The 70971-nt window shown below is 53.7% G+C and overlaps 2 protein-coding genes across 5 annotated transcripts; both read left to right on the top strand.

Annotated features, from left to right (window-relative positions):
• The first annotated feature begins 21580 nt into the window (after window positions 1-21580).
• LOC137840324 (uncharacterized) lies at window positions 21581-24506 on the top strand. Its single transcript, XM_068650792.1, has 3 exons — window positions 21581-21658; window positions 22126-22302; window positions 22566-24506. Exon 3 carries the CDS (start codon window positions 23638-23640, stop codon window positions 24376-24378), a length of 741 nt encoding a protein of 246 aa, XP_068506893.1. The 5' UTR covers window positions 21581-21658; window positions 22126-22302; window positions 22566-23637; the 3' UTR covers window positions 24379-24506.
• A 6145-nt stretch (window positions 24507-30651) lies between these two features.
• On the top strand, window positions 30652-34024 carry LOC125969635 (janus kinase and microtubule-interacting protein 3-like). 4 transcript variants are annotated; one of them, XM_068650788.1, is made up of 13 exons: window positions 30652-30805; window positions 30890-30960; window positions 31097-31201; window positions 31345-31458; window positions 31595-31656; window positions 31866-31928; window positions 32015-32098; window positions 32180-32413; window positions 32534-32729; window positions 32807-32884; window positions 32941-33174; window positions 33254-33379; window positions 33748-34024. In XM_068650788.1, exons 5-9 carry the CDS (start codon window positions 31597-31599, stop codon window positions 32717-32719), a joined length of 627 nt encoding a protein of 208 aa, XP_068506889.1. In that variant the 5' UTR covers window positions 30652-30805; window positions 30890-30960; window positions 31097-31201; window positions 31345-31458; window positions 31595-31596; the 3' UTR covers window positions 32720-32729; window positions 32807-32884; window positions 32941-33174; window positions 33254-33379; window positions 33748-34024. The 4 variants fall into 4 exon arrangements, with proteins under 4 accessions (XP_068506889.1, XP_049577884.1, XP_068506888.1 ...); XM_049721927.2 differs by having other exon boundaries at window positions 32807-33174; XM_068650787.1 differs by having other exon boundaries at window positions 31097-31458; window positions 32807-33174.
• The last annotated feature ends 36947 nt before the right edge of the window (window positions 34025-70971 follow it).

The raw sequence follows: 70971 nt of genomic DNA, 5'->3' as shown, positions 1-70971 counted from the left end.
TCCCCGGGCCGATTAGGGTCCCGTAAGTTAGCGGTCGCGGTCCGGAATCCAGGCCGGCCAGGAGGCACCGGCAGGCGGATAGGCTGTCACGGAGGTCCCGCCGGCTGGTCCGCGGGCCAATTAGGGTCCCGTAAGTTAGCGATCGCGGCCCGGAATCCACGCCGGCCAGGAGGCACCGCCGGGCGGATAGGCTGTCACGGAGGTCCCGCCAGCTGGTCCGCGGGCCAAATGGGGTCCCGTAAGTTAGCGGTCGCGGCCCGTAATCCACGGCGGCCCGGAGGCACCGGGAGGCGGATAGGCTGTCACGGAGGTCCCGCCAGCTGGTCCGCGGGCCAAATGGGGTCCCGTAAGTTAGCGGTCGCGGCCCAGAATGCACGCCGGCCCGGAGGCACCGCCAGGCGGATAGGCTGTCACGGAGGTCCCGCCGGCTGGTCCGTGGGCCAATTAGGGTCCCGTAAGTTAGCGGTCGCGGCCCGGAATCCACACCGGCCCGGACCTACCGGGAGGCGGATAGGCTGTCACGGAGGTCCCGCCAGCTGGTCCGCGGGCCAATCGGGGTCCCGTAAGTTAGCGGTCGCGGCCCGGAATCCACGCCGGCCCGGAGGCACCGGGAGGCGGATAGGCGGTCACGGAGGTACCGCCGGTTGGTCCGCGGGCCAATCGGGGTCCCGTAAGTTAGCGGTCGCGTCCCGGAATGCACGCCGGCCAGGAGGCACCGGGAGGCGGATAGGCTGTCACGGAGGTCCCGCCAGCTGGTCCACGGGCCAATTAGGGTCCCGTAAGTTAGCGGTCGCGGCCCGGAATCCACGCCGGCCCGGAGCTACCGGGAGGCGGATAGGCTGTCACGGAGGTCCCGCCAGCTGGTCTGCGGGCCAATTGGGGTCCCGTAAGTTAGCGGTCGCGGCCCGGAATCCACGCCGGCCCGGAGGCACCGGGAGGCGGATAGGCGGTCACGGAGGTCCCGCCAGCTGGTCCGCGGGCCAATTACCTCCAGCCGAGCGGATATGAACTTTATAAGCACCTTGGACGAGATGGCGGAGCCTAGTTTGACTTCCAGCACCTCGGCACACCGCCTCTCGCACTTTGCGCACACTCTCGCATTGCTACGCCTCCCGTGACACTTTAAGCGGCCGAACGGCGGGAGTAACTCTGACTCTCTTAAGGTAGGCTCACTTGACATATTTTTAACGGTTCGCGGAGGCGACCGGGACCACCGGGAGGCCGTGAGCGCGCGCCGGGGAGCCGGAAATAGCTCATAGACCAGCGGATCGGCTGTTTGGAAGCACCGCACCGTCCAGCTCCACCTGGTACCTTGCACGGCTCCCATCTTCCCCCCGCACGGACTTCCGAGCGCTCGGGGAGACTTTCCAGCGCTGCCGGTGAAGCTGTGGCGGGGAATTGCCTCCCTCTGGCGGACGCGGCGAGAAATTACCCCAGCCGGGTAAACGGCGGCAGTAACTGTGACTCTCTTAAGGTAGGCTGACTTGACGTCTTTTTAACGGTGGGTGGAGGACCCAGGTGACTTCGAGGCGGTTCTTGGGGGTGCGTTGCTCCTCACTTTTGACGCCCGAGGAGGCTCCCGGCACCTCGGCTACGCATTTTCAGCAGCTCGCTGAGCTTCCAGAAGACCTCCAGCCGGTTCTCCCGGTGCTTTCCTCCTCACATTTTAAGCCGGCCGAGGCTCCCGGCACCCCGGCTAAGCTTTTTCCCACGACCCGCTGAGCTTCCAGGGGACCTCCAGCCGGTTCTCAGGGTGCTTTCCTCCTCACATTTTAAGCCGGCCGAGGCTCCCGGCACCCCGGCTAAGCTTTTTCCCACGACCCACTGAGCTTCCAGGGGACCTCCAGCCGGTTCTCAGGGTGCTTTCCTCCACACTTTTAAGCCGGCCGAGGCTTCCGGCACCTCGGCTAAGCGTTTTAAACGGCCCGCTGAGCTTCCAGGGGACCTCCAGCCGGTTCTCGGGGTGCTTTCCTCCTAACTCGACGCCCGAGGAGGCTTCCGGCACCCCGGCTGAGCGTTTTCGGCGGCCCGTTGATCTCCCGGAGGTCGTAACGGGGAATTGCCTCCCTCTCGCGGACACAGCGCGTAAATACACCGCCTCTCGCACTTTGCGCACACTTACTTGCATAGCTCAGCGTCCGATGACGCTCTGCGCGGCTAAACGGCGGGAGTAACTGTGACTCTCTTAAGGTAGGCTCACTTGCCTTTTTTTTTTTTTTTTTTTTTTTGACGGTTCGCGGAGGCGATGACGCTCTGCGCGGCTAAACGGCGGGAGTAACCGTGACTCTCTTAAGGTAGGCTCACTTGACATTTTTTTGACGGTTCGCGGAGGCGACCGGGAGCACCGGGAGGCCGTGCGCGCGCGCAGAGCGGCCGAATAATGCTCCGGCGGCCCCGGGTGATGACTAAGAGGCTCCCCGGCCGGCCTCGCGGAGCTCCGACGGTCCTCCGCGGGACTTCCAGCGGCCGGCGCGCTCATGCACCACCCCCCGGCACCACCGGGAGGCCGTGCGCATTCGCCGAGCGGCCGAAAATAGCTCCAAGCCCAGCGCATCGGCACTTTAGAAGCACCGCGGATGAGATCACGGGGCCGCATTCGACTTCCGGCGGCCAGTGCGCACGGCGAGCGGCGCCGGTGACCGTCCAGCTCCATCTGATACCTCGCACGGCCCTCATCTCCCCCCCGGGCGCTCGGGGAGACTTTCCAGCGCTGCCGGTGAAGCTGTAGCGGGGAATTTCCTCCCTCTGGCGGACGCGGCGAGAAATTAACCCAGCCGGCCAAACGGCGGGAGTAACTGTGACTAAGGTAGGCTGACTCGACGTCTTTTTTAAAGGTGGGTGGAGGACCCAGGGGACTTCGAGGCGGTTCTCGGGGGTGCGTTGCTCCTCACTTTTGACGCCCGAGGAGGCTCCCGGCACCTCGGCTACGCATTATCAGCGGCCCGCTGAGCTTCCAGGGGACCTCCAGCCGGTTCTCCTGGTGCTTTCTTCCTAACCTTTAGGGCCGGCCGAGGCTTCCAGCACCCCGGCCAAGCGTTTCCCACGGCCCGCTGAGCTTCCAGGGGACCTTCTCCCGGTGCTTTCCTCCTCACTTTTAAGCCGGCCGAGGCTTCCAGCACCTCGGCTAAGCGTTTTAAACGGCCCGCTGAGCTTCCAGGGGACCTCCAGCCGGTTCTCGGGGTGCTTTCCTCCTCACTTTTAAGCCGGCCGAGGCTTCCGGCACCCCGGCTGAGCGTTTTCGGCGGCCCGTTGATCTCCCGGAGGTCGTAACGGGGAATTGCCTCCCTCTCGCGGACACGGCGCGTAAATACACCACCTCTCGCACTTAGCGCGCACTTACTTGCATGGCTCCGCTTCCGATGACACTTTGAGCGGCCGAACGGCGGGAGTAACCGCGACTCTCTTAAGGTAGGCTCACTTGACATTTTTTTGACGGTTCGCGGAGGCGACCAGAACCACCGGGAGGCCGTGAGCGCGCGCCGGGTGGCCGGAAATAGCTCCAAGACCAGCGGATCGGCTGTTTGGAAGCACCGCGGATGAGATGGCGGAGCCTCGTTCGACTTCAGGCGGCCGTGCGCGCGCGCGAAGCGGCCGAACGATTCTCCGGCGGGCCCGGGTGACGACTAAGAGGCTCCCCGGCCGGCCTCGCGGAGCTCTGACGGTCCTCCGCGGGACTTCCGGCAGCCGGCCGGAGCCTCGGGACGGCTGCTGCACTCCCCGATAAGACCCCGCGGACCCCTGCGAGCCGAACGCTCGGTGCCACGGGTGACCCGTGGTACCTCACGTGCCAAGGCGGACGCGTGACGGCGCGGGAGCCCTCGGCACTACATCATCATCACGTATATAGTCAAATCGTGTAAAATCACCGTTAGTTTATTAATAATATATTATAAGTAATAATTAAATAAATATTAACATCGCGTATATTATTAATAAACTAACGGTGATTTTACATGATTTGACTATATAATCATTTATTTATTATGTATATATGTTTATTTAATAATTAAATAAATATTAACATCGCGTATAATCATGCGTAATACTATGACACTTGTTATCGTTATACGGTACAATATCAGCTGAAAATGGCCCGGGCTCCGGGGGAAGAGGCCGATTTTTCGCCATTCGTGGACGTCCGGGGAACCGGCGAAGGCGGACGCATCGCGGCGCGAGAGCCGTTGGCACTTAGAAAAAAATTTCGCCGACCCGGGCTCCGGGGGAAGAGGCCGATTTTTCGCCATTTGTGGCCGACCGGGGAACCGGCGAAGGCTAACGAGCCCCGCCGGCCGGTCCGCTGGGGGAACGGCGCCCTCTGGCGGACACGCCGTTGTAAATGAATAGGTTTTGGCACTTTCGCCGAAGTTGACGCGCGCTCCGGGCGAGGAGGCCGGATTCTCGCCATCCGTGGCCGGCCGGGGAACCGGCGAAGGCGGATAGGCGGTCACGGAGGTCCCGCCGGCTGGTCCGCGGGCCGAATGGGGTCCCGTAAGTTAGCGGTCGCGGCCCGGAATCCACGCCGGCCAGGAGGCACCGGCAGGCGGATAGGCGGTCACGGAGGTCCCGCCAGCTGGTCCGCGGGCCAATCGGGGTCCCGTAAGTTAGCGGTCGCGGCCCGGAATCCACGCCGGCCAGGAGGCACCGGGAGACGGATAGGCGGTCACGGAGGTCCCGCCGGCCGGTCCGCGGGCCAATTAGGGTCCCGTAAGTTAGCGTCACGGCCCGGAATGCACGCCGGCCAGGAGGCACCGGCAGGCGGATAGGCGGTCACGGAGGTCCCGCCAGCTGGTCCGCGGGCCAATCGGGGTCCCGTAAGTTAGCGGTCGCGGCCCGGAATCCACGCCGGCCAGGAGGCACCGGCAGGCGGATAGGCGGTCACGGAGGTCCCGCCAGCCGGTCCGCGGGCCAATTAGGGTCCCGTAAGTTAGCGGTCGCGGCCCGGGATCCGCGCCGGGCAGGAGGCACCGGGAGGCGGATAGGCGGTCCCGCCAGCTGGTCCGCGGGCCAATTATGGTCCCGTAAGTTAGCGGTCGCGGCCCGGAATCCACGCCGGCCAGGAGGCACCGGCAGGCGGATAGGCGGTCACGAAGGTCCCGCCAGCTGGTCCGCGGGCCAATTATGGTCCGGTAAGTTAGCGGTCGCGGCCCGGAATCCGCGCCGGCCAGGAGGCACCGGGAGGCGGATAGGCTGTCACGGAGGTCCCGCCAGCTGGTCCGCGGGCCAATCAGGGTCCCGTAAGTTAGCGGTCGCGGCCCGGAATCCACGCCGGCCCAGAGCCACCGAGAGGCGGATACACTCTCTAACGAGCCCCGCCGGCCGGTCCGCCCCGGGAACGGCGCCCTCTGGCGGACACGCCGTTGTAAATGAATGGGGTTTGGCACTTAGTGCATTTTTCGCCCATTTTCGCGGCACCGCAGGCTGAGGGGCGGCCGCTTCCACGGGCCGGTACTACTCTACGGAGGCGCTCACCACCTCCCGTTGTCACGTGCTGGTGCCACCGGCGACAGGACCACGCCCCCCTGTCAATGGAATCGCCGTCACCTGCCACGGGCTCATGGACAGCGCTATATCAGCGCCGCCAGCGCAGACCTGAGTGTCAGTCTGTCCCTTGATGCTGCTTTGCTCATTAGTCCCGAAGATACCGACTCGCTTGACTATTTGGAACCCCCGCAGAATCGTTTGTCCTCTCCAGCCCGATCGCCGCTCCAGCGCCAGCTGTTCCCATCATCCCCTTCTCCAATAAAGTCCGTCGCTACGCACTTGGCTGTACTGTCCGTTCCCTTACAGTACAGACTGACCAACGCTATGCAGCCAGCGAACGACGAGACGGCATTGAGCCGACTGGAGCGAGCCGAGACCGCCGTCAGCAGCCTGTCTGCCGACATCCGGTACCTGATCAAGGTTGGTCAGCAGCAACAGCTACAGCAGCAGGAGATGGCCCAAGCCCTCCAGAGACTGTCGGTGGCTGCGTCCCCGGCTGTCACGGTACCCCCGCACCGCTCGTCTGCCGAGGCCAGGACGCTCGTGGACGTCCCGGAGCCCCGCCTTGGCAACATCGAGAAGTTTAACGGCGATCCCAAGCACGTGAGGGCATTCGTGACGAACTGCCGCATAATGTTCAGCCTCCAGCCAATCACGTTTTCATCGGAATCAGCCAAGGTCGGGTTCGTCCTAACCCACCTCACGGGCGAGGCGCGGCTGTGGGGCCTGACCGAATATGAAAGGATGGCCCCGGCTTGCGATTCCTTCGACGCCTTCGCGGAGGAATTGCTCCGCCTGTTCGACCTGGGATCCGCCGCCGAGGACGCCGCCGAGGAACTGGCGACGCTGCGTCAAGGTAGCCGATCGGTCGCAGAGTACGCCCTTAAGTTCCAGACGTTGGCCGGCAGCATCGGATGGAACACGCCGGCGCTCGTTAGCACCTTCCTAAACGGACTCGCTGAGTACATGAAAGATGGACTGGTTTCGTACGATCGCCCGCGAACCCTGAAGGGCGCGATGGACTCGGCGGCCCGAGTAGACCGGCGGATCCAGACGCGGCGGCGCGATCGGGAGAGGAGGTCCCCGCGAAACCCGTGTGGTCACATTCCTCCGTCTGCTGGGGACCCGCCAACCACACCACCCGCCGAGCCCATGGATCTGGGAGGGGCTCGGGTTCCCTCGGAGGAGCACCGTCGACGCCCCTCACTGGGCTTGTGTTTTTACTGTGGGGAGGGGCGTCATCGGGTAGCGGGGTGCCCGTTAAAGAGGCCGGAGCTCACGCGGCGTCGGGGGATCCGCGTGAGCTCGACCAGCACCGGCTCTCCCAGCCCCAGCACGCTCACGCTACAGGCACGCGTCCAGCTCGCGGCGGGCGACCAGAACGTGGCGGCCTTGGTGGATTCCGGCGCGGAGGGGAACATCATGGACATTAGCCTGGCACGCAAGTGGGGTGTCGGCTTCCTCCCTCTGAGCCCGTCCATTCCCGCACGTGCCATTGATGGCCGTCTGATCGGCGAGGTGGCTTTCGTGACGGAACCAATTAAGTTACTGCTCTCGGACAATCACCACGAGACCATCCAGTTTTTTCTTCTTTCCCTCCCAGGACAGCAGCTCATACTGGGGCACCCTTGGTTGCGGCAGCACAACCCGGTGCTGGACTGGGAGGTGGGGGTTGTTCGGCAGTGGAGCGAACGCTGCCATCAGGTGTGCCTGAAGGCGGCCACCAGCCCACTCAGCAGAGCCCCGCCGAGGTACAGTCCCGACATCCCCAATGTCCCAGCGTTTTATCACGAACTCAAGGAGGTTTTTAGTAAAGCCAGGGCCACTTCTCTTCCTCCACACCGGTCCTACGACTGCGCTATCGAGCTGTTACCCGGCACCTTCCCTCCCAAAGGACGCGTCTACTCCCTGTCCGCTCCTGAGCGCCGGGCTATGGAGGAATACATCCGGGAGTCCCTGGCAGCCGGTATCATACGGCCGTCCTCTTCACCTGCGGGAGCGGGGTTTTTCTTCGTGAAGAAGAGGGAGGGCACGCTACGCCCGTGTATCGACTACCGGGGAATAAACGAGATCACTGTGAAGAACCGATACCCTCTGCCTCTTCTGTCTTCCGCCTTCGAGAGCCTTCAGGGAGCCACCATTTTCACAAAGCTGGATCTTCGCAACGCCTACCACCTGATCCGCATCCGGGAGGGAGACGAGTGGAAGACGGCTTTCAACACCCCGAGCGGACACTACGAGTACTTGGTGGTTCCGTTTGGGCTCACCAACGCCCCAGCGGTTTTCCAGTCACTGATTAACGACGTGTTACGAGACATGCTGGACAAATTCGTGTTCGTTTATTTAGACGACATCCTCATTTTCTCCCGCTCGCTCCCTGAGCACATCAAGCATGTACGGGCGGTGCTGCGCCGTCTCCTTGAGAATTCGCTCTACGTGAAGGCGGAGAAGTGCGAGTTCCACGCCTCCTCTGTCAAATTCCTCGGCTATGTGGTGCGTGAGGGATCCATCGAGATGGACCCTGGGAAGGTGCAAGCGGTCACGTCATGGCCTGTTCCCAAAACACGCAAGCGACTGCAACAGTTCTTAGGGTTCGCGAACTTTTATCGCCGTTTTATCCGTGGATACAGCACGGTGGTCGCGCCCCTCACCTCCCTTACCAGCCCCACCTCCCCGTACAAATGGACGGAACGGGCAGAACGGGCATTTCAGGAGCTTAAGAGGAGGTTCACATCCGCTCCCATCCTCAGGGTTCCCGATCCCGACAGACAGTTCGTGGTCGAGGTGGACGCCTTGAACGTGGGTGTCGGGGCGGTGTTGTCTCAACGTAGCCGCCAAGACGATCGCCTCCACCCGTGCGCCTTCTTTTCTCGCCGTCTGTTGGCCTCGGAACGAAACTATGACATCGGGAATCGGGAGCTCCTCGCCGTCAAGTTGGCCTTGGAGGAGTGGCGGCATTGGCTGGAGGGCGCCACCACTCCGTTCATCGTCTGGACCGACCACCGCAACTTGGAGTATCTGCGATCGGCCAAGAGGCTGAACGCAAGACAAGCACGGTGGGCTCTGTTCTTTGACCGGTTTGAGTTCTCTCTTTCCTATAGACCGGGTTCCCGTAACGCGAAGGCGGACGCCCTGTCGCGTTTGTTTCCTGGGGGGGAGGAGGGACAGGGTCCGCCTCCCACTATCCTCCCGAGCTCGGTTCGGGTGGCGGCTCTTACATGGGAGATCGAACGCCAAGTGGAAGCCGCATCACGCGATCTACCCGGCCCCAGCAACTGCCCGGAGGGTCGCCTGTTCGTCCCTGAAGGTCTGCGGTCGTCCGTGCTGCAATGGGCGCACGACTCACGCCTGGCCTGTCATCCCGGCGCAGCACGCACGAGGTACGTGGTGGCACAGCGTTTCTGGTGGCCCACCTGGCAAGTGGACACCAGCAATTACGTCAGAGCCTGCTCAATTTGTAACCGCTACAAGACGTCTACTCATCCTCCGGCCGGGCTGCTTCAACCCTTGCCGGTCCCCCAGCGTCCCTGGTCTCACCTGTCGATCGACTTTGTCACGGGCCTCCCCCCCCTCAGAGGGAAACACGGTGGTCCTCACGGTGGTGGACCGTTTTAGCAAGATGACGCATTTTATCCCTCTGCCTAAGCTCCCATCTGCGAAGCAGACGGCATCCATCATGGTGCGGGAGGTGTTTCGCCACCACGGTCTCCCACAAGACATCGTGTCAGACCGAGGACCTCAATTCGCTTCCACCTTCTGGACGGAGTTCTGCCGACTCCTCGGCGCCACGGCCAGCCTCTCCTCGGGGTTTCACCCTCAGTCCAACGGTCAAGCGGAGCGCCTGAACCAGGAACTGGGCAGGTCTCTCCGATGCATGGCCGCCGGGGACCAGCGCGGGTGGGTCCAACAGCTTCCCTGGGTAGAGTACGCTCACAATTCCCTCCCCAGCTCGGCTACGGGACTTTCGCCTTTCCACTGCGTCTTCGGGTACCAGCCACCCTTGTTCGCCCACCAGGAGCGTGGTGCGGCGTGCCCGTCGGCCCAGGCTTGTGTCCACCGTTGTCATCGCGCCTGGGCGAGGGGCCGGGTCACTCTTCTCCGCTCTGTTTCAGGCTACGCCCGCCAGGCGAACAAGCACCGGACACCGGCTCCGGAGTACAGAGTGGGGCAGCGTGTGTGGCTCTCGACGCGGGATTTGCCGCTGCGAGCAGGATCCCGCAAACTGGCGCCCCGCTTTGTTGGACCGTTCCCTATTCAGAAGGTGATTGGCCCGGCCGCAGTCCGTCTTCTCCTTCCAGATTCCATGAAGGTTCACCCCACGTTCCACGTGTCCCGTGTGCGGCCCATCCATGAGAGCGCGTTGGCGCCGGCGCCCGTTCCGCCGCCGCCGCCCCAGCTCGTTGATGGGGGCCCGGCTTACGCTGTCCGCTCCCTGCTCCGATCGCGGCGGCGCGGTCGTGGCCTCCAATACCTTGTGGATTGGGAGGGTTATGACGACGCGCACCGCTCCTGGGTTCCGAGCCGCTGGATACTCGACCGTTCGCTCATCACGGAGTTCCATCGCTGCCATCCGGACCAACCGGGTCCTCGGCGCGGGCGCCCGAGGAGGGAAGAGGGGAGGTCTTGCCCGCCGGTGCCGGGGTCTTCTGCTCCCGCGTCCGTCGATCCTGCGTCTGGCGAGGTGTCAGACGTTTCGGCGGTGTGCTGACCCCCCCACCTGGTCGCCCGGGGAATTGCCTTCCTTTTTTGTTTTTTTTTGTTTTTGGTTCCTGGGGACGTCGGGAGCCGTCCCTTGTGGGGACCCCCCCCACCACCTCCCGTTGTCACGTACTGGTGCCACCGGCGACAGGACCACGCCCCCCTGTCAATGGAATCGCCGTCACCTGCCACAGGCTCATGGACAGCGCTATATCAGCGCCGCCAGCGCAGACCTGAGTGTCAGTCTGTCCCTTGATGCTGCTTTGCTCATCAGTCCCGAAGATACCGACTCGCTTGACTATTTGGAACCCCCGCAGAATCGTTTGTCCTCTCCAGCCCGATCGCCGCTCCAGCGCCAGCTGTTCCCATCATCCCCTTCTCCAATAAAGTCCGTCGCTAGGCACTTGGCTGTACTGTCCGTTCCCTTACACCCGTGGGGGCCGTGTGATCTCGCTGGATGCCCGAGGACCTTCCCCGAGGCCCGGCCGCAGCTTTTACGCTCGCCCGGTCCTATTTTCTGGTGGAATTGGGAGGCCGGCGCTCGGCAGCTTGCTGCCCGGGGACCTTCCGCGACGCCCGGCCAAAGCTTTTACGCGCGCCCGCTGCTATTCTCTGACTCCGGCTTCGTCCCGGATGGTGCTTGGGGAACGGTGGCACCTATGGCGCACACCGCGAACGGCCGTTGGCGGTCGCCTGGTGGCTGTCGGCTGGTGGCGGTCGGGGGGTGGCGCTTGGGGATGGTGGCGGTCGCCTGGTGGCGGTCGGCTGGTGGCGGTCGCCTTGTGGCGGTCGGGGATGGCGCTTGGGGATGGTGGCTGTCGCCTTGTGGCGGTCGCCTTGTGGCGGTCGGGGGGTGGCGCTTGGGGATGGTGGCGATCGCCTTGTGGCGGTCGGCCGGTGGCGGTCGCCTTGTGGCGGCCGGGGGGTGGCGCTTGGGGATGGTGGCTGTGGCCTTGTGGCGGTCGCCTTGTGGCGGTCGCCTTGTGGCGGTCGCCTTGTGGCGGTCGGGGGGTGGCGCTTGGGGATGGTGGCTGTCGCCTTGTGGCGGTCGCCTTGTGGCGGTCGCCTTGTGGCGGTCGGGGGGTGGCGGTCGGGGGGTGGCACTTGGGGATGGTGGCTGTCGCCTTGTGGCGGTCGCCTTGTGGCGGTCGGGGGGTGGCGCTTGGGGATGGTGGCTGTCGCCTTGTGGCGGTCGCCTTGTGGCGGTCGCCTTGTGGCGGTCGCCTTGTGGCGGTCGGGGGGTGGCGGTCGGGGGGTGGCGCTTGGGGATGGTAGATGTCGCCTTGTGGCGGTCGCCTTGTGGCGGTCGGGGGGTGGCGCTTGGGGATGGTGGCTGTCGCCTTGTGGCGGTCGGGGGGTGGCGGTCGGGGGGTGGCGGTCGGAGGGTGGCGCTTGGGGATGGTGGCTGTCGCCTTGTGGCGGTCGCCTTGTGGCGGTCGGGGGGTGGCGCTTGGGGATGGTGGCTGTCGCCTTGTGGCAGTCGCCTTGTGGCGGTCGGGGGGTGGCGGTCGGGGGGTGGCGCTTGGGGATGGTGGCTGTCGCCTTGTGGCGGTCGCCTTGTGGCGGTCGCCTTGTGGCGGTCGGGGGGTGGCAGTCGGGGGGTGGCGGTCGGGGGGTGGCGCTTGGGGATGGTGGCTGTCGCCTTGTGGTGGTCGCCTTGTGGCGGTCGCCTTGTGGCGGTCGGGGGGTGGCGGTCGGGGGGGTGGCGCTTGGGGATGGTGGCTGTCGCCTTGTGGCGGTCGCCTTGTGGCGGTCGGGGGGTGGCGCTTGGGGATGGTGGCTGTCGCCTTGTGGCGGTCGCCATGTGGCGGTCAGGGGGTGGCGCTTGGGGATGGTGGCTGTCGCTTTGTGGCGGTCGCCTTGTGGCGGTCGCTTTGTGGCGGTCGCCTTGTGGCGGTCGCGTTGTGGCGGTCGGGGGGTGGCGCTTGGGGATGGTGGCTGTCGCCTTGTGGCAGTCGCCTTGTGGCGGTCGCCGTGTGGCGGTCGGGGGGTGGCGGTCGGGGGGTGGCGCTTGGGGATGGTGGCTGTTGCCTTGTGGCGGTCGCCTTGTGGCGGTCGCCTTGTGGCGGTCGGGGGGTGGCGGTCGGGGGGTGGCGCTTGGGGATGGTGGCTGTCGCCTTGTGGCGGTCGCCTTGTGGCGGTCGCCGTGTGGCGGTCGGGGGGTGGCGGTCGGGGGGTGGCGCTTGGGGATGGTGGCTGTTGCCTTGTGGCGGTCGCCTTGTGGCGGTCGCCTTGTGGCGGTCGCCTTGTGGCGGTCGGGGGGTGGCGGTCGGGGGGTGGCGCTTGGGGATGGTGGCTGTCGCCTTGTGGCGGTCGCCTTGTGGCGGTCGCCTTGTGGCGGTCGCCTTTTGGCGGTCGGGGGGTGGCGCTTGGGGATGGTGGCTGTCGCCTTGTGGCGGTCGCCTTGTGGCGGTCGCCTTGTGGCGGTCGGGGGGTGGCGGTCGGGGGGTGGCGCTTGGGGATGGTGGCTGTCGCCTTGTGGCGGTCGCCTTGTGGCGGTCGCCTTGTGGCGGTCGCCTTGTGGCAGTCGGGGGGTGGCGCTTGGGGATGGTGGCTGTCGCCTTGTGGCGGTCGCCTTGTGGCGGTCGCCTTGTGGCGGTCGGGGGTGGCGCTTGGGGATGGTGGCTGTCGCCTTGTGGCGGTCGGGGGTGGCGCTTGGGGATGGTGGCGGTCGCCTTGTGGCGGTCGGGGGTGGCGCTTGGGGATGGTGGCGGTCGCCTTGTGGCAGTCGCCTTGTGGCGGTCGGGGGTGGCGCTTGGGGATGGTGGCGGTCGCCTTGTGGCGGTCGCCTTGTGGCGGTCGCCTTGTGGCGGTCGGGGGTGGCGCTTGGGGATTGTGGCGGTCGCCTTGTGGCGGTCCGGGGTGGTGCTTTGGGACCGGCGTCCGGCGTAAAGTGCGTGTTGCGCGGGCCGGAGAAAGTTTAGGCCAGGGGCCCGCCGCTGGAGAAATTTTTAAGTACCAGGGGTGGATTTTTTTTGTCACCGCAGGAGGGGGACGTTGCCTCCGTCGGTGTCCGGCGGAAAGTGCGTGTTGCGCGGCCCGGAGAAAGTTTAGGCCCGGGGCCCGCCGCTGGAGGAATTTTTAGGTACCAGGAGTGGATGTACTTACTTCCACAGCGCCCGCGCGCTCCTGGCCGGTGTCCGAGGATACTGCCTCATCCCCGGACGCGCCTCTTACGCACGCCCGCTGTCATTCTCCGGAGACTGAGCCTTGTGGCGGTCGCCTTGTGGCGGTCGGGGGGTGGCGGTCGGGGGGGTGGCGCTTGGGGATGGTGGCTGTCGCCTTGTGGCGGTCGCCTTGTGGCGGTCGGGGGGTGGCGCTTGGGGATGGTGGCGGTCGCCTTGTGGCGGTCGCCTTGTGGCGGTCGCCTTGTGGCGGTCGGGGGGTGGCGGTCGGGGGGTGGCGCTTGGGGATGGTAGATGTCGCCTTGTGGCGGTCGCCTTGTGGCGGTCGGGGGGTGGCGCTTGGGGATGGTGGCTGTCGCCTTGTGGCGGTCGGGGGGTGGCGGTCGGGGGGTGGCGGTCGGAGGGTGGCGCTTGGGGATGGTGGCTGTCGCCTTGTGGCGGTCGCCTTGTGGCGGTCGGGGGGTGGCGCTTGGGGATGGTGGCTGTCGCCTTGTGGCAGTCGCCTTGTGGCGGTCGGGGGGTGGCGGTCGGGGGGTGGCGCTTGGGGATGGTGGCTGTCGCCTTGTGGCGGTCGCCTTGTGGCGGTCGCCTTGTGGCGGTCGGGGGGTGGCAGTCGGGGGGTGGCGGTCGGGGGGTGGCGCTTGGGGATGGTGGCTGTCGCCTTGTGGTGGTCGCCTTGTGGCGGTCGCCTTGTGGCGGTCGGGGGGTGGCGGTCGGGGGGGTGGCGCTTGGGGATGGTGGCTGTCGCCTTGTGGCGGTCGCCTTGTGGCGGTCGGGGGGGTGGCGCTTGGGGATGGTGGCTGTCGCCTTGTGGCGGTCGCCATGTGGCGGTCAGGGGGTGGCGCTTGGGGATGGTGGCTGTCGCTTTGTGGCGGTCGCCTTGTGGCGGTCGCTTTGTGGCGGTCGCCTTGTGGCGGTCGCGTTGTGGCGGTCGGGGGGGTGGCGCTTGGGGATGGTGGCTGTCGCCTTGTGGCGGTCGCCTTGTGGCGGTCGCCGTGTGGCGGTCGGGGGGTGGCGGTCGGGGGGTGGCGCTTGGGGATGGTGGCTGTTGCCTTGTGGCGGTCGCCTTGTGGCGGTCGGGGGGTGGCGGTCGGGGGGTGGCGGTCGGGGGGTGGCGCTTGGGGATGGTGGCTGTCGCCTTGTGGCGGTCGCCTTGTGGCGGTCGCCGTGTGGCGGTCGGGGGGTGGCGGTCGGGGGGTGGCGCTTGGGGATGGTGGCTGTTGCCTTGTGGCGGTCGCCTTGTGGCGGTCGCCTTGTGGCGGTCGCCTTGTGGCGGTCGGGGGGTGGCGGTCGGGGGGTGGCGCTTGGGGATGGTGGCTGTCGCCTTGTGGCGGTCGCCTTGTGGCGGTCGCCTTGTGGCGGTCGCCTTTTGGCGGTCGGGGGGTGGCGCTTGGGGATGGTGGCTGTCGCCTTGTGGCGGTCGCCTTGTGGCGGTCGCCTTGTGGCGGTCGGGGGGTGGCGGTCGGGGGGTGGCGCTTGGGGATGGTGGCTGTCGCCTTGTGGCGGTCGCCTTGTGGCGGTCGCCTTGTGGCGGTCGCCTTGTGGCAGTCGGGGGGTGGCGCTTGGGGATGGTGGCTGTCGCCTTGTGGCGGTCGCCTTGTGGCGGTCGCCTTGTGGCGGTCGGGGGTGGCGCTTGGGGATGGTGGCTGTCGCCTTGTGGCGGTCGGGGGTGGCGCTTGGGGATGGTGGCGGTCGCCTTGTGGCGGTCGGGGGTGGCGCTTGGGGATGGTGGCGGTCGCCTTGTGGCAGTCGCCTTGTGGCGGTCGGGGGTGGCGCTTGGGGATGGTGGCGGTCGTCTTGTGGCGGTCGCCTTGTGGCGGTCGCCTTGTGGCGGTCGGGGGTGGCGCTTGGGGATTGTGGCGGTCGCCTTGTGGCGGTCCGGGGTGGTGCTTTGGGACCGGCGTCCGGCGTAAAGTGCGTGTTGCGCGGGCCGGAGAAAGTTTAGGCCAGGGGCCCGCCGCTGGAGAAATTTTTAAGTACCAGGGGTGGATTTTTTTTGTCACCGCAGGAGGGGGACGTTGCCTCCGTCGGTGTCCGGCGGAAAGTGCGTGTTGCGCGGCCCGGAGAAAGTTTAGGCCCGGGGCCCGCCGCTGGAGGAATTTTTAGGTACCAGGAGTGGATGTACTTACTTCCACAGCGCCCGCGCGCTCCTGGCCGGTGTCCGAGGATACTGCCTCATCCCCGGACGCGCCTCTTACGCACGCCCGCTGTCATTCTCCGGAGACTGAGTTCCACTTAGGGGAGGCTAAGTTCCACTTGGGGGAGGCTGCCTACTCCCGGCTGACGCCCGAGGATGCTGCCTCATCCCCGGACGAGCCTCTTACGCACGCCCTTTGTCATCCTCCGCAGACTAAGTTCCACTTGGAGGCTCACAAGACACTCTACCACGTGGGTAGCTGGTCCGCGGGCTAAACGGGGTTCCATAAGGTACCGGGCGCGGACGCACACCCATGCCCGGCCAGAGTGACCGAGAGGCGGACACACTTTCAAGAGAAGCCTGGGTAGCTGGTCCGCGGGCCGAATTGGGTTCCAGAAGGCACGGGTCGCGGACGCAAGCCCACGCCCGGCCAGAGTGACCGAGAGGCGGACATACGTTATCTTACGCGCGCCCGCTAACATTCTCCAGAGACTAAGTTAAACTAAGGGGAGGCTGCCTACTCCCGCCTGCCACCCGAGGATGCTGCCTCATCCCCGGACGAGCCTCTTACGCACACCCGCTGTCATCCTCCGATGACTAAGTTCCACTCGGACGAGGCTAAGTTCCACTTGCGGGAGGCTGCCTCCTCCCGCCCGCCGCCCGGGGATGCTGCCTCATCCCCGGACGAGCCTCTTACGCACGCCCGCTGTCATCCTCCGACGACTAAGTTCCACTCGGACGAGGCTAAGTTCCACTTGCGGGAGGCTGCCTCCTCCCGCCCGCCGCCTGGGGATGCTGCCTGAAAGTGGGGTCAACGCCGCTACTAGCAATCCTCTTCATAGCGTAAGCCACCTCATTACACATTTGCAGTACGCATGACTTAGTTCGTTGCTGGAGGAAGGTAGCACAAAAACAGTTTTGAACTTTGAACGAGTGGTTGTGTGTGTGTGTTGCGGGGCGTTTTCAGTCTCAGGAGGATCGGGACACGCGAAGGTTTCATCTGAAAATCGCTGAGCTCAGCGCAGTCATCAGGAAACTGGAGGATCGAAACGCCCTGCTTTCTGAAGAGCGCAATGAACTGGTAATTTATTGACGGCACGCTTGAAGGTTTGCGCTACGTTTGATGCGCGCCATCCAGCGAGGCACCCATTGCGCTTGCTTATTAGTTGAGCGGCGCGGCAAGTCGGTTGCCTGGTAGATGTCTTTTATTGGGAGCCAAAGCCACGATTCCGTTCAAACCGACGCAAAAGGAATGGATACGTTCTGGCCCGCGTGTTGTGCGTCTTTCACATCCCGCACTTCATGCTTGCAGCTAAAGCGACTGAGAGAAACAGAAAGCCAGTTTCTGCCACTCCTGTACAAAAACAAACGCCTGAACAGGAAGAATGAAGAACTCTCGCTGGTGCTGTGTCGCCTTGAAAACAAAGTGCGCTTTGTCACCCAGGAGAACGAGGAGATGGCAAGCTTGGTAAGTCGACGCGGACAACGGCGGCGTGCCAACAGAGTCCACTGCATTTGTGTTCCACAGAGAAGGCCTAGTTCGCTCAATGACCTGGACCGCGGTTGCGGCCAGCAGGACGGTGAAATGGAGTTCCTTCAAGTTGTGGAGCAGCGGCACATCATCGACGACTTGTCCAAGGTCTTCAGGCAGGCGACTCGGTGCACGTACGGCAGCGCCGCGCTCGCTCGCTGTCGCCAGGAAACCTTTTCCGTCCAAAGCTTGGCCGGCGGCCGCCATCCAAAAAATTGGCCCCTTAAATTCCGACCTTTCAAGCAGGAGCGTTGTGCGCACGCGTTTGAACACGCTTTAGACTTGTTTTGCCGTTTTCAGCAGCTCAAAGCTCCCGTTTTGTCAGCGCCTTTGCCACTCGCTGTGCGCTGAAAACGACGGACTCGCCCGGCTGCTCAGCCCGTCAACCATGAGCCGCGAGCGCGACGTCATTGTCCGTAGGCAGCTAGTGGCAAAATGCACCCTGTTAGAGTTGCGCTCGCTCCAAATTATTTTGCAAGAACCACATGGGAGACAAGTAAGTTCTTTTGGACACCTGCAGGTGGAGAGTCCATCCGTTGTACGAATGAAGTCTGACTCTCGGCTCCTGCACGAGCATTTTTATTAAGAGAAACAGGGTGGGTGTAAGAGTGGATTGAATAGAGAAAGCCCTTGAGATCTAGTCAAAACATAGCAAGGGGTGTTTTACGACTTTGTGTAGGAAGGGATAAGCGATAGGTGTCATGCGGTCGCGTTTATTTTTCCGGTTTTCTGTCCCGTCGGTGTCGTAACTTTACTTCCTGTTTTATTTTGTCATCCCTTCCGTTTCAGTTCGTGTTTCCTTCCTCGGTGTTTGGTTGTCTTGTCTTCCCCGATCCCGATTGTGGCACCGGCGTGATTAGCGCTAATTGTCAGCACCTGCCTCCCAGCCCTTTTGTGTGTATTTAGTCCGCGTCTTCCCCTTGTCTTGTGCCTGTGTGTCTTGCCTCGTCCCGACCACCAGCGATTCTTTGACGTCCGAGCTCTCAGTAAGATTCCTCCTTTTTGTCTCGCCACAGAGCGACGCTTTTTGTTCGTGCCTTGATCCCCATAGCCTTTTTGTCTCGCCACAGAGCGACGCTTTTTGTTCGTGCCTTGATCCCCATAGCCTTTTTGTCTCGCCCCAGTGCGACGCTTTTGTTTGAACTTTTTGCCACGCGTTTCCCTCGCAAGAGGCGTTTTGCGGGCGAGATGGGAGGTGTAAATGTCCTTCAGGGATGGGAGCGAAGCACCAATAATCTTACCAGCCGTATTCACTATGCGCTGCAGGGCCTTCAAGTTCTGTTCAGTGCAGTTACCACCCCAGACAGCGATACAGCTGGTGAGGACGCTCTCAATGGTGCCACGGTAGAATGTAGACAGGACTGCCTGAGGAGCACATGCACGCCTGAGCCTCCGCAGGAAGTACAGGCGGCGCTGAGCTTTCTTTGCCAGTGACGAGGTGTTTGCAGACCAGGAGAGGTCCTCACTGATGTGCACCCCCAGGAACTTGGTGCAGCTCACCCTCTCCACCACAGCACCGTCGATGATCAGCGGCAGGTGTTTTGTGTGACCCTTCCGGAAGTCAACAACGATTTCCTTGGTCTTGTTGACGTTCAGCAGGAGGTTGTTGTCCCTGCACCATGTGGTCAGAAGGTCAACTTCCGACCTGTACCGAGTCTCGTCGCCCTTCGTGATGAGACCCACCAGAGTCGTGTCGTCAGCAAACTTCACTATGCGGTTGTCGGTGTAGGTCGCAGTGCAGTCATGCGTCAGCAGGGTGAAGAGCAATGGACTGAGCACGCAGCCCTGGGGGGCCCCCGTGCTCAGCGTGATGCTGGCGGAGATTTTGTCGCCAACACGCACCACCTGAGGCCTCTGACAGAGGAAGTCCAGTAGCCAGTTGCAGAGGGAGGTACTGAGGCCCAGCTCGTCGAGTTTGCAGATGAGTCGCTGCGGCACAATGGTGTTGAAGGCAGAGCTGAAGTCCACAAACAGCAACCTCACATATGAGTCCTTTCTCTCCAGGTGGGTGAGGGCCGAGTGGAGGGCAGAGCAGATGGCATCCTCGGAGGACCGCTTGGCACGGTACGCAAACTGGAAAGGGTCAATGGTGGGGGGAGAACAGATTTGATGTGCTCCATGACAAGCCGCTCAAAGCACTTCATAATGATGGGCGTCAGTGCCACGGGGCGGTAGTCATTGAAGCAGGACGGTGCAGGTTTCTTCGGCACAGGAACGATGGTGGCAGCCTTGAAACACAAGGGGACGATGGCCTGCTGCAGGGAAATGTTAAAGATGTCCGTGAAGACACCCGACAGCTCCCCAGCGCAGTCCTTCAGCGCTCGACTCGGGATGTTGTCAGGGCCCGCCGCCTTACGGGTGTCAATAGCGGCAAGCGCCCTCCTCACACCGTCGGCAGAGAGGCGCAGGGGCTGCTCGTGTGGGGGGGGGGAGTGGTCTTCAGCGGGCAAGTGCTGTTCTGGGCGTCGAAGCGTGCAAAGAAGCGGTTTAGATCGTTCAGCAGACGGACGTCGCCCTCACAGCTCCTCGGCGCGGGCTTGTAGTCCGTGATGGTCTGAATGCCCTTCCAAAGGCTACGTGTGTCCTTGCTGTCCTTGAAGTGGGTGGAGACCTTGCACGAGAACGCCTTCTTCGCTTCTTTGATGCCTCGGGACAGGTCGGCCCTCGCTGTCCTCAAGCCAGCCTCATCCCCCGCTCTGAAAGCCTTGTCCCTGGCCCTCAGCAGTCTGAGGACAGCCCCTGTCAGGCACGGCTTCCAGTTCGCGCGAGTGACGACGGATTTTGAGCAAGTCACATCATCGATGCACTTCGTGATGTAAGAGGAAACAGAGTCAGTATACTCCTCTATGTCCGTCCGATCGTTGTAGGTGGCTGCCTGCTTAAACAAGTCCCAGTCAGTGGTGTCGAAGCAGGCACGAAGTGCATCGGAGGCACCCTCAGGCCACACCCGAACCCGCCTCCGAACCGGCCTGGATGCCTTTACCAATTGTCTGTATGCGGGCAAAAGCAAAACGGTGAGATGGTCAGAAAGCCCAAGATGGGGGAGGGGGGTGGCTTTGAAAGCTCCCTTTTGCGCAGAGTAGACTAGGTCCAGGAAGCTGTCTCCACGTGTTGGAAAAGTAACATGCTGGTGAAGCCTCGGGAAAACAGACTTCAGCTTGGCATGATTGAAGTCTCCAGCGAAGATGGTGAAACCGTCAGGGTGCGCTGTCTGCTGTTCACTGACAGCCTGGTACAGTTCACCAAGCGCCACGATCCTGTCGCCTTCGATGTTGGAAGGCGGGATGTATACCGCGACTAGCAGAATCGCGGTAAATTCCCTCGGCAGGTAAAAAGGACGGCACTTGATGATCACAAACTCCGCAAGTGGCGAGCAGTGCTTACATACCACCACAGAGTCCCGGCACCATTCTTCTCGGATGTAGACGCGTATTCCACCTCCTCGTGACTTTCCCCCTCGTACAATGGCACGGTCCGCCCGATAGCACGCTAGCCGCTCCAGATTGTACAACAAACAGATTGAACAAACACTTGATTGTTTACTTAACTGGAAACAACAAATTACAAACTTGTGCAAAAAAATATCAAGAAATATGGCCATTCTGTGGAGGCTGCAAAATAAAATTAGTACATCTGCTTTAAGAATAATGTATTTGACACTCATAAAGCCACATCTATACTATTGTTCAGAGGTCTGGGGTCACGCATACCAGACATCATTAGAAGCACTTTACAAACAACAGAAAAGAGCACTGAGGATCATTTGCAAAAAGCCGTACAATTCTCACACGAACGACCTCTTTATAAACACTGGAATACTGAAGCTCCAAGACTTAATCACTTTTGCAGGACTGTTAAATGTGTACAAAGTTTCTAGATGTATGCTACCAGTAAATATTCAAAGCCTATTCACCCTCAGGGACACAAAACACGACCTCAGAGGATTATTAAACTTTGACCAACGACAAGTGTCCAGTACACTTGGAGGACAATCGCTGACGGTTGTCGGTGTAAGAAATTGGAACAAACTGAACTCTGACCTAAAACTGTCCGATAATTTCAAGGACTTCAAGAAGAAACTGAGAGCCTCTCTCATATCTAATTACGTAAGCTGAGTCCGCGGCAACCCTGGGACGAAAGCATTGATAGCTGTTTGTTACACTCACAATTTTAGCATCATACATAACCATAAATTTCTGATGTTGGCTATTTTTGGAACAAATGTGTAAATGTACTAATGTACAAATATTAGCATCATATATAACCATAAATTTTTATGTTGACTATTTTAAAATTAATGTGTTACATAATATCTGTGAAGACTCTCGTGAAATTGCTGTGTGATAAATATCTGTGAAAAAACGAAAAATCTTTGGATGAAAGTTTTGGGACAGGACTCGATAAGCAAGGCTGCTTCTACCCGTTCCGTTTTTCGGCGAGTACGAAACGAACTCTAAGCTCTGTAAAGAAAGTGTGACTTTGATGATGTCTGTGTACGAGCTTAAATAAACAAAAAAATATATATATTTACGTTTGTGTAGTTTGCGTTGCGTTGTATCTGTGAATGTTGGTTGAGGCTAAATGTTAATGTTTAATTTCCTTCCTTTAGGTTCCACGGTGTTTGTTGGCTGTATGTTTTCCACTGCAAGAAGAGGCTCGTATCATTGACCAGCAGGAGCTACAATGGTGAGTACCCCTTTCGTCGTCCATTTATGTTAAACACTTCCTATTTCATGTCTAACAGTACCCGATTTAACAAATAACCATAAATAAATACAGTGTGGGCAGTCAAGTTAACATATGTGATTATCCTGCCTAATATGTTTATCACAAATATGTCACTAATCACTAATGTGTTTATTTGTTTATCACAACACCTTTGGACCTTCAGCAATCGATTATTTCCCTTCATCTACATAGAGACAGAACGATGGTGTCTTAAACATCTCATTCATTTCACCAAATAACTTCACGCAGGTGGATAACGGCCGTCTCGGTCACGCTATGTTGCGTGATGCAGTTTTGAAGAACCAAATGCATTTATTCAATGAATAAGTCAAGCTAGATCTATGTTTATGATGTTGTACGTTACGGTACCGATTGAAGTTGAGTCCGAAGCCAGTGGAAAACAGCGCTGCGTTTGTGCTCTCCAGGTACAAATGTTGTGATCTCTGACTGACGACCGGGCGAGACTCGAGTAAGAGATGTCCAAACGAGCTCCGGCAGGGCGGGTCAAGGCGGAGCGAACGGACGCCTTTCAGGCCGCCAATGACGAGCTGAGAGCCAAACTGATGGACGTCCAGTTAGAACTTCAGCAGGAGAAGAACAAGGTGAAAACCTCAACAGACAGACACTGCCTTCCTCCCTGCCTTCCTCCCTGCCTGCTTCCCTGCCTGCCTCCCTGCCTGCCTCCCTGCCTGCCTGCCTCCCTGCTTGCCTCCCTCCCGCCCTCCCTCCCTCCCTCCCTCCCTCCCTCCCTGCCTGCCTCCCTGCCTGCCTCCCTGCCTGCCTGCCTGCCTCCCTGCTTGCCTCCCTCCCTCCCTCCCAGTTTCCCCGATGTAGATTTGATATGCGTGTGCCATGACTGTGTCAGCCTACGTCAACAAATGCACCGAGGACGTCAGCACCACTAAGAATATCATCACCCGGGGCAACCAACGACCCTGGATGACTGAGGAGGTACGTCAAACGCTACGAGCGCGGAACTCTGCCTTCAAGTCTGGCGACAAGGAGACACTGAGGACAGCGAGAGCCAACTTGAACCGTGCCATCAGGGTAGCGAAGCGAGACCACAGTCGAAAAATTCAGGATCGTTTCCACGACGCCAACAACACCAGGAGTATGTGGCAAGGCATACGGGCGATTACAGACTACAACTCGCCCTCCCCCCCCCCGGTGGGTGAAGTTGATGCTGACTTTCTAAATGGTCTAAATAACTTCTTTGGGAGGTTCGAGGCACTAAACGGCACTCCAGCAGTTAAAACTGTCCCCCATCAGGAAGAGGAGGTACTCTGCCTTGACTCCGCCGATGTGTAAGACCCTGAGGAGAGTCAACCCCCGTAAGGCCCCTGGCCCCGACAACATTCCTGGGCGTGTGTTCAGGGAATGTGCAAGTCAGCTGGCTGGGGTCATCACAGACATTTTTAACACCTCGCTGGGCCAAGCCACAGTGCTAGCGTGCTTTAAGACTGCCTCCATCATTCCGGTGCCGAAGAAACCTCAAATCACCTCATTTAATGATTACCGGCCTGTTGCACTGACTCCGGTCATGATGAAGTGCTTCGAAAGGCTGCTTAAAGGTCACATCGTTTCCAGACTCCCCCCATTATTTGACCCGTTCCAGTTTGCCGACCGGCAAAACCGCTCCACTCAGGACGCCATCTCCTCCGTTCTTCACCTGAGCCTGGCTCACCTGGAGGAGAAGAACACCCATGTGCGGATGCTGTTCCTGGACTTCAGCTCAGCGTTTAACACCATCATCCCACAGCATCTGGTAGGAAAATTGGAACACCTGGGCTTCAACACCCCCCTTCGCAACTGGGCTGCTAGACTTCCTCACCAACAGTCCTCAGTCAGTCCGGGTCGGACAGAACACCTCTGATGTCATCACCCTCAGCACAGGCTCCCCTCAGGGCTGCGTCCTGAGCCCCCTGCTGTTCACCCTGATGACACACGACTGCGTCCCCAGGTTCACCACCAATCACATCGTGAAGTTCGCAGACGACACAACGGTGGTGGGGCTCATCAGAGACAACAACGACCTGGACTACAGAGAGGAGGTGGAGCAGCTGGTGGGCTGGTGCAGAGACAACAGCCTGATCCTGAATGTGGAGAAGATGAAGGAGATCATCGTCGACTTCAGGAAAAAACAGCCTCACCACGCTCCACTGATCATCAACAGCTCAGCTGTGGAGGTGGTCAGCAGCACCAAATTCCTGGGGGTCCACATCACAGAAGACCTCGCCTGGACTATGAACACTACGGCACTGGTCAAGAGGGCACAGAAGCGCTTGTACTTCCTGCGGAGGATGAGGAGAGCCCACCTGCCCCCACCCATCATGAGGACGTTCTACAGGAGCACCATAGAGAGCATTCTGACAAGCTGTCTCTCTGTGTGGTGTGGAGGCTGCACCGCCTCCGATTGGAAGAACGTGAGGAGAGTGGTGAGGACAGCAGAGAGGATCATAGGGGTTCCTCTTCCCTCCATTCAGGACATTTCATCTCAGCGCTACATGTCCCGTGCCCGTAACATCATCCATGACCCATCACACCCCCACCATGGACTGTTCTCCCTGCTGCCCTCTGGGAAGAGGTTTCGCAGCATCCGCTGCAGGTCCACCAGGTTCTGCAACAACTTTTTCCCTGCTGTCATCAGACTGTTGAACACTAGAACTGTTGAGCTCTAAACTGAACTCTGCATCACACATTCACAGAACTGTACTTTATGACACTACGGACCTCTATCTTGCACTATCTCGCACTACCAACTTTACTGAACTTGTATAAACCCTTTAAATAGAAGTTTAATACATGGTTTAGCTCTTGAATACTGTTATGCCTACTTGCACTATTGCATAATTATCACTGCTGCACTTTATACTTATATATATATATATATATATATATATATATATATATATATATATATATATATATATATATATATATATATATATATATATATTATATATATATATATATATATATATATATATATATATATATATATATATATAGTATATGTATATATAGTATATGTATATATATTGTCATGTAACATGGGGGGTAAAGGTGGTGCAAATGGTAAAATATGGATTGTTCACAGGAATAAATTGGCAGAGCTGAAATTCCAAATTTGTCCAAAAGATGGCGCCAGACCAAAACATGAGACCAAAAAGGGGCCACAGTAAGCTAAACTAGTTAAAATAGAAATAAAACAGGAACACGGTGTCGGATTGTGAGTCACGCATGGAAGCACAAATGTGACTTTTACTTTTTGATTTCTTTGCTTGGCTAAAAATGTATTCTGTAACAGCTTAAAGCAATATTGTTAGTCAATTTGATCAAGAGGCCCGCCACTATGAGAATAGTGGCGTGACATAAATTGTTTGGAGAAGCACAAATGTGATTTTTACTTTTTGATTTCTTTGCTTGGCTAAAAATGTATTCTGTAACAGCTTAAAGCAATATTGTTAGTCAATTTGGTCAAGAGGCCCGCCTCTATGAGAATAGTGGCGTGACATAAATTGTTTAAAGAAATAGATCAAAGGTTTGGATTTTTATTTCAGAGTTAATTGAAGTGTAACTTTAAAAAGTTATTTTCATGAAACAGGAAGTGAAGAAAAGGGGAAGTGAAAGGCTTTACCAGGGGCTAGCTGTACATTGGTGGAAAGTAATGCATGGTCAAGGCGGAAACATCTGCTGAAGGACAGCAGGTGTACGAGCGTGGGAAAATTGTCCAAACCCTATACAGCGTGGGAAAACTGACCAAAATCTATAAGGCGTGGGAAACTAGGCGGTCTTACCCTATAGAGAGGATATAGGTACCAGACAAGCCTATAAAAAGTCCTGCAGGAGCAGCTAAGAGGCTTTTTCCCCCAAAGAATACGTGAAGAAGCCCGAAGGAGCTTCAAGATTTTTTCCAGAGTCCCGGGATCTTTGTGTGAGACGCAGGATCGCTGGTCCGAAATTAACTTGGATTTACTCCAAAAAATTGGACTGGACAACTTTACAGGAGAAACTAGGTGAGAGAAAACGACTTTTATGTATTTTAGCGAGAGTGGGGAATAGTCATCGGGCCGCCGGCCCCCTCGAGGCCAGCCTGTTTCTCTAATTTGGATTTTAGAAGTAAGATCGAATTGATCACTCGACTTTGCTTCCACCAAAAATAGCACGCAGCTGGTATCTACCTTTTCCCTCTTTCATGAACTGTGTTTTGCAATCGAATTGTTCTGGGATTGAATGATTTTATTAACACGGGTATCAGTGAGTGAAATTGTTCGGTTTCTGGAGTAATTGAGATTTGTAATTCTATTTCATGTTTCTTCAATAAATGTGTTTCGTATATTATTTACTTGGTTGTGCTCTGATTTGTACTAAATTTGTGCAATCGATGGTTTGGGGTTGATTTGACGATTTGATTAATGTGCGGGGGGTTATTATGGTATAACATAGGACCGTAATAAATAAAAGTAACATCAGACAATTGTAGAGAATTGAATAACTTTCGTAGTTATTTGAGACACGAGTGAATTTCAATTCGTTTGAAAGTTTGCTTCGTCTGAATAAATTAACGGAAGTGTTTAAATTGGATTATTAGTTTGGTGTAGAACTGAAAGTAATTTAATTATTTGAAGGGCGCAGGCCCGTTCCCCCTTTTGACGGGCCGCGTAAAACGTAACTCCGAACATGTTAGAGAATTAAATAACTTTTGTAGATATTTAAGGGAAGAGTGAATTTCGTTAAAAGTGAATTCGTTTGAAAATTTACTTCCTCTAAATAAAATAACGACGATGGTTAAAATAGATTATTAGAATTGGTGAAGGATAAAAGTATTTCGATTGTCCATCGGGCGCGGCCCAGTTCCTAAATTTGTCGGGCCGCGTCAAAAGTTAAACAGGACACGATCGAAAAATAGACTTGCCTTCCAAATTAATTACTGGGCAAATCTAAATAGAGTAAGACATTTTTATTCGTTTTAAGAAAGTTGTTACTCTTTTTAAAGCAATCAAGTGGGGTGAAGCACTCCGACAGTTAAGTGCTAGATTTACATATAAGAAGTTAGAATTAATAATATAAAGTGCATTAATTTTCTTCTTAAATGCTATTATTGTCACACTTTTATTAATTCGATTCTCTTTCGAATAAACAAGTTGGTCGGCTCACTGCATGAGCGACCAAGTGGAACGGACCCATATCAACTGTCAGGATCGGGTGTGGATCATGGAGCAGGACGACCAAGTGCAGCTTGGACCAGGGTTTATTGCAGCAACTCAAAATACAGACTCGGTGAACTGACATGACTTAAACAATAACTTGACTGACTGACCGGGACGTGGAACAAGAAGACAGCAGGACATGACGGCATCAAGACAGGACGACAGCAACCAAAACCAATGACCAAACCCAATACCAAAACCAATACCAAAACCAACCAATACCAAAACCAATGATCCGACAGGGAGTGAGGGGCAGACAGGACTTTTATACACGACAGGTAACGAGAGGCAGGTGGGAACAATCACACTGATCATGGGCACACAGGAGGGGAGGGGCGAGCACACAGACAGAAACCAAGACAGACACATAGTGGAGCAGTTGGGGACGAGGCGTGACAGAACCCCCCCCCACAAGGGACGTCTCCCGACGTCCCAAAAAAAAAAAAAACTAGGGGAACCGAACCGCACCGCACTCGGGCGGCGACTTGGGGAACCGAACCGCACCGCACTCGGGCGGCGACTTGGGGAACCGAACCGCACCGGACTCGGGCGGCGACTTGGGGAACCGAACCGCACCGCACTCGGGCGGCGACTTGGGGAACCGAACCGCACCGCACTCGGGCGGCGACTTGGGGAACCGAACCGCACCGAACTCGGGCGGCGACTTGGGGAAACAGAACCGCACTCCGCGGAAACTCGGGGAAACACAACCGCACTGGGGCGGCGACTTGGGGAACCGAACCGCACCGCACTCGGGCGGCGACTTGGGGAACCGAACCGCACCGAACTCGGGCGGCGACTTGGGGAACCGAACCGCACCGCACTCGGGCGGCGACTTGGGGAACCGAACCGCACCGCACTCTGGCGGCGACTGCGGGGACAGATCCGCACTCTGGCGGCGACTGCCGGGACAGATCCGCACTCTGGCGGCGACTGCGGGGACAGATCCGCACTCTGGCGGTGACCTAGGGGACAGAGCCGCACTCGGGCGGTGACCTAGGGGACAGAGCCGCACTCGGGCGGTGACCTAGGGGACAGAGCCGCACTCGGGCGGTGACCTAGGGGACAGAGCCGCACTCGGGCGGTGACCTAGGGGACAGAGCCGCACTCGGGCGGTGACCTAGGGGACAGAGCCGCACTCGGGCGGTGACCTAGGGGACGGAGCCGCACTCTGGCGGTGACCTAGGGGACAGAGCCGCACTCTGGCGGTGATTTGCGGAACAGAACCGCGCTCGGGCAGCGACTTGGGGAACACAACCGCACACGGGCGGCGACTTGGGGAAACAGAAACGCACTCCGCGGAAACTCGGGGAAACACAACCGCACTGGGGCGGCGACTTGGGAAGTCTGTACCGCGATCGGCGGCCACTCACAAAGTCCGTACAGTGATCGGCGACATTCGGAAGGCGGGGCTCTGCGCGGCGGCAAGAGCCATCACGAGCCGCAGCAGTGGGAGTGGAGCCAGGGACGATCGCGGGTCCGACGCAGCTGGCTTGGATGTCTGGCGACGTTCGCGGGTCCTGCGACGCTGGGGTGGAGCCCGATGGCGGCCGTGAGTCTGATGACGCCGGGAGGCACTCCAACGGCGGCCGTGGGTCCGGCGTCGCGGCACCAGAGTCCGATCGCGGCCGCAAAGCCGCTGGCGCCAGAAGCACTCCGATGGCGGCCGCGGGTTCGGCGTCGCGGCAGCGAAGTCCGACGACGGTCGCAGAGGCGATGGTGCCGGGAGGAACTCCGATGGCGGCCGTGAGTCCGGCGTCGCTGGAGCAAGATCCGATGGCAGCTGCAAGCCCATGGCGCTGGAACAAGCTCGGACGACGATCGGGTGTTGCAGCGGGAGCTGGTGGTGGAGGGGGGTCCAAGCGCTGGTCGTTGTGATGGTCGGATCATTCTGTCACGGTCGGATGGTGGAGCATGGAGCAGGACGACCAAGTGCAGCTTGGACCAGGGTTTATTGCAGCAACTCAAAATACAGACTCGGTGAACTGACATGACTTAAACAATAACTTGACTGACTGACCGGGACGTGGAACAAGAAGACAGCAGGACATGACGGCATCAAGACAGGACGACAGCAACCAAAACCAATGACCAAACCCAATACCAAAACCAATACCAAAACCAACCAATACCAAAACCAATGATCCGACAGGGAGTGAGGGGCAGACAGGACTTTTATACACGACAGGTAACGAGAGGCAGGTGGGAACAATCACACTGATCGTGGGCACACAGGAGGGGAGGGGCGAGCACACAGACAGAAACCGAGACAGACACATAGTGGAGCAGTTGGGGACGAGGCGTGACAATCAACATTTACTTCGGCAAAACTAGTGCTTGGGTGCGCTATACAAACGAATCCCTGAGGTCTTAACAAAGACATCTAAAAATATCCGTAACATAATAAGAACTTCAAACATTAGCGGGGAGCCATCAATACCATGCGGTCACTTCGAAGTCTTGCCTCGAATTGAGTTACTCGGCTCGAGCTTCGGGTGACTTGAGAGGGATTGGCGTCGTACAGAAATTAGATTGATTCCGGTGGAGTTAATTTAACACGGGTGGTTAGATTACGGACGAATCTCCGAACCCGGCTAAGACAAACCCGTTATCGGGAAGCCGGGGGCACCTTCTTGAAAGAGGTGCGTTTGACAATATATTTTCATAGGATATGTTACTTCTATTCAACTGCAATATCACTACTTTGTTGTAAGACGTATGCAACGAAATTTCGTTTTGTATGCACCATGTGCAGACAAGATGACAATAAAGTTTGTCTAAGTCTAAGTCATGTCAGGTCAGCTGTCTGGAGAGAGAGAGAAGTCAGGACCTGCGGGCGGACCACCACCGTGCCACCGCCGCCATGACGGAACTCAAAAGCAAACTCCATGAGGAGAAGCAGAAAGAGTTAGCCGTTACCAGGGAGACATTACTGCGGCAGTATGAAATGGAGCTGATGAGAGTGATCAAAATCAAAGATGGAGAGATCCAGCGACTGAATGCCTTGGTCCTCAGCCTGAGGGACGACTCCATGGACAAGGTGATCCGCTCAATCCGTGTCTGACTATCCGCACGCCACGTCGGGCTCCGATGCGGCCGCTACCGTATTGTGTAGCTTGTCCCCAGTAAGCGTCGCGGCGCTCCGTTGCGGTCTCAACGGCCCGGTGTGGCGCAATGTCTGCTCAGGTGAGGAGCGGGGGCGCTTTGCTGGCGGAGGTGGAGGAGACGCGGCGGTGTTGGGAGACCGAGCGGTGTCGCCTCCACCAGGAGCGCGGAAGAAGCCCTGGCAGCGGCCCAGCAGGCCTGGCAGTCCCGAGCGGACGAGCTCCGATCAGCTCATCACCAGCATCGGGAGGAGCTGAGCCGAACCAAGAGAGACTGCGAGAGGGAGATCCGTTGACTGGTAGGACTGATCAGATGCGCGGTGCGTGGCTATGTTCCCAATTTCGTCGTATACCTGCAGTGCAATGACACCTAAGGCATTCTATTCTATTTCACAAGAAGAAAATGTCCGGTTGCTCGCTTCGCTTTTGTCACAGCAAAGGTGTTCTAGTCGATTCAAGAAAAAAATTGGCCGGTTGCTCTCTTTGTTTTTGTCACAATTCTGGCAAATGAGTTTGCCCGCCTGCCTGAACGCTCTCCGTTTGTACATCCAGATGGATGAGATCAAGCTGAAAGACAGAGCGGTTAGTGTTTTGGATAAAGCCCTGGAGCCGGCCACGTCCACCGCCTGCAGTCAAAGTCAAAGCAACATAATCATACGATAAAGATAATCTGGAAAACCCTGACACACCCTGTAGTTGTCACTTTTGGAAAAGACGAGCGTCCCTCCAATCATCGCCGGTGACGTGTTTTTCAGGCTCTGGAGACAGTAGCTCATGTCAGAAATGTCATTGTGAGTCGCGTTTGTTTCTGCGCCGGAGCCGTTCGTTCCCTTTGCATCCAAAGAATCTCAAAGGCGGATTATTTGTGTCGACAGGAGAGAGATTTGCTGCTACGATACCGACGTCGAGAATCTCTGAGGAGGAACAAAGCGTGAGGTCCTGCAAGGTGAGTCTGTTTGTTTGCGGCTGCTTGGTGTTGCGCAAGATGAAATGGCCTTTTTCTCGCTATCGTTCCTCTCGTCGATTCATCGTGAGGTGTCGCTTCAGTTTGTTCAGAGAGATGTTTGCTTCCGCGCCCGCAGATCATCGAAACATTTTACGGCTACGACGAAGACGTGTTGGTGGACTCGGACGGATCGTCCTTGTCTTTTCACACCGACAGAACCCCCGACACGGAACCCGAAGAGGTAGCCCGCCATTTCTGCCAGCGTATTGGCGCCAAACATTCCTCTTCAGCCTGGAATCGGACTCGTCTTTGCGTCGCGGGTGCTTTGTCGCCGGTCTGACTGATTCTGGTACTAGTGCTGTGTTGCATTGGTGTGTGCATGAGGAGGCGGAGCTTCGCTACCGCCAGCTGACGCAAGAATATCAAGCGCTGCAACGAGCCTACGCTCTGCTCGCCCAGACCAGCGGAGGGGACTACGACGCCGAGAAGGAGATCAAGGTGGCGCCCCTTCCCGCAACCCCCGGCCGGGTCGCAGCCTCCCCGTTCTCACCCAGCCTCGGGTGTTCTCTGGTCTGAAAGGAGGAGGAGGAGCCTCCCTCCTCCTCCTTTCAGACCAGAGAAAAGCTGATGGTAGAAATGGGTCACTATCAAAGCAGAGTAGCAGATCTGGAGTCAGCGCTGAAGCAACAAGGACAGGTAAGCTCATCAATGAGCACACCTTTTTCTCAGACAAAATAGCTACATTCTTCAGTCACTCATTCGTCTGGCATTACTGGACCAACCCCCCCCTGAACGTGGCTGGGAAAATGCGGAGAAAAGCAAATGTCATTTTCCAGTCAACCAAAGAATTTGTGGATGAAAATGACACAACATTCCAAAGCTGTCCACGCGTTTGTCTCTTCTAGAATGTCAAGTGGGTGGAGGAGAAGCAGCTGCTGCGTCAGAGCAATCAGCAGTTGGCCGAAAAGGTGACGGAAAGAAAGGCGCTGGGCGGAGTCGCTTGGCGTCACACCCGTCGGGAAGCCCCGCAGATGAGGTCTGACTGTCTTTTCAGGTCAGGCGGATGGAGGCGGAAGAGCACATCCAGGATATCCGAGACCAAAACGAACTGCTTGAGTTCCGCATCCTGGAGCTGGAGGTGGGAAGACTCGCACAAGCGTGTTGAGGCCAGAGATGTGACAGACGGACGGACGGACGGATGCATGCCTCTGCCTTTCAGGAGAGGGAGTGGCGCTCCCCCGTCTTGAAGTTTCTGCAAGTCCGTTTCCCAGACGGCCTCAGCCCTTTGCAGATCTACTGCGAGGCCGAGGGCGTGAGCGTACGTAAGGCGTCCCTCGCAACCCTAACCTTAACCCGAGGTCCCAGAACACCTTACATTGCTCCTTGCGCCTTTCCCTCGGACATCGTCATCAGTGATCTGATGAAGAAGCTGGACATCCTGGGCGATAACGCCGTAAGTGTATGTCGAACTCCTTATGTTCGCACTCCACGAGACTCGGTGGCTCAAATGTGACTTTTGGAAGGCTTTGCGCTGAAAGAAGCTTATTGACGCTGTGCCTTTGGGCTCTTGCAGAATCTCACCAACGAGGAGCAGGTGGTCGTGATTCACGCCAGGACCCTTCTCACCCTAGCCGAGAAGGTAACGCGCACGTCCACGCACGCTCTCGCATTCTGCTTATGTGACAGCAGCCTTTCCTCAGTGGTTAGAATACATCAAAGTGACCAAGTCAGCACTTCAACAGTAGATGTTGGACATTGAAAGTGAGAAGGTAGACAGACATGCGACATCAGCCAAGGGGAACTCGGGGCAATGTGCCCCAACAATTCTGACTTTGAGCTGTGCTAGGATATGTTCTGTAAGCAGAAGGGCTACCTGGATGAAGAGTTGGACTTCAGGAAGCGTTCCATGGACCAGGCTCATAAGGTAAGCCACCCTCAAATCTCCCGCCGGACCACTGATGGACGAGGATTGCGGCCCAGAGGATCCTGGAGCTGGAGGCCATGTTGTACGAGGCGCTACCGCAGCGGGACTGCCCCGCCACGGACGGCGAAAAAGCCAGCCACGCTGGCGTGAATGACGTGCTGACGGCGGATCAGAGAGAAGAGCTTAGGAGCGCCGTGGACCAATGGAAGCGAGCCCTGATGTGCGAGTTGAGGGAGCGCGACGCTTGCATCCTCCAAGAGAGAATGGATCTGCTGCACAGCGCGCAACAGGTAAGGGCCCAAAGCCAGCCCGGCACTTACTTGCACGCTTACTGGCTTTTGAAGGCCACTTTCCATTTGTCCGTCCTAGAGGAACAAAGAGCTGAAAGAATTCATCGAAGCTCAGAAGACACAAATCAAACAATTGGAGGAGAAGTTTCTGTTTCTCTTTCTATTCTTCTCCTTGGCCTTCATTCTGTGGCCCTAACACCAGCTGGTGAGTGAGCTCCAGCGGCACCGCACTCGACACCTCCGATACACTGCCAGCCGGTCTCAGACGTTGGCAGACGCTCCGATGCCGACGTATACCCCCGCCACGGTGACAGAGGCACCGCGTCACACCGGCGCTCATCCAATCAGAAGGCAGGAAAGGCAAATTCACATGCAGGGCACTCTTGAACCAGAAGAGAGCGCCACAAAAAACGGTTGTTGCCCCAAACGCGCACTAAAAAGGGTCAGAATAACAAGAGTCCCACCGGCCAGCCGGGGCCACCCGTCCATCCATTTCTTCAGGGGGGAAAAAAATTGGAGTCACCGGTGAGTACATTTTGCATTTAGCTCTGCTTTTCTGCTTCTGTCTTCAAGTGTGTGGCATCCTGCGACCAAAGATTCAGCCAACCCCAAAGCGGTTGACCTCAACGTCCCACCACCATGCCGACCAGAGCAGGTGACGTGATGCTTTGGACATCCTTCCGTCTCAGATGCCCAAAAGTACTCTTTGCCACATCTGCGGCAATACGGTGTCTTTTCAAAGGTGCAAATAAATCCAGCGTGGGCGGAACACGCACGTCTTCGTTTTTTCCCGCTTTGTTTGTGTGACAGCTGTTGTGAAGATTTTATACAAATAAAGTTGTATAGTACAGGTTTGGCCAAGCCGCAATTCCTGAACCGCATGCGGCTCTTTGCTTGGATTCATGCGGCCCTTTTATGTTCATATCAACATTAGTGTGTGTGTGTGTGTGTGTGTGTGGGGGGGGGGGGGTTGTGCGTGTTGGCTTCACTTGAGTTCAATTTGGTATTTTGGTCAAAAGCGCATGTGGTGAAATTCCACAAAGTAGGATGGGCAAACACATTCCAGTAAACTACTAGTGTCAATTGGGCTCTCGAAATGGAAGGGAAAAGATGCACAGCAAAACGGAAATATGTAGATGAACACAGGACGTTTTTATCAGAGTGGGAAAGTTTCTATTTTTTGTTGAACGTGATGGCAAACCATTCTGCCTGATATGTCAGACCTCAGCGCATTTCAAAGATTCAAATCTTCAGCGCCATGCACTTCAGCTCACTCCATGGCTAACATTGATCAGGCGTCGAACCCGCAACATCATGCTTAAGAGGTGGACATGCTAACCAGTGCGCCATTATGTCAACGCATAATAACTAAGTCTACTGATCAAAACAGCGGTTACTATATGACGTCGCTACGTGGTCAAGTGACGCAGACAAGACATCAATGGACGGACCTTCCTCCGAAATTAGAATCCGTGGGCAGAGTTAACTTGTTTAAAAGGGAGTGGGCAGAAGAAATATTTAATTTATTTAAATCTATTTTGAGTGCACACCATTATGCCAATGCATAACAACTGTAAATCTACTAAACAAAACAGCGGTTGCTATATGACATCTGCCACGTTGTGGTCACGTGACAGACGTGACGTCGATGGGCGAAACTTCCGCCGGAATTCAAATCCGCGGGGAGAGTTAACTTGTTTAAAAGGGAGTGGGCAGAAGAATTATTTAATTTATTCAAATCCATTTGGAGTGTGCGCCATTATGTCAATGCATAACAACTGTAAGTCTACTAAACAAAACAGCGGTTGCTATATGACGTCTGCCACGTCGTGGTCACGTGACGCGGACGTGACGTCGACGCCTTCTTTACATCCCACCGATCACAGGATCCCTCGGCTGCATAACCGCGCCCCCTTCCCAACCATTCGGATTTGCTATACGTGAAAACGACGCCAATGGGCGGGCTCTTCCGCCAGAATTTAAATCCGTGGGCGTGGCTCGCAACAGGAAGTAGGAAAATGGCGATGTTGACAAAGACACAGCGGATGGTAACATACGACTAACGAGAGAAATATTTTTATTTTCTGCTTGCAACTGGACCGTCCAGAGCGTACACGGTAAGTACAACTCATCGTTTTTAAAAAGAAGTACTTTTGTTGCCCTGAAAAGCGAGTGAGTGTGGCGTTTGGGGGGAACGTCGAATTTCGACGATTATTTCGACTGGTCAACGGTTGTAAATGATTGCGTTGATTAAAAACTTTATTTAACTCTACTCTTAACTTTGCCGTTTCAGATATGCGGGTATTACACCGCGGAAATGACGTCAATAGGCTGAACTGTCGCCAATATTCAAATCTGTGGGCGCAATGGCCTTGAGCGAGACAACGGATACAAACACGACGACTATCAACAGAAATATCTTTATTTTCTGCTTGCAAGTGGACCGTCTAGAGCGTACACGGTAAGTACAACTCATTAGGTTTAAAAAGATTTACGTTTGTGTAGTTTGCGTTGCGTTACATCTGTGAATGTTGGTTGAGGCTAAATGTTAATGTTTAATTTCCTTCCTTTAGGTTCCACGGTGTTTGTTGGCTGTAAGTTTTCCACTGCAAGAAGAGGCTCGTATCATTGACCAGGAGCGAGCTACAAGTATCATTGACCAGGAGCGAGCTACAATGGTGAGTAGCCATAACATTTATGTTAAACACTTCCTATTTCATGTCTAACAGTACTTGATTTAACAAATAACCATAAATAAATACAATGTGGGCACTGAAGTTAACATATGTGATTATACTGCCTAATCCGTCACCGAGTATATTGTTGCAAAGTAATATAAGATCCAAAGTTGTAATTCAGAATAGTTTTCAAAAGAAGGCCATTAGAATTATATACAAGTCTGATTACCCTGAACATAATAACAAGCTATTAATTAAATCACAAATTCTTCAATTCAAAGATTTGGTAGATTATCAGACAAATAATGTCTAACAGTAATTGATTTAACACATCACGATAAGTAGATTGAGTGTGGGCACTCTCAAGTTAACATATGTGAGTATACTGCCTAATCTGTTACAGAGTATGTTGTTGCCAAGTAATGTAGAATAGATCCAAAGTAGTAATCCAGAATAGTTTTGAAAAGGCCATTAGAATAATGAACAAATCTGATTACCTTGAACATAGTAACAAGCTAAGTGTTTAATATGTCCTATGAAGTCAAAATTGGGCACCATCATGTGGTGAAATTTGGAATTGCATCACATCCAATTTTGCCTGGGAACAAACAGATTTAATAAATCTTAGTCTTAAATAAGCCACTCCTCAAACAAGTAAACTCTGCCCATTTTGCGTAGTAGATGTTCTGTTAATATCTAGTATTTATACAAAGTCATAATTTAAATTGCTTTCATTTAACTAAGCGTTTAATACTTCCTATCAGGTCTCAAGTCAAGATTTGGCAAAATACAATTTCAGCAAATCCAATTTTGCCAGGGAACAAAACTAGATTAAATAAACTAAATAAGTCTTCTTCCCATTAAATAAATCAGAAAAGTCTGTCTTGTAACCAGTCCTCTTCAAACAAGTAAAGTCTGCCCATTTTGTGCCGTGGATTTTGTGTCTATGCCTAGTACCGGAAGCCTCGGCCGGCTTAAAAGTGAGGAGGAAAGCGCGCGGAGAACCGGCTGGAGGTCCCCTGGAAGCTCAGCGGGCCGCCGAAAACGCGTAGCCGGGGTGCCGGAAGCCTCCTCGGGCGTCAAAAGTGAGGAGCGACGCACCCCCAAGAACCGCCTGGGTCCTCCACCCACCGTTGAAAAAGACGTCGAGTCAGGCTACACCGGCGGAGCCGGCGCACAGCGCCGGCGAAGCCGTCACCGCGACACCGGTCAGCTTTTCGAGTTTTATACTTGCTCGTCAAGGCTGTCAATCTAACGTGAGCGTTATGCATGGTTTGCGGACAGTCCACCATACGTCGCATTATCACGAAATGGGACATTAGAACCGCAGTTTTAATCATATCGAGACCCCGTCTCTGGCCCTCTGTTACCAACCACCGCCCTAGCCATCCCCGCTCCGGGAGGTAGCGCACCCAGACACTCGCTGGGGCGGACCGCCTTTACACGGTTCCGGACCCATCTCCAATTTGCGTCTTCTAGTAAGCCAACCAAAACGGAAAACCTCACTCCAAGCGCAGCCAATCCAACCGGAGTCGCTCCTTTCCAGTTGGCCCCGAATCCCCCTACGGCTGCCCGCACATCAAACGCAGCAACTGCAGCGCCGGGAATCCATTGGGGCCGAAAAGAATCACGCTCCAGAGGGACCCTCAGTCCTATCGAGAACGGAAAGATCCGCTCAGCTGTTTCCCATCCAGCCTCACTTCACCAACTTCGGGACCTGGACTGTCCCAGTAGGCTCTGATCACCACCTGCCGATGCCCGCCGTAGGGACACCCCTACGCTCTAGCAGATGACCCTTCACGTGGGTCCGATGGTCCACAAGGCGCCAAATAGAGAAGCCGCTCCTAAGCCGGTCACCACCACGTGCAGTGACATCGGCTACTTCCCATCGCCACCGTCCGGTCCCACAGGCCACAGGCTCGCATACTTCCAGCCCGGCTCAAAACCTCCCCAAGTTGTCCCACACGAGACCCCTCGGCGGAGCGTACACCTACCGATGTGCGATCGTATCCGGTCCGGGTCCTTAACGTACCCCACAGCCTGAGGCATCGCAGGTCCCACAACCGAGTATCTCGTTACAACGGAGGCTCGCATCACGCCCAGACCCAAGGCACTCCAAGCCGGACCTTCGACACACGGGCGGTTCGGAACAACTGACGCGCCCGCACCAGCAGCCGGAGCGGTTCCCCATACCGCTCCGGATCCACGCTCCAGTGATAGTACACCTACCAGGCAGACCCCTGCACCGCCTCGCTAGTCCGAAGATCATACCACCAACTCCAAAAGACCAACAGGGTTCCAGGTGCACCTGACCTGTCCGGGAGTCAAAGCGGATAGCCTAGGGCCCCTGTCGCCGTCTCGCATCACCGAGTTGGTGGCTGCCCAGGCCGCGGACCAGCCTGACCACACCACCGCGTCGTACTATCCGCCCCTTCCCTTCCACCCGCACCCCCTGGTCGCAGACCCGTATTCAGCACTGTCCGGTGAATCGGCCACAGGAGTAAGACGAATCCCTCCATTAGACCGACCGTTCGGGTCAGGGCCTAGCACGAGCCCAACATGATGCAGCGGCATGCGTCCCAGATGAATGCGGGCGTTAGCGTTCGAGTTGCGTGGATAAGGGAATCCACGCTAATAAATGTGAGATGGGCACAGGTGCTGCCACAACCCACCCTGCGAGCAGCCCACACTCGGGCGTCGGATCGCCCGATTCCATGTTCAATATTGCCTAGTTCCCAATACATGCAGGAGAAGATCATAAGAACCGAGTCACAGGAGCTCCTTCGCAGCCGATAAACCGTCGTCGGTGCGGGGCTCACCCCGCCACCACAAGTACGCACCCGCAGTGGCACCCAGCCGCACCGCACTCGGGCGGCGACTTGGGGAACCGAACCGCACCGCACTCGGGCGGCGACTTGGGGAACCGAACCGCACCGCACTCGGGCGGCGACTTGGGGAACCGAACCGCACCGCACTCGGGCGGCGATTTGGGGAACCGAACCGCACCGCGCTCGGGCGGCGACTTGGGGAACCGAACCGCACCGCGCTCGGGCGGCGACTTGGGGAACCGAACCGCACCGCACTCGGGCGGCGACTTGGGGAACCGAACCGCACTCGGGCGGCGACTTGGGGAACCGAACCGCACCGCACTCGGGCGGCGACTTGGGGAACGGAACCGCACTCGGGCGGCGACTTGGGGAACCGAACCGCACTCGGGCGGCGACTTGGGGAACCGAACCGCTCTCGGGCAACGACTTCGGGGGACAGAACCGCGCTCGGGCGGCGACCTAGGGGACAGAACCGCACTCCGGCGGCGTCTTCGGGGACAGAACCGCACTCGGGCGGCGACTGCGGTGACAGATCCGCACTCGGGCGGCGACCTAGGGGACAGAACCGCACTCGGGCGGCGACCTAGGGGACAGAACCGCACTCTGGCGGCGACCTAGGGGACAGAGCCGCACTCTGGCGGCGACCTAGGGGACAGATCCGCACTCTGGCGGCGACTGCGGGGACAGATCCGCACTCTGGCGGTGACTTCGGGGACAGAACCGCACTCGGGCGGCGACTGCGGGGACAGATCCACACTCTGGGGGTGACCTAGGGGACAGAACCGCACTCCGGCGGCGCCCTAGGGGACAGAGCCGCACTCTGGCGGTGACCTAGGGGACAGAGCCGCACTCTGGCGGTGACCTAGGGGACAGATCCGCACTCTGGCGGCGACTGCGGGGACAGATCCGCACTCTGGCGGTGACTTCGGGGACAGAGCCGCACTCGGGCGGCGACTGCGGGGACAGATCCGTACTCTGGCGGTGACTTCGGGGACAGAACCGCACTCGGGCGGCGACTGCGGGGACAGATCCGCACTCTGGCGGTGACTTCGGGGACAGAACCGCACTCGGGCGGCGACTGCGGGGACAGATCCGCACTCTGGGGGTGACCTAGGGGACAGAACCGCACTCCGGCGGCGCCCTAGGGGACAGAGCCGCACTCTGGCGGTGACCTAGGGGACAGAGCCGCACTCTGGCGGTGACCTAGGGGACAGATCCGCACTCTGGCGGTGACTGCGGGGACAGATCCGCACTCTGGCGATGACTTCGGGGACAGAACCGCACTCGGGCAGCGACTTGGGGAACACAACCGCACACGGGCGGCGACTTGGGGAAACAGAACCGCACTCCGCGGAAACTCGGGGAAACACAACCGCACTGGGGCGGCGACTTGGGAAGTCTGTACCGCAATCGGCGGCCACTCACAAAGTCCGTACGGCGACATTCGGAAGGCGGGGCTCTGCGCGGCGGCAAAAGCCATCACGCGCCGCAGCAGTGGGAGTGGAGCCAGGGATGATCGCGGGTCAGACGCAGCTGGCTTGGATGTCTGGCGACGTTCGCGGGTCCTGCGACGCTGGGGTGGAGCCCGATGGCGCCGTGAGTCCGGCGTCGCTGGAGCAAGATCCGATGGCGGCTGCAAGCCCATGGCGCTGGAACATGCTCGGATGTGGATCGGGCGTCGCAGCGGGAGCTGGTGGTGAAGGGTGGTCCAAGCGCTGGTCGTTTTGCCGGTCGGATCATTCTGTCACGGTTCGGGTGTAGCATGGAGCAGGACGACCAAGTGCAGCTTGGACCAGGGTTTATTGAAGCAACTCAAAATACAGACTCGGTAAACTGACATGACTTAAACAATAACTTGACTGACTGACCGGGACGTGGAACAAGAAGACAGCAGGAAATGACGGCACCAAGACAGGACGACAACACCGAACGACAGCAACCAAAACCAAAACCAAAACCAATGATCCGACAGGGAGTGAGGGGCAGACAGGACTTTTATACACGACAGGTAACGAGAGGCAGGTGGGAACAATCACACTGATCATGGGCACACAGGAGGGGAGGGGCGAGCACACAGACAGAAACCAAGACAGACACATAGTGGAGCAGTTGGGGGCGAGACGTGACAGGCACACTTTTATATAGTCCTAACTCTAGCCCTAGTTGGAAACCCTCATCTTCGTTGAAAACCCCAGTTGGAAACACTGGCCACAATTTGAAACCTTAGTTGGTTTCCCTAACCCGAGTTGGAAACCCTAGTTTCAGAATACTCAGACTAAAAGTCACTTTTTCTTTCTGTGAAGTTCAGTTTGATTGAAATGGTCGGTGGTTGGATCAATTTTACAGTAAAAAAGAATTGTGAAACTGTAAATGCACAGCCTCATTAATGCAGGTGCTAGCATGTCAGTCTCACAAGCTGAAGGTCAAGAGTTCGGTCCTCAGGTGGGGCAGATTTTTATATACCTAGTCCAAACTAGCCCTAACCCTAACTCTAGCCCTAGTTGGAAACCCTAGTCCTAGTTGGAAACCTTAGTTGGAAACCCTATTTTCAGTAGGGAGCAGGTTGCTCAGACTAAAATAACGTTTTCTTCTTTTAAGGGGTAGGGCAGCAAAGTAAAGTCAAAGTCAAAGTCAAAGTCAAAGTCAGCTTTATTGTCAATTTCTCCACATGCCAAAGACACACAAAGAAACCGAAATTTCGTTCCCCCTATCCCACGGTGACAAGACATGGCTCACAACAGACAAACAAGTAAACAAGTATAACAAAAGCGTGCTGAATGAATAATGAATAAATAACACAACAATAAATAAATAAATAAATAAATAAATAAATAAATAAATAGGAGGAGCAGAAAAAAAAAGGAGCAAGTGCGCGTACAGCAGACATTCCCGAAAATAGCGCAACAGTGCCGCACGCTACGCAGAAGGGGGTAGCGAGTTCAGGGCCCTAACAGCCTGGAGAAAGAAGCTGTTGGCGAGTCTGGTGGTGCGGGAGCGCAGGCTCCTGTACCTCTTCCCAGAGGGCAGAAGGTCAAACAAAGAGTGAGCCGGGTGACTCACATCTCTGGCAATCGAGGTTGCCTTGCGGGCGACATGGGAGGTGTAAATGTCCTTCAGGGAGGGTAGCGAAGCACCAATAATCTTACCAGCCGTATTCACTATGCGCTGCAGGGCCTTCAAGTTCTGTTCAGTGCAGTTACCACCCCAGACAGCGATGCAACTGGTGAGGACGCTCTCAATGGTGCCACGGTAAAATGTAGACAGGACTGCCTGAGGAGCACATGCACGCCTGAGCTTCCGCAGGAAGTACAAGCGGCGCTGAGCTTTCTTTGCCAGTGACGAGGTGTTTTCGGACCAGGAGAGGTCCTCACTGATGTGCACCCCCAGGAACTTGGTGCAGCTCACCCTCTCCACCACAGCACCGTCGATGATCAGCGGCAGGTGTGTTGTGTGACCCTTCCGGAAGTCAACAATCATTTCCTTGGTCTTATTGACGTTCAGCAGGAGGTTGTTGTCCCTGCACCACGTGGTCAGAAGGTCAACTTCCGACCTGTACCGAGTCTCGTCGCCCTTCGTGATGAGACCCACCAGAGTCGTGTCGTCAGCAAACTTCACTATGCGGTTGTCGCTGTAGGTCGCAGTGCAGTCATGCGTCAGCAGGGTGAAGAGCAATGGACTGAGCACGCAGCCCTGGGGGGCTCCCGTGCTCAGCGTGATGCTGGCGGAGATTTTGTCGCCAACACGCACCACCTGAGGCCTCTGACAGAGGAAGTCCAGTATCCAGTTGCAGAGGGAGGTACTGAGGCCCAGCTCGTCGAGTTTGCAGATGAGTCGCTGCGGCACAATGGTGTTGAAGGCAGAGCTGAAGTCCACAAACAGCAACCTCACATATGAGTCCTTTCTCTCCAGGTGGGTGAGGGCCGAGTGGAGGGCAGAGCAGATGGCATCCTCGGAGGACCGCTTGGCACGGTACGCAAACTGGAAAGGGTCAATGGTGGGGGGGAGAACGGACTTGATGTGCTCCATGACCAGCCGCTCAAAGCACTTCATGATGATGGGCGTCAGTGCCACAGGGCGGTAGTCATTGAAGCAGGACGGTGCAGGTTTCTTTGGCACAGGAACGATGGTGGCAGCCTTGAAACACGAGGGGACGATGGCCTGCTGCAGGGAAACGTTAAAGATGTCCGTGAAGACACCCGACAGCTCCCCAGCACAGTCCTTCAGCGCTCGACCAGGGATGTTGTCGGGGCCCGCCGCCTTACGGGTGTCAATAGCGGCAAGCACCCTCCTCACACCGTCGGCAGAGAGGCGCAGGGGCTGCTCGTGTGGGGGGGGGAGTGGACTTCAGTGGGCAAGTGCTGTTCTGGGCGTCGAAGCGAGCAAAGAAGCGGTTCAGATCGTTCAGCAGACGGACGTCGCCCTCACAGCTCCTCGGCGCGGGCTTGTAGTCCGTGATGGTCTGAATGCCCCGCCAAAGGCTACGTGCGTCCTTGCTGTCCTTGAAGTGGGTGGAGACCTTGCACGAGAACGCCTTCTTCGCTTCTTTGATGCCTCGGGACAGGTCGGCCCTCGCTGTCCTCAAGCCAGCCTCATCCCCCGCTCTGAAAGCCTTGTCCCTGGCCCTCAACAGTCTGAGGACAGCCCCCGTCAGCCACGGCTTCCAGTTCGCGCGAGTGACGACGGATTTTGAGCAAGTCACATCATCGATGCACTTTGTGATGTAAGAGGTAACAGAGTCAGTATACTCCTCTATGTCCGTCCAATCGTTGTAGGTGGCTGCCTGCTTAAACAAGTCCCAGTCAGTGGTGTCGAAGCAGTCACAAAGTGCATCGGAGGCACCCTCAGGCCACACTCGAACCTGCCTCCGAACCGGCCTGGATGCCTTTACCAATTGTCTGTATGCGGGCAAAAGCAAGACGGTGAGATGGTCAGAAAGCCCCAGATGGGGGAGGGGGGTGGCTTTGAAAGCTCCCTTTTGCGCCGAGTAGACTAGGTCCAGGAAGCTGTCTCCACGTGTCGGAAAGGGAACATGCTGGTGAAGCCTCGGGAAAACAGACTTCAGGTTGGCATGATTGAAGTCTCCAGCGAAGATGGTGAAACCGTCAGGGTGCGCTGTTTGCTGTTCACTGACAGCCTGGTACAGTTCACCAAGCGCCGCTATCCTGTCTCCTTCGATGTTGGAAGGCGGGATGTATACCGCGACTAGCAGAATCGCGGTAAATTCCCTCGGCAGATAAAAAGGACGGCACTTAATGATCACAAACTCCACAAGCGGCGAGCAGTGCTTACATACCACCACAGAGTCCCGGCACCATTCTTCTCGGATGTAGACGCATATTCCACCTCCACGCGACTTTCCCCCTCGTACAATGGCACGGTCCGCCCGATAGCACGCTAGCCGCTCCAGATGCACTGCAGAGTCCGGAATGTTCTCACTCAACCAGTTCTCGGTGAACACGAGCACACAGCAGTTCCGCACCGTCCGGTTCGTAGACCTCAGCAGGCGAACGTAATCCATTTTGTTGTCCAGCGATCGAACATTCGCCAGAAGAATGGAGGGCACCGCCGGTCGCGCTGGGTTGGCCGCCAGCCTGGCCCGGACGCCTCCGCGCTTGCCCCTCTTTTGCCTCCTCGCACACCGTTTCCGACGGCTCCCAACCGGGGGAGGAATAGCGGGTGAGGTCGGCGACGTTTCAGGACGTAGCAGTCCGAGCGCCTTTAATGTCGACGCTTCAAAGTCCAGAACGCCGCAAAACCCACTTCTGCCGATGTCAAGCAGAACCTGCCTACTGTACTTGTAGCACGGACGAGACGAACACACAAGACTGTCGGACGAACACTCATAAGACGAACAAATCACCGTACTGACGGGACAGAGAGTGGCCGCTGCGTGTGCACGCGCCGCCATCTTGAGGGGATACGTGAAGTAAGCAGGGATTGTGAATATCAGCAAGCACAGGTTGCTCGACTGGAGTCAAGAGAAACAAATTAAAAATTGTAAATCAGATGAAAAATGTGCCTCTTTCTTTTGGCTTTTGTCACTGACATTTGTGGTCACCACAACAAAGATCAAAATAGCACACAAACAGTTTACCTATATTTTCCTCTTTCAATTTGATGATACACTAGACATGAAGACCTGTTTAGATTTGAAATCTTATCCATTAGGCCAGATAGCCATACAGGAAATTCTGACAAGTGATAGCAGTGCAATGATTTTTGACCATATACAGTAAATCTACAGCCTAGATTCAAGTGGAGTTAACTGACTGGATCAGAAGATTAAGGGGTTCAAGTCCCTTCGTTGTTAATTTAATGAATGTCAAGAGGAAAGTAGCCTAGTAGATAATGTGTCTAACATTAAATAATAGTTTTTGTTTTGTTTCTGCATTACCCGATACATCTCCTTCACATTGTGACACATTCTCCCATTATCTGTCTGTGTTAGGTCGAGAAAAATATTTTAAAGGAAAGGTAAGTATTGTTGTGCTGTGTTGTGTTGTGTTGTATTGTGTGTTGTCATTACCGTATTTTCTAGACTATAAGTCACGTTTTTTTTTTCATAGTTTGGGTGGGGGGGGCGACTTATACTGAGGAGCGACTTATACGTGATTTTTTGTCACAAATTTTCAAAATTAAAAAAAAAAAACGAAAAACGGATAAACGAACCGTGACGTAGCAAGGGATTACTGTAGTTTGAACTGCAAGTGACGTCAGCGGCGCGGCGGTTGTTTACTTAAAGGACAAAGGATTTGATCACGGGAAGAGAAAGATGACGAAGGGCCCCATGTACTACCGGCATCTTTAGTGGCTTTGCTTGTAAGTGACACAGAGGACAAAGAGTTAGGGTTAGGGTTAGGGTTAGGGTTGTCCCATCAGTTGGAATGAGCACGGATCAGGTGATGCGCTTTCAACACGACATGCAGAATTACCATCGCAAGGTCAAGATCAGGGCATATTTTGGAGGATGTGGTAAAAATACATTAATACCATTTGTTAAACCTTCTACCTGGTCTCCCCCAATGTGTGAACTACCATTGGAAGTAGCTCACCTGATGGAACTGGACACCAAGGCCTTCAGAAAACACCATATAGGATCAAACGGGACCAGCAACCTATCTGAGGACAAGAAGAAGGCTTTGAGGGAATTGAGGAGCAACAAACGGATAGTCATCAAACCGGCGGATAAAGGCTCGGCTATTGTTATCCAGGACAGAGAACAGTATACCAAAGAAGCCATGCGACAGCTTCAGGATGAAAGATACTACACCGCACTAGAAAAACCCATCTTTTGGGACACAAGACCAATGGTGTCCGAGATTGTAGACCGGTTGAGGGAACAGAATTATATCACATCCAGGCAACATGAATACCTGACTGGAGATTCTGAACCCAGGCCACGACGGTTTTATATGCTCCCTAAAATTCACAAGGATCCAAAAACCTGGCCCGTCCCATATGAAATACCACCTGGTAGACCTATTGTTTCAGATTGTGGAAGTGAAACATATGCCACAGCCGAGTTCTTGGAATACTTTCTGACTCCACTGTCTACAAAACACCCTCCCTATATCAAGGATACTTACCATTTCATCCAAATTGTGAAGGACGTACGAATGGACCCCGACCAGACCTTCTTTTTCACGATGGACGTGGACAGTCTTTACACCAACATCCCGATAGCGGCGGGAATGGACTGTGTTAAGAAGGTATTGGAAAGGTTCCCGGACCCTAGAAGACCGGACTCTTACCTGTTGCAACTTCTGGAGATCAACTTGACCAAAAATGACTTTGAATTTGACGGTCAGTACTACCTACAAATAAAGGGGACGGCCATGGGGAAGAAGTTTGCTCCAGCGTACGCCAACATTTTTATGGCACATTGGGAACACGAGGCCTTGGCAAAATGCAAGAAGAAACCACAAAGATACGTCAGGTACTTGGACGACATATGGGGTGTATGGGCTGGATCGGAAACGGAATTCCGTGAATTCTTCCATTTACTTAATTCCCACGATCCGTCCATTACCCTCAAGGCAGAAATTGGACACAACTCCATCAACTTTCTTGATACTACGGTATTCAAAGGCCCCAATTTCCACAAAAAACAAATATTGGATATTAAGGTCCATTTCAAAGACACTGATACACATGCCTTGGTACACAAGTCCAGCTTCCATCCTTCCCATACTTTTCAGGGGATTGTCAAGTCGCAGCTATATAGATTCCACCGCATATGCACCGGAACGGAGAACTTCTACGATGCAGTCAGGATACTCTTTGGAGCTCTAAGAAAGAGAGGGTACGGTCGCTCCTTCCTGAGGAAGTGCTTGAAGACATACCGGATGAAGGGAAGAACCAGGGCGGTGGGTGACCCTATCCCGTTTGTTTCCACCTACTCATCAGGGATGAAGTACCTACACAGCAAAATCAGAAGAAATTTTAGGGAAGTCATGGCCTCCGGGGATGAACCACAAGCCACTAGATTGGTATCGGCATTCAGAAGAAACAAAAACCTCAAGGACCTACTTGTTCGGGCCAAGTTACCATCTACATTGCCCAGGGACCCTCATCCGCTTAGGCCACACTTCACCAGTCTGTCGTTTGTCAGGAGGGTGCGGGACAAGATGTTTTTTAAGGTTCAAGAGGGCTTCATTCTGGAATCCAGAAATTTAGTCTACCTGGTTATTTGCAAGAGATGCGGCACTAAACATGTAGGGAGTACAAGGACCAAACTCGGTACATTACTTATGCAACTTAAGTATAAAATTACTCACAAAATGGACAGCAGTTCACCGGTCATCCAGCATTTCATCCACCATGGGACAGAGGCCCTCTACATAGCGGGTTTAGAACGCAACAGCGCATGGTCAGACCCCAAGCGGTGTGATAGAGAGAAATACTGGAGAGCAAGCCTTGAAATGCCATCTCGGCAGGCGTAAAGGTCAATCCTAGACCCTATCGGGTTCCTACCCTAAACCTACCCTAACCCCAGTCCTATCCTAACCCCAACCCCACCCTAACCCTAATCCTAACCTATCCCCAACCCTAACCCTAACCCTAAACCCTAACCCTAACCCTAACCCCTAACCCTAACCCTAACCCATACTCACAAAAAAAAAAAAAAAAAAATTATGTGTGTATATGTATGTATGTATATGTGTATGTATGTATATATGTATATATATAGGTATGTGTGTATGTGTGTGTATGTGTATGTATGTATATCTATATCTATATCTATATCTATATCTATATACGCACCTACCTTCACTACTTACCTATAGATGGAACTACTTACCTGCAGTTGGAACCGCAATCTTGCACCCTGGACCCCTGGAGGGAAAAAAAAAAAAAAAAATTGTTTTATCTTTATAGAAATATACTATTTCAATTTGACTAATTGTAATTTTTTCGTTTAAACCGAATAAGAAGACTAGTATATTATTAAAGTCAATTGGAAAACGCAAATACAAGCTAAAACATGATACGTTTCTAGAACGAAATTTTGAAAAACCAAAAAGATTTAATAAAAAGAATTCGCAAAACAAAAGACCTTCAGTACGAATTCGAATTTCGAGCAAGACACATCGTTGTACCCTATAAGAAACAAAAATATTTTATTCAATACGGGTGTGCCAGACCTGAAGAAGGCTTAGTATAGCCGAAACGTTGTTAAGGCACACTACTATTTACATTCAATTTAATAATTTCCTATTTACAGTCGATTTAATAATTTACTATTGTTTATTTTATTTACAGTTATTTACAAATCATTTATTTTATTTCATTGCAAAAAAATTCATTGCAAAAAAATACGTTGCTAAATTCGGACAATTTGGACACTAAAACTCTTTTTGAAAAATAGACATTTGATTGGTTTTAGAATAAAAAGTCAAAAATTCAAATTTTACCCACTTATTTGTTTGTCTTTGAAATTTGAAAATTAAAAATATACAAATAAGACGTAACAATAAAAATTTGAAGTCCATCAATTTGTATGTCAGTTAATTACAACGGGGAATGGACAGTTGTCTGTAGGGGGCGACAGTGCCAGCCTGCAACCCGGGGGCGGGAGCGGGTGGCGAGGTATGGCCACGGATGGATGGACCGTGCGTTGTCCTCTTCTGCTAGGGGGGGACATCAGTTCCCCGTCCCTGGTAGGGGGTGGACTTCACAATCCAATCCTAACCCTAACCCTAACCCCTAACCCCTAACCCCAACCCCAACCCCAACCCTAACCCTAACCCTAACCCTAACCTAACCCTAACCCTAACCCCTAACCCTAACCCTAACCCTAACCCTAACCCTAACCCCAACCCTAACCCTAACCCTAACCCTAACCCTAACCCTAACCCAACCCTAACCCTAACCCTAACCTCAAATAAAATCACAATACTCACCCAAAACAAAAAAAAATGTGCATACCTATCAAATTTGAATGTAAACAATTGCAAATAAGCATTATTTGGGACAAAAAAAAGCAAAAAGAGCAGTTAAAAGTAAATACTTACCCAAAACAAAAATATACTTACCTAATCCGGAGATCACAAATCCACGCCCAATCGGTGCCTGGAAGAAAACAAGTTACTATGCTAAAGAAACAAGCGCGAATCGCTGGCTCCGCCCACTTGGAGGAGTGTATATAAGCACCGTTCGGAGCAGGAGCTCTCGGTCTCGATGCGGCCGTGGAGGAGGAAGCAGCTCCCCATGTGATGAAACTAAACTAAATTTAGATGCAATTCCTGTGTGCCAGACCTGAAGAAGGCACAAAAGATGCCGAAACGTTGTCGATGGCCACACAGATGAATAAAATTTAGCGCAAAATGACGCCGGTACAAAACCAATTGGAAACAAATAGTAATTTACCCACGCTCTACCCAGATAGGAGAGCGCATGGATGCCGCACAGAGCAAGATGCTCTCGCTCCACCCAGATAGGGGAGTCGATGAATTAGGTGCGAGGTACGAATATTTAGTTGAACGCAAGCGCAGCTGTCAATCTTACATGCCAAATCGAGACTCACTTATTAATTATATAACAAAGGCGACCGGATAGGTAAAGTGCAATCAAAAACAAGCATACAATAAGCACAAACACGTGTTCAAGGTCAAAAACTATCTTTATTAAGCCCTAATTAGTCCTGGCCAGCATGGCGGGCGCGGCCGCAACGGGCAGGATGCTCTGGAGCTGGTTGTGGGGTGCGGGCCAGGATGGTAGGACCGTGCCTTTGTTCCTCTCCTTCGGGGGAGGAACTCTTTACCTAACCCTAACCCTAACCCTAACCCTAATTAGTCCTGGCCAGCATGGCGGGCGCGGCCGCAACGGGCAGGATGCTCTGGAGCTGGTTGTGGGGTGCGGGCCAGGATGGTAGGACCGTGCCTTTGTTCCTCTCCTTTGGGGGAGGAACTCTTTACCTAATCCTAACTCGCCTGTGCCACCTCCAGTGCGCCCGCCCCACATTTCCGGTTTCCATCGAGCTCCTGTTACGTCTGCGTGCTGTCCCCTAAACTGGTCCTATCCCAGCCCTAATCCTAACCTATCCCCCATCCTAACCTAACCCCTAACCCTAACCCTAACCCTAACCTGACCCCATTTCCCGATAAGACAAAAACGTCAACCTGCAAGTTAAAATTTGAAAATAAACAAGTCAAAATTTGAACATAAACACAAATTTGAACAATAATTGCAAATAAGCACTATTTGAGACCAAAAAGCAGTTAAAAGTAAATACTTACCTCAAATAAAATCACAATACTCACCCAAAACAAAAAAAATGTGCATACCTATCAAATTTGAATGTAAACAATTGCAAATAAGCATTATTTGGGACAAAAAAAGCAAAAAAAGCAGTTAAAAGTAAATACTTACCCAAAACAAAAATATACTTACCTAATCCGGAGATCACAAATCCACGCCCAATCGGTGCCTGCAAGAAAACAAGTTACTATGCTAAAGAAACAAGCGCAAATCGCTGGCTCCGCCCACTTGGAGGAGTGTATATAAGCACCGTTCGGAGCAGGAGCTCTCAGTCTCGATGCGGCCGTGGAGGAGGAAGCAGCTCCCCATGTGATGAAACTAAACTAAATTTAGATGCAATTCCTGTGTGCCAGACCTGAAGAAGGCACAAAAGATGCCGAAACGTTGTCGATGGCCACACAGATGAATAAAATTTAGCGCAAAATGACGCCGGTACAAAACCAATTGGAAACAAATAGTAATTTACCCACGCTCTACCCAGATAGGAGAGCGCATGGATGCCGCACAGAGCAAGATGCTCTCGCTCCACCCAGATAGGGGAGTCGATGAATTAGGTGCGAGGTACGAATATTTAGTTGAACGCAAGCGCAGCTGTCAATCTTACATGCCAAATCGAGACTCACTTATTAATTATATAACAAAGGCGACCGGATAGGTAAAGTGCAATCAAAAACAAGCATACAGTAAGCACAAACACGTGTTCAAGGTCAAAAACTATCTTTATTAAGCCCTAATTAGTCCTGGCCAGCATGGCGGGCGCGGCCGCAACGGGCAGGATGCTCTGGAGCTGGTTGTGGGGTGCGGGCCAGGATGGTAGGACCGTGCCTTTGTTCCTCTCCTTCGGACTCACATACCTTAGATACCTACCATAGATACCTACCTTGGATACTTACCTCAAATTGGTACCACGCCTCTGGTCCCCGGACCACGCCCACCTAAAAAATTAGAAAAGACAAAAATTAGAAAAGACAAAAATCAAAAAATATATATATACGTAAATACCTACCTGAATAATCCACACACCTGTAGTAAGAAAAATGAGAAACAAAAAATTAAAATACAAAACAAAAAACAAAACAATAAAATAATCAAAATCATAATTCACAATATCAAATTGTAATTGGAACACATTCATTGAGGCTAAAACCAATTTTATTTCCAAAAAAAAAAAAGTCAGAAACAAAAACTAAAATTTGAAATTAGAAACTCTAACCAAACAGAGACTATAAAAGGACGCGCAGCGCAACAGATGCTCAGTGCGTGGAGAGAGAGCAAAGAGAAAACAACTCAGCAGCAATTACAAACAGTAGATTTCAGCATCAATTTCATTTTTTGTTTGTTTGTGTGCCAGACCTGAGGAAGGCCCTAGCGGCCGAAACGTTGTCAAGGCACACTTACATTATATATTGGCCAAACAAAATCTAACAAAAGAAATTTTATTAAAAAAAACTACTTCATTAAAAACAACCATATTAAAAACATTTTTTTGGTAAAAACAAATTTATTATATATATAACAAAGGCGAATTCCAGCCATGGAGCAAGGTTGGACCACGGTCCACTATGGCCGACGCCGCCGCTTTGCTCATCAGAACCCTGGGCTGGGAGCTGGGAGGTGTGCCGGATGGATGGACCGTGCTTTTGCCCCTGCTTCCAACAGGAAGGGGGGCTCCTACCGCAATCCTAACCAGCCAGTGCCTCCTCCGGTGCCCCCCAGCCACTCCGGCTTCAGGGTTCGCTCATATGCTACGGTGGTACGCCAAGGTGGTAGACGGCCCTCTGATGTGCATTCCACACAAAGTAAGGCTCCGGCCAGTGGGTGGCGACAAGCTGATGCCCATTTTGGCCTCCTAGTCCGGAAGTTGCACAGCATCATTAAGGTGACCCACCATTTATGGAATGTGGACCCTGAGAGAGGAGCCCCGCAACCGCGAATGATTGCAAGGATGGTGGAGGTGTTGTCGACCATGGTCAGGCCAGCGTTCCCTACCGGGGATGCGTTGGACCTGATCATGGGCAATGCTCTGAATTGGGGTCACACAACATGCCAAATCCTAACTGACCACTACCTGACCTGCCTTACCCAGTTATTGGATGACCTGCTGGTACTCATTACGCCGGAATGGGACGCTGCCTTTGCGGTGGCGACGAGGTGGGCCAGACGGAATTTTCCGCGGCTCTCGCAGGACACTTTGGACTATGTAGCGGGGCAGATCAGGGCAAGCACGGTGGATCTACCTCCTGATTCACCGTGCCCCACTTCCCCTCCAACACCACGTCCGGATCCGGAGCCCGTGACTCCAATGACGGAGCCCGTGACTCTATTGACGCCAATTCGGACCCGGTCGTCGCCGGCACCAAGTCGAGTTCCGGTACCCGTGGCTCTGTTGACGCCGGTCCTGGCCCAGACTTCACCGACACCAAGTTCAGTTTCGGTGCCCTTGGCATCTTCCATGCCAGTCCAGGCCCGGAGGACAGTGGCTCGAGAGGGTGGGAAGAACCGAAAATCGGTCTTCTGTATGCCATCGCATTCGCGTAGCCCTACGGCGCGTTGGGTTGACGGTCGAGGTCCGACTTCATATGAGGTCGGAGTGCTGAACCCGAACCCCAATCTGGACCCCATCTTTGACCCATTGGAGGAACCTGAACTCGGGTTCCTCTCCGATGAGTCAATTGAATCGAGGGACGAAGAATTCCACGACTCCTCGGGTTTCCGGAATTTGAGGGACCCTGACATTGGGCCTCGATATGATCTTCGTTCTAAGCCCCACCCAAGGGGGACCTAGGCGTACTCCATGTCCTAACACCCAACCCTACCCCCAATCCTAACCCTAACCCTAACCTAACCCTAACCCTAATACCTTACCTCAATCCAATTCCCTGTTTACGTCCTACTAGGAACAGAAAATCCAAACAGCAGGCTCAAATAACATAATTAGGTCAAATTTATTAAAATAAATTCGGACTCACATACCTTAGATACCTACCATAGATACCTACCTTGGATACTTACCTCAAATTGGTACCACGCCTCTGGTCCCCGGACCACGCCCACCTAAAAAATTAGAAAAGACAAAAATTAGAAAAGACAAAAATCAAAAAATATATATACGTAAATACCTACCTGAATAATCCACACACCTGTAGTAAGAAAAATGAGAAACAAAAAATTAAAATACAAAACAAAAAACAAAACAATAAAATAATCAAAATCATAATTCACAATATCAAATTGTAATTGGAACACATTCATTGAGGCTAAAACCAATTTTATTTCCAAAAAAGAAAAAGTCAGAAACAAAAACTAAAATTTGAAATTAGAAACTCTAACCAAACAGAGACTATAAAAGGACACGCAGCGCAACAGATGCTCAGTGCGTGGAGAGAGAGCAAAGAGAAAACAACTCAGCAGCAATTACAAACAGTAGATTTCAGCATCAATTTCATTTTTTGTTTGTTTGTGTGCCAGACCTGAGGAAGGCCCTAGCGGCCGAAACGTTGTCAAGGCACACTTACATTATATATTGGCCAAACAAAATCTAATAAAAGAAATTTTATTAAAAAAAACTACTTCATTAAAAACAACCATATTAAAAACATTTTTTTTGATAAAAACAAATTTATTATATATATAACAAAGGTGAATTCCAGCCATGGAGCAAGGTTGGACCACGGTCCACTATGGCCGACGCCGCCGCTTTGCTCATCAGAACCCTGGGCTGGGAGCTGGGAGGTGTGCCGGATGGATGGACCGTGCTTTTGCCCCTGCTTCCAACAGGAAGGGGGGCTCCTACCGCAATCCTAACCAGCCAGTGCCTCCTCCGGTGCCTCCCAGCCACTCCGGCTTCAGGGTTCGCTCATATGCTACGGTGGTACGCCAAGGTGGTAGACGGCCCTCTGATGTGCATTCCACACAAAGTAAGGCTCCGGCCAGTGGGTGGCGACAAGCTGATGCCCATTTTGGCCTCCTAGTCCGGAAGTTGCACAGCATCATTAAGGTGACCCACCATTTACGGAATGTGGACCCTGAGAGAGGAGCCCCGCAACCGCGAATGATTGCAAGGATGGTGGAGGTGTTGTCGACCATGGTCAGGCCAGCGTTCCCTACCGGGGATGCGTTGGACCTGATCATGGGCAATGCTCTGAATTGGGGTCACACAACATGCCAAATCCTAACTGACCACTACCTGACCTGCCTTACCCAGTTATTGGATGACCTGCTGGTACTCATTACGCCGGAATGGGACGCTGCCTTTGCGGTGGCGACGAGGTGGGCCAGACGGAATTTTCCGCGGCTCTCGCAGGACACTTTGGACTATGTAGCGGGGCAGATCAGGGCAAGCACGGTGGATCTACCTCCTGATTCACCGTGCCCCACTTCCCCTCCAACACCACGTCCGGATCCGGAGCCCGTGACTCCAATGACGGAGCCCGTGACTCTATTGACGCCAATTCGGACCCGGTCGTCGCCGGCACCAAGTCGAGTTCCGGCACCCGTGGCTCTGTTGACGCCGGTCCTGGCCCAGACTTCACCGACACCGAGTTCAGTTTCGGTGCCCTTGGCATCTTCCATGCCAGTCCAGGCCCGGAGGACAGTGGCTCGAGAGGGTGGGAAGAACCGAAAATCGGTCTTCTGTATGCCATCGCATTCGCGTAGCCCTACGGCGCGTTGGGTTGACGGTCGAGGTCCGACTTCATATGAGGTCGGAGTGCTGAACCCGAACCCCAATCTGGACCCCATCTTTGACCCATTGGAGGAACCTGAACTCGGGTTCCTCTCCGATGAGTCAATTGAATCGAGGGACGAAGAATTCCACGACTCCTCGGGTTTCCGGAATTTGAGGGACCCTGACATTGGGCCTCGATATAATCTTCGTTCTAAGCCCCACCCAAGGGGGTCCTAGGCGTACTCCATGTCCTAACACCCAACCCTACCCCCAATCCTAACCCTAACCCTAACCTAACCCTAACCCTAATACCTTACCTCAATCCAATTCCCTGTTTACGTCCTACTAGGAACAGAAAATCCAAACAGCAGGCTCAAATAACATAATTAGGTCAAATTTATTAAAATCAATTCGGACTCACATACCTTAGATACCTACCATAGATACCTACCTTGGATACTTACCTCAAATTGGTACCACGCCTCTGGTCCCCGGACCACGCCCACCTAAAAAATTAGAAAAGACAAAAATTAGAAAAGACAAAAATCAAAAAAATATATATACGTAAATACCTACCTGAATAATCCACACACCTGTAGTAAGAAAAATGAGAAACAAAAAATTAAAATACAAAACAAAAAACAAAACAATAAAATAATCAAAATCATAATTCACAATATCAAATTGTAATTGGAACACATTCATTGAGGCTAAAACCAATTTTATTTCCAAAAAAGAACAAGTCAGAAACAAAAACTAAAATTTGAAATTAGAAACTCGCACCAAACAGAGACTATAAAAGGACGCGCAGCGCAACAGATGCTCAGTGCGTGGAGAGAGAGCAAAGAGAAAACAACTCAGCAGCAATTACAAACAGTAGATTTCAGCATCAATTTCATTTTTTGTTTGTTTGTGTGCCAGACCTGAGGAAGGCCCTAGCGGCCGAAACGTTGTCAAGGCACACTTACATTATATATTGGCCAAACAAAATCTAACAAAAGAAATGTTATTAAAAAAAACTACTTCATTAAAAACAACCATATTAAAAACATTTTTTTTGATAAAAACAAATTTATTATATATATAACAAAGGCGAATTCCAGCCATGGAGCAAGGTTGGACCACGGTCCACTATGGCCGACGCCGCCGCTTTGCTCATCAGAACCCTGGGCTGGGAGCTGGGAGGTGTGCCGGATGGATGGACCGTGCTTTTGCCCCTGCTTCCAACAGGAAGGGGGGCTCCTACCGCAATCCTAACCCTAACCCTAACCCCTAACCCTAACCCTAACCCTGTCGTCGCAGCGTGGCGCCTTCTTGATGCAGCACGGCGCCCTATAGACACCGTGCCCTCCCAGCGCAGCGCGCGCACGTGCTCTGGGCGCAGCGCACACTCTGCGCAGCGTGCTTGACCTGTCAGTGCAGCGCCCTCTCGGCGCAGGGCCCCCTTGGTGCGCCGCCCTCTCGGCGCCATGCCCTTAAGATGCGCAACCTCTAGGTGTGGTGCCTTCTCGCCGTGTAGCCCGTTTTGCCGCGGCACGGCTCCCTCTTGATGCAACGCAGCGACTACTCGGCGTGCGCCCTCTCGGCGTAGTGCCGAGAGGGCCCTGCGCCGAGAGGGCCTTGTGCCGAGAGGGCGCACGCGCAGTGACGAGGGGTTGCACCGAGAGGGTGCCGCACCAATAGGCAGCAGCGCCGAGTGGGCGCTGCTCTCGCCTCGCGGCACCCTCTCGGAACAGTGCCCTTCTGCACAGCGCACGCGCGCGCCCTCTCGGCACTACGCCGAGAGGGCGCACGCCGAGTAGTCGCTGCGTTGCATCAAGAGGGAGCCGTGCCGCGGCAAAACGGGCTACACGGCGAGAAGGCACCACACCTAGAGGTTGCGCATCTTAAGGGCGTGGCGCCGAGAGGGCGGCACACCAAGGGGGCCCTGCGCCGAGAGGGCGCTGCACTGACAGGTCAAGCACGCTGCGCAGAGTGTGCGCTGCGCCCAGAGCACGTGCGCGCGCTGCGCTGGGAGGGCACGGTGTCTATAGGGCGCCGTGCTGCATCAAGAAGGCGCCACGCTGCGACGACAGGGCACCACGTCTCACCGTGCCGAGAAGGCGCCGTGTTGCGTCAAGAGAGCGCAGCTCTGAGTGGACGTCACGCTGAGAGGATGCCGCACCGAGAAGGCGCCGCACCGACAGTGTGCGAACTGCGCAGAAAAGACACGAGCCCTGCGCGCACTTCGCGTGCTGCGCCGGCAGAGTGGGCCGAGGGTGTAACGCGCCGAGAGGGCGCCGCACTGAGAAGGCACCGTGCCGAGAGAGTGCTGCGTCGCACCGAGAGAAAGCTGTGTCGCGCCAAGAGAGTGACGCGAGGATGCCGAAAGGTTGCCACGCCGAGAGGGTGACGAGCTGCGCCACACTGACAGAGAGCCGCGTCGATAGGGTGCCGCACCATGGCGAAAGCGTGTGGCACGGCGCCACGAGGATGCCGCGGATAGAGGGAGCCGCTGCGAGAAGGCGCTGCACCGAGAGAGGTCACGGCGAGAGGGCGCCGCGCCAAGAAGGCGTCGCCCTGCGTCGAGGGGGTGCGTGCGCTGCATGCGCTGCGCAAGATACGCGCGCTGCGCACGCTGCAGTGTGATGGCGGGCCGAGGGTGCGATGCGGCAAGATGGAGCTGTGCGGCAAGGGCGCTGCGCCGAGAGGGTGTTGCGCCAAGAGAACGCTGCGTCGAGAGAGCGCTGCGTCGAGAAGGATCCCGCACTGCGAGCGCTGCTGCGAGAGGCTGCGCCGAGGGTCCGCCGAGAGGACACCCGCACACTGCGCCGAGAGGGCGCTGCGCCGAGAGGGCGCGTGCGCTGCACCAAGAGGGTGGTACCGCGAGTGGGCGCCGTGCCCAGTCAAGAGGTTACCGGGCCGACAGGGCGTCGCCCCATGCCGAAAGGGTGCTACACCGCAGTGCTTGGGCGCTGTGAGGGCGCTGCGAGAGGGCGCCGGCCGCCGGAAGTCGAATAAGGCCCCGCGATCTCATCCCCGGTCCTTATAAAATGCCGATCCGCTCGGCTGGAGCTATTTTCGGCCACCTGACGCGTGCGCACGGCCTCCCATTGGTCCCGGGCGGCGTTCGTGAGTGCGCCGGCCGCCGGAAGTCAAATGAGGCTCCGCGATCTCATCTGCGGTGCTTTTAAAGTGCTGATCCGCTCGGCTGGAGCTATTTTCGGCCACCTGGCGCGTGCGTACGGCCTCCCGGTGGCGTGCGTGAGTGCACCGGCCGCCGGAAGTCTAATGAGGCTCCGCGATGTCATCCGCGGTGCTTATTAAGTGCCGATCCGCTCGGCTGGAGCTATTTTCGGCCACCTGGCTCGTGTGCACGGCCTCTCGGTGGTCCCGGGCGGCGTGCGTGAGTGCGCCGGCCGCCGGAAGTCGAATAAGGTTCCGCAATCTCATCCGCGGTGCTTATAAAGTGCCGATCCGCTCGGCTGGAGCTATTTTCGCCCACCTGGCGCGTGCGCACAGCCTCCCGGTGGTGCCGGGTGGCGCGCGTGAGCGCACTGGCTGCTCCAAGTCCCGCGGAGGATCATCAGAGCTCTACGACGCCGGCCGGGGATCCTAAATGTAATCACCCGGGCTTGCTGGAACATTATTCGGCCACATCGCTTGTGCGCACGGCCTCCCGGTGTTCCCGGTTGCCTCCACGAACCGTTAAAAAAAGTCAGATGAGCCTACCTTAAGAGAGTTATAGTTACTCCCGCCGTTTGGCCGCTTAAAGTCTTATCGGAGGCGGAGCAACGCGAGTGTACGTTAAGTGCGAGAGGTGGTGTAATTTTTCACCGTGTCCGCCGGAGTGAAGTAATTCCCTGCCACAGCTTCACCGGCAGCTTCCGAATGTCTCCCTGAGCGCTTGGAAGTCCGCGCGGGGGGAGAAGCGGGCCGTGCAAGGTACCAGATGGAGCTGGACGGTCACCGGCGCCGCTCGTCGTGCGCGCGCGGCCGGCTGGAAGTCAAATAAGGCTCCGCAATCTCATCCGTGGTGCTTATAAAATGCCGATCCACTCGGCTGGAGCTATTTTCGGCCACCTGGCGCGTGTGCACGGCCTCCCGGTGGTCCCGGGCGGCGCGCATGAGTGCACCGGCCGCCAGAGGTCGAATGAGGCTCCGCGATCTCATCCGCGGCCAAAAATAGTTCATGTATTATATGCTTAGAAAAAGCATTTAGAATTTTGATGCTCCAGATAGTTATTTCTTTTTTTTGGGGGGGGGTCAATATGGCTATTTGAACATTTTGGGTTGCCGACCCCTGATCAAGGCGGTCAAAGACACGCTCCAGACAGACAGGTCCGCCAGGAAGTTAACCCAGAATGAAGCCAAACAGTACCACATCCATCAAGGTTTTGTGGTTTAATGCAGAATGTGCACAATATCAGAGCAAATCTTTAAAGAAAATGACGGCGTCAACCGGACAGTGAGTGATCTAATACATGGAATACAACAACAACCGCATAACATCATAATTGTAGTAAAAATAGCCACAGCAACAAGCACAGACATGATGAGCCCTTTCCAGTTTCCAAACGTTTTCATCCAATCAGACCAAATATCGGTGTGTACACCTGAATGATCTTTCATCTTTTTGTTCAGTGTCCTTAGTCCTTCCAACGCCTTGGTCAGTCGTCCCCCTGGTGCCGTCTTGTTTGGGATGAAAGTACAACATGCTTCACCAAACATTCCACACACACCATGATCCTTAGCCAATAGCATGTCCAACGCAATTAACGACGTTGCAGCCAATTGTTCATGAACTGCAGCAAATGATTCATCTGTATAATTACCCAGTCGTTGGACATTGTAATGAACGTAATTAATACGGTCTACATTTTTATTGGGGGTGATCCATAGAAAGATACTTTCGAATCCCGAGGCCACTTCATTAACGAGTTTATACTCATCTGGTACACCCCGGGGCACTCCTATAGCGTCAATATATGTTGGATTGTCGTCGCTCAACCACGGGGCAAAACGTCTCTTTTGGCTCGCTTCAGGAGCTCCGCCAGTGGGGACTCCAGGTCCCAATTGAGATTCTGTATTTCAATGAGGACAACCACCACAGGCATTATCAAAGACACGAGGGCACAGATACCTGATGCATTCTTCGGCAAGCGATCATATAATTTGTCATCACCACACCACAACCAGATGTCTGCACGAGAGAGAGGAGAGGTTACATTCAGTGACAAATTGAATTTGCACCATGTGGGATCTATTGTCCCAATACTTATGCCGGTTCCCTTTAACTTTAAACATGTCCTATTTTGTTGAGTCACATGGTTGTCAAAAATGGGCTTTCTTTTTTCCAAGCCTACGACAGTACCACTGGTACTGGACTGGGTCAACACCTGTAAGATACAAGATGATTCTACTGCAGCTGGAACGACTTTTAACACTACTCTTGCCTTAAGACAGACCACACAATCTTCACCAATAGTATTAGCAGCTTGTTCTGCCATCAAAAGCCAATTATTATTTATAGCAATGACTCACGTGGTGATCCTAAACCAATCATCTATGCTCCTGACTGCTTTCGCGAGGATTCGAGGGTTTGTCGAGGGACTCAAGGATAATTCTTGTTTGGCATCCTCATCTTGACATAGGAACACCTGCCAATACGGGTATCCATACATATATACTACGTATGTTTGACTGGAAACCCCAGCATCCTATTGTGCGGCTTCCTAAATGTAAATCGTGCGAAGTATTAACCCACAAGGTGATGCCTGTCTGCGTTTTTTTCCCCCTTTTATCATTTGCTGATGTTGTTTCGCTTGAACACTAGTCCCCCATGACTTATACCAATCTTTGGTGTCCCATACCAAATTTTTCCAACCCCTGTTTACCAACTCGCTGGTCAAATACCAATCATAATCCCGATAATCTTGTCCTCTAATCTGTCCGTTTACCAAACTATCAAACGGTATGGTAATTTGTACTGTCACATTTTTAGGGATGCAAACCTGGATCCCCCATTTAAATGATTGAACCGGTTCGCAGAGTCCCCGGTGTGTCTGAGTGACCCCAGTCACCACTTGTCTTTTGGACCGGATGTTTAAATGGTACTCAGACACATTGTTGTTTGTTGTGGGGCACCCTGTTCCATTACAGTACCACAACGGTTCCATGATTGGGGCTGGGTTTTTCAATTTATCGTTCAACCTCCCTTGACTTACCTTCACCGCCATCTGCGCATCTGAGTGGATAATTGTATGCCGTGACTCTCCAATGCCCTCTCAACCGAGAACAAACCAAACTCATTCCCTAAGCATTGAGAATAAAACAACCACATTTCTCCATATGTTAACTTCTTTTGTCCATGACATGAAGCAACTACAAACTGTCCATCTTCTTTACATTGGTAAATACATGTCCCTTCTCTGTCTGGTGGGGCTAATCCAATACTTCCTTTACCTGTTGAATTTGCTTCCTCCACACCCTTCTCTGGTACTTTTCCAATTTGTCATGTAATGTTTGGTTTGTCTCTGTCCAATTAAACAACGTGATATACGTTGGCCAATTTTCGCTGTCACATCTCTCTCTCAAACCCCCCTGTTCCTCTCGTGAGAGCTCTTCTGTTGTGTTCACCTCAGCTTCATAGACTACTTTTCCTCTGCATCGGTATTGTATGTAGGTGGGTGAAATTTGAATCTGGGACGTTTTCTGCTGGATGGTCTCATCAATTGTCATCAATGCCCACACAAAAACACAACTTACACATAGCACTCCTACTAAAATTAATTCTGAAAATTCAGAAAAACCTTTCCTTTTCCGTATTGGTCCTTCGAATCCAATGTGCCTGTTAACGGATTGCCACACAGACAACAAGGCAAGTGGAAGTGCTTGGAGCCATTTCATTGTCGTTTGAGCCATAATTTTGGCCAGATTTTCCTTCAACATCCGATTCATGCGTTAAACTTTGCCCTGGGCTTGAGGACGGTAAACACTGCCGAATCGATGCTTCAAACCCAAAATTGATTCCACCTTGGCCAAGGCTTTGTTGTTAAAGTGTGTACCATTCATTGTCAGAGCGGATCAGGGCCAGAAAACCATGGGTAGGGATGTAATGTGTTAGAGATTTGCTCACTCCAACTTATTTTGCAAGAACCACATGGGAGACAAGCAAGTTCTTTTAGACACCTGCAGGTGGAGAGTTCACTCGCTCCAGGAATGAAGTCTGAAAACCCTCCCAACTGCAAGGACATATTTATTAAGAGAAAGAGTGGGGGCTGGTGTAGACTGAATAGGAAGCCCAAAACATATCAGGGGGTGTTTTACGACCTTGTGTAGGATGAGACAAGGTAGGTTATTTATTACCGGTTGCATTCCAACATAATCATACGATAAGGATAATCTGAAAAACCCTAACATAATGGGTGATCAAAGCCTTGATCACAGCAGCAGAATCTTCCTTCGAGCACGGATATGCCTCAGACCAGCCTGAGTAAGCGTCAACCGACACAAGCAAAAAGCGTTTCCCATTCACTCTTGTATTCATGTCGGTAAAATCAATGATCACCTCTGCCCCCGGCCATGGGGCCGGCTGAAACAGGCCGGGCTTCGGCTTCAACGTAGGGCGTGCATTGAACGTCTGGGAGGACTCACAATCCGCAACGAATTTCCAGACCACGTCCGAGAGTCTGGGATGCCACCAACTTCGGAGATGGATCATCATGGCATGAGGACCCACATGGGAAGGTGTGTGTGCCTGTGACAGGACCTCCGCCATTAGCCTTCCTTCCGGAAGAGCGGGCTGGCCTTTGGGTCCTACCCACAAGCCATCTGATCGTTTGACAGCCTTTGCTGCCAGCCAGACTGATTTTTGTTCCGGGGACGTGGCATCCTGGGCGGCACACAGATCGGCATGTGAGAGCAACAGAGGCAAACAGGAGTTGGGGTGTTCCCCGTCCACAATCACTGGACCGCGGAACACCATCATGTCCGCTGCCCCGCCGTACCCGGCCGTCTGTTTGGCCAATTCATCAGCCGCTTGGTTTCCCCTGGCCACTAAGGTGTCAGCTTTGGAGTGACCAGGCACTTTGACAACGGCCACCTCGCTTGGGTATTTCAACGCCTCAAACAGCTGCAACATCAAGTCCTTGTGTGCAATCTTCGGGCCTATGGCCATTGTGAACCCGTTCTGTAGCCACCCTTCCAGCTCGATTAAGGCTGCCGACACCGCATAGGCGGAGTCAGAATAGATGGTCACGGCTTTCCCCTTACACTGCCGTAAGGCTAACACCAAGGAAAAGATTTCTGCCGCCTGGGCCGATGGGCGGGTGGTGAGCTTCATCACTTTAAGAGGCTGGAAGGAACCATCCCTCCACTCGACTGCAGCCGCGGCCGCATTGAGGGTGCCCTCTTTGTCTCTCCAACAGCAGCCATCTGTGAACACCACCCGACCGTGCCCGAGCAAAGTGGAATAGAGGTCAGGTCGGACTTTTGTCACTGTCTGGACCTTTAATGCCCACCAACAATTGATCGGCCATGTTCACTCCGGAATGGACATAGTTGACATTTGGAGCAGTCAATATTTTCAACAACCGTGTTTGTCGCAGCGGAGTCAACGTGAATGCCGCTGACGCGACAAATGAGGATACCACATGATCAGTTAACACATAGATGGGATGTCCCATGACCGTGTGGGCTGTTTTGAGTAAGATCTTTGCCAGGCCAGCAGCATATCTGGAACAGTCGGGTTGTCGTTGCTCAATGTTGTCTAAGGGGACGCTGCAATACATCAGCACTGCACGTCCATGCAGCATTTTCTGGTACAGAGCTCAATTCACAACTTTTCCTGAAATGGAGACATCTAAATGGGAGGGCAGGGTATAATCAGGAGTGGCCAAAGCCGCAGCATAGGCCAGCTCCTGCACCAGTGACACTAACACCTCAGCAGCCACCGGTGTCCAAACCAGGCAAGCCTTGAGATTCCTGGCCCCCTGTTCGCGGATCAGGGCTCGGAGGACACCGGTTTTGTTGGCAAAGCAGGGTATTTAGTGTCTGCTATAGCCGCATAACCACAGGAATGACATCATCTCCTGGACAGTGGCGGGCCGTGGATGACGGAGAATGGAGTTTCTATGCTCAGGCGACATGGCGAGGCCACTAAGGGTCAGCACTCGACCTAGAAAAGTGACCTGTTGGCGACAGCATTGCAGTTTCTTCCTTGACACCTTGAACCCTTTCTCTCCTAACCACAACAACCCTTTTTTTGTTCCTGCAAGACACGCCTGCTCGTCTTTTGCTGCAATCAACAAATCATCGACATACTGCCACAACAAAGTGCCATCGGGCATTTGGCATGGTTCGAGGAGTTCCTTGAGGACCTGATTGAACAAACCTGGAGAGTTTTTGAATCCCTGCGGCATGCGAGTGTATTGCAGTTTCATCCCATTGTAGGTGAATGCGAACACGTGCCGCACTGAGGGGGAAAGCGGAAGGCAGAAGAAGGCATTGGCCAAATCAATCACTGTGAACCACTGGTAGGCAGGGTTCAATGACGCTAGGATCCGGTGCGGGTCCGGCACAGGAAGAACAGGAGTGATGGTGACATCATTTACTGCTCTCAGATCATGTGCCTTGCACCATGTTTTCCCATCTGCTTTCTGCACTGGCCTGAGCAGGTGTTCCATTCGGAACACGACACTTCCAACACCCCTGCATCCCAGAGGCCACACAGAGTGTCTTCCATGCCTTGGTCCGCCTCTTTCGGCCAACGATTTTGAGGCCGTTTGATAGGCTGCGTCTCATCCATTTGGAGATCAATAGGGGCCACAGAGTGACAAAATCCGACATCAAATGGACCCTGGGACCACAGTGTGTCGGGCAAGGCCGCCAGCATTACTTCAGCGTCCTCATGATCAGTTAATTCCCTACCGTGTGTGCGGGACACCAACATCATCTCCAGCAATCCTGTGTCTGCCATGGGTTGTTTAATTTGGTATGCATTCTGAGACTCAGACCAGTACAAATTAGGAATGTGAGTTTTCCGCCAATCGGTCTGTTGCAACAACTGCTTGACCATTGAGCCCAATTGTCTGGCCTCGTGTCCTGGGGCAAGAGCCAGCGAAATGTGTGGCACCCCTTTCTCTGTCATTTTGAACCACTGCATTTGTTCATATGTCAGTTCAGTTGCCGCTGCGACTCCCTCTTTACCAATCAAAATGCATGATGAAGTTAAATCCCACATGTGCCCTTCAATTTCTTCAAACAAATCCCGATATACATCATCACTTTTTCGGTCATAATATAGAGTGCAATGCAAAGGATCAACAGGTGGGTGGTATGGCGCCAGTGAGCAGATCCAGGGCTTCCACAGCAGGTAGGTCGAGAACACACCGCCACCAGCAGGGGTCTCTGGCTCCAGCCTGGCCCAGTAGATGGTTGCAGTTTCTGCTTCTGCCGGTAGGGGCACCATCAGCCACTGACCATGTTGTTGTAGCTGCTGTGAGCACTGGATGCTGACGCCATCTGGAAATTGAATAATCACTCCCTCTGGCCCACACAGAATTCTGGCTTCAACGGCTGACAGCAAGTCCCTCCCCATCAATTTGATTGGCGTGTCTGCGGAATGGATGTATTTGTGCCACAGTCTACACCCTGTCCGGGTGATCACAGTTTCAAGTGGTTTGGTAAAAGGCAGAGTTTGTGGTTGTCCCGATCAGCCGACTAAAGTTGTTGTTTTCTTTGACAGTGAGGATACAGGTAGGGCAGTGTTTATGGATGAATAAGTTGGTCCTGTGTCCACCAGCATCTGCACAGGTTTTCCCTCCACTGTCACATGAAGCATTGGCTCCGCCGGGCCACTGCTTCTCTGGCTCCCCGGGCAGCCCTATTCAAATTGTCCACACCAGAGATCATAATGTTGGTAGTACTGACCTCCATGTGTTTGTGGCTGTTGCCAGGAAAGTCCACCAGACGGAGCTGTTTCTGCCTGTTGCATCGGCGCCCCGGGTTGATGTGGCGGGCCTCCGGCTGGGTGAGCGGCTACGCACGGTCGATACTGTGGGCATTATTTTGCCCAGTGATCGGTTTTGCCGCAGATGAAGCATGCGTTGGGCGAATGGGGTTTGTATGTTGCCCTCCCGGGGTAAGCAGGTGCACTCCCTCCCTGGCCTATGTATCCGCCCCGGAACTGGCCCCTTCCGCGCCCCACCACCTGAGGAGCCTGTGACATTTGCATTTCTTTTTTCTGTGATTTAGACTGTTAAGATTCACCATGCATCTTTGCCAACTGTAATTTCAACAACTGTTTGGATAATGCGTCTGTCTCGTTTTCAACTTTAGCTTGTGACTCAGTGAACATTCTGCAGTGGTGCAAACAATGACGTTTAAATCGTTCTTCGGCACAAACCAAAATGTCAGGGTCTGACATTAGCTGCTTCTTCACATCTGGCGGAAGTACATCTACCAGCGCCGTTCAGAAGAGCACCTCTGCCTCGTGCGTGAGAGCCGGATGGCGACCTGTGGTTTCAATCCAACTCGCCACACATGTTACATAATGTTGTGCTGGTGACATTTTCACATCATAAGGAAACATAGTGGGGGCCAGATCGGTGGGTTGTGGGAAAGTCAATTTAATGTTTTCCAACAGGGGCGCTGCTACTTGTGGCAAGGGAACCTCCCTCCCCAGTCTCGCTGTGCCTGCTGCTTCCTCAATAGCCTACAATTGCACTAGGGAGCATGCTCCTGCCAACATCTGGTGCCTGTCACCGAGTGTACAGCCCTGCCCACATCAGAGCCAAAAATTTGTTCAGCAACACCTTGCCTCCTCTGTGCAGTGGGGGCATCTTTTCCATCATCGCGGTCACATCACGGAGCACCAGGGGCTCGTAGTGTTGACCGCCCAACGTGATCACCAGCGGACACATCAATTCATCTTTCTGCACCTCGGCCTGTGTCATCTGTCCCTGACCACTTCGCAAATTATATTCTTTGCGTGTCTCTCTCTCTCCCTGCCTGCACTTCTTTCTACTGTCCTGTTAGCCTGCAATTGTCCAATCAAAAATTTTTATTTTATTTTAACTGTCTTTCTTTTGAACCGCTAAATCTCTTGTGTTGCTAACCTATCTACACCAGGAAACCATTTAAAGGGTCCTAAAGAAAGGACCAACAGATTACTCCCCCTATCTCCTCATTATTTACGAGTTACCCCCCCCCCCCTTCTTCTCTCACTCCCTCTTTCTATCTGTCTTGGGCCGAATGTGTAGCGTCCTGCCATAAATTACTGCTGCCACGGCTCAACTGTTTTCCTAAGACCCACAGGTACACATACATTAGTATTTTAGTGAGTATTGCAAGGATTCCCCTCTCTCGCCTATTTGCAAACTGTTAAACATTAGTGTCAGCGATGTTTCAGTTTCAATCATGCACGTTCGCTGTTGGTCATGCACCCTTTGCTCATCAACATTTGATCTCCCCTCGTCTTGCCTCAGTTCTCCTCGACATTGACCTCTCCCGGGGGACGCAGCCCCGTCTTTGCGGATTCCTCGGCACAGCGCCCCTGGACGAGGGGGGTCAGCGTATCAATGTTGACGCCACGGTCTGGCCAAGCCCACACGTCCCGCTGGCCCCCACCCCCGACAGTATAGTGCCATTCCACACCTTGGAACCCCCCCTTTCTTGAACATTCTCTGATCCATGCCGTTTTCCTCCCCACACGCCCGCACCCACACAGGGTGTGCACATAAACGCACACACACCAAGCGCGCACACAACCGCACGTACACACACACACGCACCCGCACGCACGCCAATACACAAAGCGCGCACACAGAGCTCAGATGAACGACGACAGACTGACACAAATTTTACAGAGATTACGCACGAACACAGAACACACAGACAAAGGGATTCGAATCCATCTCTCATGGAGCTTCTTTGCCACTTTCTATCGGTCAATACCACTCACAATTTGCGCTTCCACATCAGCATACATTCCTTCAATCTCACTCCATTCATTCCTCTCAGCACACACACTCCTCTCATCACACACACTCCCCCCAATTTGGTTCATTTTGGATATTTTAGCGGTCTGATCTCTCACAGGAGGAACTGTTACCACCGGATATTTTTTGAGGAGGCCTCACTTCTCCTCGGGGATCTCTAAAACACCCCAGCTATTTGAATACGATCGTCACCGCACTCTTGTCCGCCACGACGAAGCACTAGGTCCCTGACCTATCCTTAGTACGCGTAAGTCCCTGACTTTACCGTACACGTTACACACGTAAGTTCCAAACTTATTCACCGTATGTATCTTAACTTCTTGCACGCCTTATTTGATCTGAACGACAGTCTCCTCTTAAATTTTCTATTTCAATTTGCAGAATTTTGACTTATAGTAACAGGTATTCTGCTTACCTTATCGGTGATGAGCTCAGGGTTGAGGAGACGTCGTACCAGCTCAACGTTGTGCGCTTATTCCAAACGGTTCGCCGACCGGGAGACAGTGTCCCTGACCATCCAGTGTCTTGGATACAGACCACGGGTTGTCAATTACCCTTCTCTTGACATCATGTACGCGGTCACCAAGAAATTGTTAGGCTACGGATTTTAGTTATTGATCTGACTCCAAATTGCGATCAACACTTAACACATGAGTTGCTATGTCCCAATTCACACACTGGCGCACCTAACAATTTTGCGAGTTCGTTCTGTCAAAGAGAAGACCAGTAGATCAATCAGACCAAATTTACCAATTGTTTATTCCTGACAGAGCGAACTAATACAGGCCTGGGTCCCAGGTCCCTCACACTAAAACTCGTGCGTTTTTGTGACCACCAAAAGACGACACATTCTTCCGGGTTGCCCAGCACATCCAAGAAGGACACCTCCAGACTGGACAAACTGGTCAGGCGAGCCGGCTCTATGATCGGCAAGAAGCTGGACTCACTGGAGACAGTGGCAGAGGCAAGGACACTGAAAAAACTGTTGGACATTATAGACAATGTCAGTCACCCTCTGCACACTGTCATCACTAATCAGAGGAGCCGGATCAGTGGGAGACTGCTCCCCCCCAAATGTAGGACAAACAGACTGAAGAACTCCTTTGTCCCCCAAGCCATCAAGCTATTCAACTCCTCACTGGGGAAGGAGGAGGTGACATGGACATGAACAGGGACATGGAGATACTTGTAATAACTGTACACATTCACATCAATATACAATGTGCGATATTTCCCTTTCCATCCTATTTACTACATTGTCATCATTTGTGCAATTACTTTTTTCACACTGCCCAATAATAATACATGGCAATAATACATGGCAACTACTGTGTAGTGTTTTTACCTCCCTCAATTTTCTTATCTAATTTATCTTTTTGCCTTTTTTACATTTCATTGCTAATTCTTGCACTGTATATATTTCTGCATCTTCTGTATATTTTTATCTCTTATATTTTTTTGTATATTTTGTATTTCACTGCTACTGGACACAGAATTTCCCTGAAGGAGTAATCCCAAGGGATTAATAAAGTTGAGTCTAAGTCTAAGTCTAAGTCTAAGTCTAAGTCTAAGTTTTGAAGAAACACAATATGAATATTAAAGCATGCAAAACAGTGTGTAATGATTGGTCGATGGCCATCTCCTCCCCGTCTAGGTGTTATTGCTGAGGTCAGGCAGTTGGGTTTTCCCCACAAAGCTCGACCACCTGGCAACACTTCGAAGAAAACTAGTTCATGCAGTTTGCCTGCACATTCTTCGCCACCCACCAATCCACACGAGCACTCCAATACTAGATATTATATTAATATGATTGTAAGTTTAACACAACCTTAAAAAATATGTTTGCAAACTGCCGAAAGCACATTTCCCTTTAGGAGTGACACAAATGGTTTGATAATATTGCTGTTTGTGATAGTTATTTAAAATATATGTAGTTTATTTGTCGTTGTACGGGCCTATGGAATAATTTCAACTGCGGCGCGGCACACGACATTGTTGACAAAGAACGATCGACAAAAGACAAGAAATTTGATCAATGGATTTAATAATTTGGAGTGACACAAATGGTTTGATAATATTGCTTATGTGATAGTTATTTAAAATATAGTTTATATATTGTTGTATGGGCATGTGGAATAATTTCATCTGTGGCGCGGCACACGTCATTGTTGAGAAAGGACGATCGATAAAAGACGAGAAATTTGATCGATGGATTTAATGATTTGGAGTGACACAAATGGTTTGATGATATTGTTGTTTATGTGATGGTTATTTAAAATATAGTTTATATGTCGTTGTACCGGCCTATGGAATAATTTCAACTGCGGCGCGGCACACGACATTGTTGACAAAGGACGATCGATAAAAGAGGAGAAATTTGATCGATGGATTTAATAATTTGGAGTGACACAAATGGTTTGATAATATTGTTTTTTATGTGATAGTTATTTAAAATATAGTTTATATGTCGTTGTATGGGCCTATGGAATAAGTTCAACTGCGGCGCGGCACACGGCATTGTTGAGAAAGGACGATCGATAAAAGACGAGAAATTTGGTCGATGGATTTAATGATTTGGAATGACTCAAATGGTTTGATAATGTTGTTTATATGATAGTTGTTAGGGTTTTCCAGGTTACCTTTATCGTAGGATTATGTTGGAATGTAGACTATAATGATTAACCAATCTTGTCTTGCTCTCACAATGCAGTAAAATGAAGTGGTTGCTTCCTCTGCTTGATTGACCAGCTGCAGAGGAAGCAATCAAAGTTGTTCTGTTTCCCACAACATCGTAAAACACCCCCTGCTCTGATCTTACCAGAGGCCGGGGGTTCACCAAACCTGTCAACTCTCAACCCCCACTCTGTTTCTCTTAATAAATATCC

This window comes from Syngnathus scovelli, chromosome 5 (assembly GCF_024217435.2).
Source record: "Syngnathus scovelli strain Florida chromosome 5, RoL_Ssco_1.2, whole genome shotgun sequence".
NCBI lineage: Eukaryota > Metazoa > Chordata > Actinopteri > Syngnathiformes > Syngnathidae > Syngnathus > Syngnathus scovelli.
This window is presented reverse-complemented; position numbering and strand designations above follow the sequence as displayed.

Excerpts from the sequence above, each read along its gene's own strand:
- LOC137840324 (XM_068650792.1), top strand. The coding sequence starts at position 23,638 with ATGACACACGACTGCGTCCCCAGGTTCACCACCAATCACATCGTGAAG.
- LOC125969635 (XM_068650788.1), top strand. The coding sequence starts at position 31,597 with ATGGGTCACTATCAAAGCAGAGTAGCAGATCTGGAGTCAGCGCTGAAG. Across the intron at positions 31,929-32,014 it reads ATCAGCAGTTGGCCGAAAAG|GTCAGGCGGATGGAGGCGGA; the intron begins GTGACGGAAAGA and ends CTGTCTTTTCAG. Across the intron at positions 32,414-32,533 it reads ACATCCTGGGCGATAACGCC|AATCTCACCAACGAGGAGCA; the intron begins GTAAGTGTATGT and ends GGGCTCTTGCAG.